The following is a 72,089-nucleotide window of genomic DNA, read 5'->3' on the forward strand; positions in this document are numbered from 1 at the left end:
TCAGTGGCAATCACAAGAACAAAAATAAACAAATGGGACTTAATTAAACTGAAAACTTCTGTACAATTAAGGACACAACAATTAAAGCAAATAGACAATGTTCAGAATGGGAAAAGACATTTGCATGGCATGAATCTGACAATGGGTTGATAATTAGAATCTACAGAGAATTAAAATTAATCAACAAAAAAAGAGAGCAAACAATCCCATCTATTACTGAGCAAGAGACATGAACAGAACATTCTCTAAGTAAGACAGATAAATGACTAACAAACATATGAAAAATGCTCATCATCCCTAATCATCAGAGAAATGTAAATCAAAACCACCCTGAGATGTCACCCAAACCCAGTGAGAATGGCCCACATCACAAAATCCCAAAGTTGTAGCTGATAGTGTGAATGTGGAGAGAAGGGAACACTTCTACACTGTTGGCGGGACTGCAAACTAATACAGCCTCTTTGGAAAAAGGTATGGAGAATCCTCAAAGAACTAAAATCAGACCTCCCATTTGATCCTGAAATCCCATTACTAGGCACCTATACAGAAGAAAAATATCATTTTAGAATAAGGATATTTGCACCAGATTGTTTATTACAGCTCAATTTGCAATCACCAAGATTTGAAAACAACCTAAATGCCCATCAACCCAGGAAAGGATTAACAAACATGTATATGTGTACCATGAAATACTACTCAGCCATAAAAATATGGAGGGCTGTACATCTTTTGTATTAACCTGGATGGAGTTGAAATGCATTCTTCTTAGCAAAGTATCACAAGAATGGAAAAGCAAATATCCAGTGTACTCAATTCCGATATGAAGCCAATAGATGATATAATACACCCCCACATAAGAGAAAAATTCAATTCAATTCAAGTTGGGGGTAGGTAGATTGAAGGAAGAGTGGATGGGAGGAGAGGAGGGATTGGTGTGCTACCACTTAATAGGCACAATGTAAGAATATTGACACACCACTTAGGTGCAGGGCACAAATACAAGAAGGACTCTACCTAACATATGCAAATGAGGTAACTTAGTTTTTTATACCCTCACGTTAAACTGAAACTTGAAAAAAAAAATGGAGGAGTAGAGGGTGGGGTACTTTGCAATAACGTAGGCAAGGGGTGTTGCTGAGACTGGACAGTGAGACTGGTGCAAAGCTGTAAAGAAGGTAGATATCTGGGTAGATGTCTGGGGAAAGAGCATTTGAGGCAAAAAGAAAAGCTCAAACAAAGGCCCTGAGGTAGAGCAACCCCTCCAATGGACCATGAGGTAGCTACTGCAAGGATTCCACCTATAAAGAAATGTTGGGAATGACAGAAAGGGAATTTAGAATATACATGATAAAAACAATGAAGGAAATGATGGAAACAATGAAGGAAACTGCTGATAAAGTGGAAAATAACCACAAAGAAATCCAAAAACAGAATCAAATAAGAGATGAATGATATGAAGAATATAGAAAGGATATAGTAGAGCTGAAGGAACTGAAGCAGTCAATTAGGGAACTGACAGATGCAATGGAAAGAATTAGCAACACGTTAGACCATGCACAAGAAAGAATTGCAGAGGTAGAGGACAAAGTACTTGAGATAACTCAGATAGTTAAAGAGGCAGAAAAGAAGAGAGAGGAAGCAGAACATTCAACGAAAGAATTATGGGCCTTTATAAAGCGTTCCAACATATGAGTTATAGGAATCCCAGAAAGGGAAGAAGAATGCCCCAGGGGAATGGAAACCATACTAGAGAATATTATAAATGAAAATTTCCCAAATATCACCAAAGATTCTGATAAACTCCTTTCAGAGACATATCGGACCCCAGGTCACCTCACTCTAACCAAGCTTCTCCAAGACACATTGTGATGAACCTGTCCAAAGTCAAGATAAAAGAAAACATTCTGCAAGCTGCCAGGAGTAAGCACTAGTTGACCTACAGGGGCAAATCTATCAGAGTGACTGCAGACTTCCCTAAATGAAACTTTCCAAACAAGAAGACAAAGGTCATCTACATTTAATCTACTTAAACAGAACAATTTCCAGCCCAGAATTCTATAACACGCTAAGCTAAGCTTTAAAATTGACAGAAAATCAAATCATTTATAGATATACAAACATTGAGGAAATTCACCACAACAAGACCAGCTCTACAGGAAATACTTCAACCTATTCTACACACTGACTGTCACAATGGATCAGCAGCAAAGTAAGAACTCACAAATTGAAGGACAGAACCTAACTTCCACACTGATGCAAAAGATAAAACTAAGCAATGGACTTTCACAAAATAACATGAATAGAACATTACCACACTTATCAATTATCTCAATAAATGTTAATGGCTTGAATTCCCCACTGAAGAGGCATAGATCGTCTGACTGAATTAAAAAATACAAGCCATCTATTTGCTGCCTGCAGGAAACACACCTGGCTGCAAAAGACAAATTAAAACTCCAAGTCAAGGATTGGAAGACAATTTTTCAGGCAAATGGAACTCAAAAGAAAAGAGGAGCTGCAATCTTATTTTCAGATACATGTGCATTTAAAGCAACTAAAGTCAAAAAAGACAAAGATGGTCACTTTATATTGGTCAAGGGAAAAATACAACAAGAAGATGTTTCAATTCTAAATATGTATGTACTTAATTTCAGTGCTCCCAGATTCTTGAAACAGACCTTACTCAGTCTGAGCACTATGATATCCGATAATACCATAATAATAGGGGACTTTAACATTCCTCTTACAGAGCTGGACAGATCCTCTAAACAGAAATTAAACAAAAATATAAGAGATTTAAATGAGACCCTAGAAAAACTGTGCTTGATTATGCATATAGAACACTCCATCCCAAAGATAAGGAATATACATTCTTCTCATCACCCCATAGAACATTCTCCAAAATTGATCATATCCTAGGTCACAAAACAAACATCAACAGAATCAAAAGAATTGAAATTTTACCTTGTATCCTCTCAGGCCATAAGGCACGAAAGGTGGAACTCAACTCTAACAAAAACATTTCACCCCACATGAAGGCATGGAAATTAACCAACCTTCTGTTGAATGACAGATGGGAGCAGGAAGAAATAAAATAGGAAATCATTAACTTCCTTCAGCATAACAACAATAAAGGATACCAAAACCTCTGGGTTACTGCAAAAGCAGTTTTGAGAGGAAAATTTATTGCCTTAGATGCCAACATTCAAAAAACAGAAAGAGAACACATCAACAAAATCACAAGCCATCTTATGGAATTGGGAAAAAAAGAACAATACAAGCCTAAACCCAGTAGAAGAAAAGAAATATCCAAAATCAAATCAGAGACCAATGAAATTGGTAACAAAAGAATTATTCAGAAAATTAATGAAACAAGGAGTTGTTTTTTTGAAAAAATAAATAAAATAGATAAACAATTGGCCAGAATAACGAGAAATAGAAAAGTAAAATCTCTAGTAACCTCAATCAGAAATGATAAAGGAGAAATAACTGATTCCACAGAGATACAAGAGATCATCTCTGAATACTACCAGAAAATCTATGCCCAGAAATTTGGCAATGTGAAGGAAATGGATCAATATTTGGAATCACACCCTCTCCCTAGACTTCACCAGGAAGAGATAGAGCTCCAGAACAGACCAATTTCAAGCAATGAGATTAAAGAAACAATAAAAAAGCTTCCAAACAAAAAAATACCCTGGTCCAGACGGCTTCACACCAGAATTCTATCAAACATTCAAGGAAGAGCTTATTCCTGTACTGCAGAAGTTATTCCAAAAAATTGAGGAAGAAGGAATCTTCCCCAACAATGGATGTTTGTTTCAGAAAACCAGGAAAAGACCCAAATAAAAAGCAGAATTTCAGACGAATTTCACTCATGAATATAGATGCAAAAATTCTCAACAAAATCCTAGCCAATAGATTAGCACTTATCATCAAAAAAGTTATACGTCATGATCAAGGAGGTTTGATCCCAGGGATGCAAAGCTGGTTTAACATACGCAAGTCCATAAACGTTATCCACCATATTAACAGAGGCAAAAATAAAGACTGTATGATCCTCTCAATAGATGCAGAAAAAGCATTTGATAAAATCCAGCATCCTTTTCCAACTAGAACCCTGCAGAGTATGGGCAAAAGTGGCACATTTTGAAACTGATTGAAGCCATCTATGACAAACCCACAGCTAATATTTTACTGAATGGAGTAAAACTGAAGGCTTTTCCTCTTAGAACTGGAACCACGCAAGGCTGTCCTCTGTCACCTTTATTATTCAACATACTGCTGAAAGTTCTAGCCAATACAATTAGGCAAGACAAGGAAATAAAGGGAATCCAAATGGGAGCAGAGGAGGTCAAACACTCCCTCTTTGCTGACAACATGATCTTATAATGAGAGAATCCCCAAGACTCAACAATAAAACTCATGGAAGTCATAAAGAAATACAGTAATGTCTCAGGATATAAAATCAGTATCCACAAATCAGTTGCCTTTGTATATGCCAATAACAGTCAAGATGAGAAGTTAATTAAGGACACAACTTCCTTCACCATAGTTTCAAAGAAAATGAAATACCTAGGAATATACCTAACTAAGAAGGTGAAGGACTTCTATAAAGAAAATTATGAAAACCTCAGAAAGAAAATGGTAGAGGACTTTAACAAATGGAAAAACATACCATGCGCATGGCTTGGAAGAATCAACATTGTTAAAATGTCTATATTTCCCAAAGCAATCTACCTATTCAATGCCATTCCTATCAAAATACCAACATCGTACTTTCAAGATTTGGGAGAAATAATTCTGCGTTTTGTATGGAACCAGAAAAAAACCTGTGTAGCTAAGGCAGTTCTTAGTAATAAAAATAAAGCTGGGGGCATCACCATACCAGATTTTAGGCTGTACTACAAAGCCATAGTGGTCAAGACAACAGAGTACTGGCACAAAAATAGAGACATAGACACTTGGAATCGAATTGAAAACCAGAAAATGAAACTAACATCTTAAAACCACCTAATCTTCGATAAACCAAACAAGAACATACCTTAGGGGAAAGACTCGCTATTCAATAAATGGTGTTGGGAGAACTGGACGTCTACATGTAAAAGACTGAAACTGGACCCACACCTTTCCCCACTCACAAAAATTGATTCAAGATGGATAAAGGACTTAAATTTAAGGCATGAAACAATAAAATCCTCAAAGAAAGCATAGGAAAAACACTGGAAGATATTGGCCTGAGGAAAGACTTCATGAAGAAGACTGCCATGGCAATTGCAACAACAACAAAAGTAAACAAATGAGACTTAATTAAACTGAAAAGCTTCTGTACAGCTAAAGAGACAACAACCAAAGCAAATAGGCAACTTTCACAATGGGAAAGGATATTTGCATAATTTGAATCAGACAAAAGCTTGATAACTAGGATCTATAGAGAACGTAAATTAATCCACACGATAAAAACCAACAATCCCATATATCAATGGGCAAGAGACATGAATAGAACCTTCTCTAAAGAAGACAGATGAATGGCTAACAAACATATGAAAAATGTTTATCATCCCTATCTATTAGAGAAATGCAAATCAGAACTATCCTGAGATACCATCTAACCCCAGCGAGAATGGCCCACATCACAAAATATAAAAAAATGCAGATGCTGGCGTGGATGTGGAGAGAAGGGAACACTTTTACACTGCTGGTGGGACTGCAAACTAGTATAACCATGTATGGAGAAACTTCAAAGCACGTCTCAGGTTACAAAAGCAACGTTCATAAATCGGTAGCCTTTATATATACCAAAAATAGTCAAGCTGAAAAAACAGTCAAGGACTCTATTCTGTTCACAGTAGTGCCAAAGAAGATGAAATATTTGCCAGTTTATCGAACAAAGGACATGAAAGTTCTCTATAAAGAGAACTATGAAACTCAAAGAAAAGAAATAGCTGAAAATGTTAACAAATGGAAAAACATACCATGCTCATGTCTGGGAAGAATCAACATTGTTAAAATGTCCATACTACCTAAAGCAATATACAATTTTAATGCAATCCCTATTAGTTTATTATTAATTAATTAATTAATTTAATGCAATCCCTCCATTATCATACTTTAAAATCTTGAAAAAATAATGCTTCATTTATGTGGAATCAGAAAAAAACTCAAATAGCCAAGACATTACTCAGAAATTAAAAAAAAAGCAGGAGGAATCATGTTATCAGACCTCATACTATACTATAAATCCACAGTGATCAAAACAGCATGGTACTGGCACAAAAACAGAGAGGTGGATGTATGGAACAGAATAGAGAACCAAGACATGAACCCAGCTACTTACTGTTATTTGATCTTAGACAAGCCAATTAAAAACATTCAGTGGAGAAAAGATTCCCTATTTAACAAATGGTGCTGAGTGAACTGGCTGGCAACCTGTGGAAGACTGAAACTGGACCCACACCTTTCACCATTAACTAAGAAGACTCTCACTGGATTAAAGATTTAAATTTAAGACATGAAACTATATTGGGCGGCGCCTGTGGCTCAGCGAGTAGGGCGCCGGCCCCACATGCCGAGGGTGGCGGGTTCAAACCCAGCCCCGGTCAAACTGCAACAACAAAAAAAAATATCCGGGCGTTGTGGCGGGCGCCTGTAGTCCCAGCTACTAGGGAGGCTGAGGCAAGAGAATCGCGGAAGCCCAGGAGTTAGAGGTTGCTGTGAGCCGTGTGACGCCACGGCACTCTACCCGAGGGCGGTACAGTGAGACTCTGTCTCTACAAAAAAAAAAAAAAAAAAAAAAAAAGACATGAAACTATAAAAAGACTAGAAGAAAGTGCATGGAAAACTCTTGAAGAAATCGATCTGAGATAGTATTTTATGAGGAGAACCCCCCGCGCAGTTGAAGCAGCTGCAAAAATACACTACTGGGACCTGATCAAACTAAAAAGCTTCTCCACAGCCAAAAACACAGTAACTATAGCAAGCAGACAGCTCTCAGAATGGGAGAAGATATTTGCAGGTTATGTCTCTGACAAAGGTTTAATAACTAGAATTCACAGAGAACTCAAACGTATTAGCAAGAAAAGAACAAGTGATCTCATCTCAGGCTAAGCAAGGGACTTGAAGAGAAATTTCTCTGAAGAAGACAGGTGCACGACCTACAGACATATGAAAAAATGCTCATCATCCTTAATCATCAGAGAAATGCAAATCAAAACTACTTTCAGATATCATCTAATTCCAGTAAGATTAGCCCATATCACAAAATCCCAAAACCAGAGATAGCATGGATATGAAGAAAAGGGAATACTTCTACACTGCTGGCAGAAATGCAAATTAATACGTTCCTTTTGGAAAGATGTTTGGAGAACTCTTAGAGATCTAAAAATAGACCTGCCATTCAATCCTATAATTCCTCTACTAGGTATATACCCAGAAGACCAAAAATCACATTATAACAAAGATATTTGTACCAGAATGTTTATTGCAGCCCAATTCATAATTGCTAAGTCATGGAAAAAGCCCATGTGCCCATTGATCCACGAATGGGTTAATAAATTGTGGTATATGTACACCATGGAATATTATGCAGCCTTACAGAAAGATGGAGACTTTACCTCTTTCATGTTTACATGGATGGAGCTGGAACTTATTCTTCTTAGTAAAGTATCTCAAGAATGGAAGAAAAAGTATCCAATGTACTCAGCCCTACTATGAAACTAATTTATGGCTTTCATATGAAAACTATAACCCAGTTATAAACTAAGAATATGGGGGAGGGGGAAAAGGAGAAGAGGGGAGCGGGGAGGATGGGCGGAGGAAGGGTGAATGGTGGGATTACACCTACAGTGCATCTTACAAGGGTGCGTGTGAAACTTACTAAATGTAGAATATAAATGTCTTTTTTTTTTTTTTTTATTGTTGGGGATTCATTGAGGGTACAATAAGCCAGGACACTGATTGCAATTGTTAGGTAAAGTCCCTCTTGCAATCATGTGAATATAAATGTCTTAACACAATAACTAAGAAAATGCCAGGAAGGCTATGTTAATCAGTGTGATCAAAATATGTCAAATGGTATATAAAACCAGTGTATGGTGCCCCATGATTGCATTAAGGTACACAGCTATGATTTAATGAAAGAAAGAAAGAAGGAAAGAAGGAAAGAAAGCAAGAAAGCTCAAAGCACTCAAGCTAGACCTCCCATTTGATCCTGCAATCCCATTCCTGGGCATCTACCCAGAAGGAAAAAAATCCTTTTATCATAAGGACACTTGTACTAGACTGTTTATTGCAGCTCAATTTACAATTGCCAAAATGTGGAAACAACCTAAATGCCCACCAACCCAGGAATGGATTAACAAGCTATGGTATATGTACACCGTGGAATACTGTTCAGTCATTTAAAAAAAATGGAGACTTTACATCCTTTGTATTAACTTGGATGGAAGTGGAAGACATTATTATTAATAAAGCATCACAAGAATGGAGAAGCATGAATCCTATGTACTCAATTTTGATATGAGGACAATTAATGATAATTAAGGTCAGGGTGGGGGAAGGGGAGAGCAGAGAGAGAAAGAAGGAGGGAAGGGTGGACAAAGAAAGAGTGGAGAGAGGGAAGGAGGGAGCGGATGGGGCCTTGGTGTGTGCCACACCGTTGGAGGGAAAGACACGATTGCAAGAGGGACTTTGACTAACAAATGCAATCAGTGTAATCTGCTTTATTGTACCCTCAATGAATCCCAAACAATAAAAAAAAAAAAGAAAGAAAAAAATCAATAGTAGGGAAAAGGGTGGAAGCAGAGACACTTTGACAGAGGCTACCACACAACTCAAGAAAGAGTTGTGATGCTTCCAGCAGCAGCAATGGTCCTGGTGAGAAGTGATGAGATTTGAATGGCATCCACAGGATTTCCTGCAGGGGAGCTGGCGTCCTTTCATGTGAAGTATGGGAGAGAAAAGCTGAGGATTCCAAAATTCATCCAATCCTTAAGTAGAGACCCTTTGAAACTTACTCACTTTCTTCATGTGGCTTGTGCCAGATACATGCAAGGTGGAGAACAATGATAATAATAGAATGCTAGCTATGAAAAATTTTATTTAAAAAAAAAAAAGATTGAGAGGCAGAGCAAGATGGCAGCCGAGTAACAGCTTTCTTGCATCTGGGCACCATGAGTCCGGGGAGATAGAACTCCAGGCATCTCTGGCTGGTGGGATCTGCCTATCATCACCCCTGCGCGGATACAGGGAGTAAGCAAGAGACTTCTGGACCCCAAGAGGAGGACTAAAACAGTGGAAAACCGGCAAGTGGTCGCGTGTGTTCAATCCGTCTAAAACCGCCCGCAACTGTAAGTTCAGTAGCAGCAAGACTGCAAACCAGAAAGGCCTTACCTGTGAATTGTTTTGGTGTCTTTGGACTTGGCACTCAGTTGAACTGCCTTGGGAGAGCCTGAGCGGGAGTGTGGAGAACTTTGGCCGTTGTCTAGGGCCCCAGTCTGAGCCGCTGAGCCAAACGGAGCTAATGGTGTTTGGCGTTGGGTCACAGGGAGCCATTGTGAGCGATCTACCCCAGCAAGCTCTGCTCTCAGGGTCGCAGAGCTAGAATTGGGTGGGCACTGGTAACCCAGTGACCAAGTAGCCTAAGGGCAGGGTCTGAACTGCCTTGCAGCCCTAACCCTCAGGGGCAGAGTGAGACCAGTTTTGGCACACTGGGTAAGTGGATAGCCACTTCACCAGTGATTCCAGCACCAAGCACTTTCCTGGGAAAGCTTCTGCTCAGCAAGTGAACAAGTTAAAGTGCCTTTTAAGTGGGATGAAGAGAGATTTAGGGTGTCTACCTGCTGGGGTTTGAGAAATCAGCACACTCCAGTCGTATCAGAACTGTGATTAACATCTCATACTCCAGAAGACCACGTGTTGCCCAGACAATATTCAATAACATACATACTGCTTTATTTTTGGTTGTGTTTTTTTCTTTTTTTTTTTTTTTTTTGGTTTGGTTGGGTTTTTCTGTTTATTTTGATGTTGTTGATGTTGTTTTGTTTTATAAGTTCAACCTTTTCCATACAGATCATTTTTCTTTCTCAATTTTTCTAGTTTAATTATAATTTCCCATTGCTGTCTTTTTCAATAATTAGAACTTCATTTTTGCTAGTGTTTCTACTGCTATTATTTGGTTTTTCACCAAATTTTATCCCATAAAGTTTTCTGTTTGCTTGTTTTGGTTTGATTTATAGCATTTTTGTCTTTCCTCTCTACTCGGTGGAGGTGGGGTACTGTGTCTGATCAGGTTAGCAAAGAGCTGCTGACCTCAAGGGAACCACCCAACTGGGCACCCCCAGAAGGCGGGTTTTTTTTTAAGGTTGTGTCAAAGTACCCTACTGTACACCTATATTGTTCTCTCTCCCTCTTTCCGTGACTCTCTTCTTTTTGTCAATATTCCTTTTACCCACCCCCTCTTCTTTCTCTATTTTTTTTTTTCTTATTACTCGCTCCTCCTTTCTTTCATCCCTTTTTTGCTTTTCAACCTTCTCACACATCTGGTACTGTAACCCTTAGTCCACAGGCACGATAACTTAAAGAGCAAGAGGAAGTAAAAGGAAAATTAGGGCAAGGAAACAGATAAAAGAAATCAATCATGAGGAAGAATCAGCAGAAAACTCCTGGCAACATGAAGAACCAGTCCAGAACAACCCCGCCAAGGGACCATGAGGTAGCTACTGCAGAGGATTTCACCTATGAAGAAATGCTAAGAATGACAGAAAGGGAATTTAGAATACACATGTTGAAAACAATGAAAGAAATGATGGAAACAATGAAGGAAACTGCTAATAAAGTGGAAAATAACCAAAAGGAAATCCAAAAACAGAATCAAATAAGAGATGAACGATATGAAGAATATAAAAAGGATATAGCCGAGCTGAAGGAACTGAAACAGTCAATTAGGGAACTTAAAGATGCAATGGAAAGTATCAGCAACCATGCATGGTTAACCAGGTTAGACCATGCAGAAGAAATAATTTCAGAGGTAGAAGACAAAGTTCTTGAGATAACTCAGATAGTAAAAGAGGCAGAAAAGAAGAGAGAGAAAGCAGAACGTTCACTGTCAGAATTATGGGACTTTATGAAGCATTCCAACATACGAGTTACAGGAATTCCAGAAGGGGAAGAAGAATGCCCCAGAGGAATGGAAGCCATACTAGAGAATATTATAAAAGAAAATTTCCCAAATATCACCAAAGATTCTGACACACTGCTTTCAGAGGGATATCAGACCCCAGGTCGCCTCAACTCTAACCGAGCTTCTCCAAGACACATGGTGATGAACCTGTCCAAAGTCAAGACAAAAGAAAAGATTCTGAAAGCTGCCAGGAGTAAGCGCCAGTTGACCTACAGGGGCAAATCCATCAGAGTGACCACAGACTTCTCTAATGAAACTTTCCAAGCAAGAAGACAATGGTCATCTACCTTTAATCTACTTAAACAGAACAATTTCCAGCCCAGAATTCTGTACCCTGCTAAGCTAAGCTTCAAAATTGAAGGAGAAATTAAATCATTTATGGATATACAAACATTGAGGAAATCCGCCACAACAAGACCAGCTCTACAGGAAATACTTCAACCTGTTATGCACACTGACCACCACAATGGATCAGCAGCAAAGTAACAACTCAGAAATTAAAGGACAGAACCTAATCTCCACACTAATGCAAAAGATAAAACTAAGCAATGGACTCTCACGAAATAAGATGAATAGAATACTACCACACTTATCAATCATCTCAATAAATGTTAATGGCTTGAATTCCCCACTGAAGAGACATAGATTGGCTGACCGGATTAAAAAACACAAGCCATCTATTTGCTGTTTGCAAGAAACACACCTGGCTCCAAAAGACAAATTAAAGCTCCGAATCAAGGGTTGGAAGACAATTTTTCAGGCAAATGGAATTCAGAAGAAAAGAGGAGTTGCAATCTTATTTTCAGATTCATGTGGATTTAAAGCCACTAAAGTCAAAAAAGACAAAGATGGTCACTTTATATTGGTCAAGGGAAAAATACAACAAGAAGACATTTCAACTCTAAATATTTATGCACCCAATTTAAATGCTCCCAGATTCTTGAAACAGACCTTACTCAGTCTGAGCAATATGATATCTGATAATACCATAATAACAGGGGACTTTAACACTCCTCTTACAGAGCTGGACAGATTCTCTAAACAGAAATTAAACAAAGATATAAGAGATTTAAATGGGACCCTAGAACAACTGTGCTTGACAGACGCATATAGAACACTCCACCCCAAAGATAAAGAATATACGTTCTTCTCATCACCCCATGGAACATCCTCCAAAATTGATCATATCCTGGGACACAAAACAAATATCAACAGAATCAAAAGAATTGAAATTTTACCTTGTATCTTCTCAGACCATAAGGCACTAAAGATGGAACTCAACTCTAACAAAAATGCACGACCCACCCAAAGACATGGAAATTAAACAATCTTCTGTTGAATAACAGATGGGTGCAGGAAGAAATAAAACAAGAAATCATTAACTTCCTTGAGCATAACAACAATGAAGACACAAGCTACCAAAACCTGTGGGATACTGCAAAAGCAGTTTTGAGAGGAAAATTCATCGCTTTAGATGCCTACATTCGAAAAACAGAAAGAGAGCACATCAACAATCTCACAAGAGATCTTACGGAATTGGAAAAAGAAGAACAATGTAAGCCTAAACTCAGTAGAAGAAAAGAAATATCCAAAATCAAATCAGAGATCAATGAAATTGAAAACAAAAGAATCATTCAGAAAATTAATGAAACAAGGAGTTGGTTTTTTGAAAAAACAAATAAAATAGATAAACCATTGGCCAGACTAACGAGGAATAGAAAAGTAAAATCTCTAGTAACCTCAATCAGAAATGATAGAGGGGAAATAACAACTGATCCCACAGAGATAAAAGAGATCATCTCTGAATACTACCAGAAACTCTATGCCCAGAAATTTGACAATGTGAAGGAAATGGATCAATATTTGGAATCACAGCCTCTCCCTAGACTTAGCCAGGAAGAAATAGAGCTCCTGAACAGACCAATTTCAAGCACTGAGATCAAAGAAACAACAAAAAAATCTTCTAACCAAAAAATGCCCTGGTCCAGATGGCTTCACTCCAGAATTCTATCAAACCTTCAAGGAACAGCTCATTCCTGCACTGCAGAAATTATTCCAAAAAATTGAGGAAGAAGGAATCTTCCCCAACACATTGTATGAAGCAAACATCACCCTGATACCAAAACCAGGAAAAGACCCAAACAAAAAGGAGAATTTCAGACCAATCTCACTCATGAATGTAGATGCAAAAATCCTCAACAAAATCCTAGCCAATAGATTACAGCTTATCATCAAAAAAGTAATTCATCATGATCAAGTAGGCTACATCCCAGGGATGCAAGGCTGGTTTAACATACACAAGTCTATAAACGTTATCCACCATATTAACAGAGGCAAAAATAAAGATCACATGATCCTCTCAATAGATGCAGAAAAAGCATTTGATAAAATCCAGCATCCTTTTCTAATTAGAACTCTGAAGAGTATAGGCATAGGTGGCACATTTCTAAAACTGATTGAAGCTATCTATGACAAACCCACAGCCAATATTTTACTGAATGGAGTAAAACTCACAGCTTTTCCTCTTAGAACTGGAACCAGACAAGGTTGTCCTCTGTCACCTTTACTATTCAACGTAGTGCTGGAAGTTCTAGCCAATACAATGAGGCAAGACAAGGAAATAAAGGGAATCCAAATGGGAGCAGAGGAGGTCAAACTCTCCCTCTTTGCTGACCACATGATCTTATACTTAGAGAACCCCAAAGACTCAACCACAAGACTCCTAGAAGTCATCAAAAAATACAGTAATGTTTCAAGGATATAAAATCAATGTCCACAAATCAGTAGCCTTTGTATACACCAATAACAGTCAAGATGAGAAGCTAATTAAGGACACAACTCCTTTCACCATAGTCTCAAAGAAAATGAAATACCTAGGAATATACCTAATGAAGGAGGTGAAGGACCTCTATAAAGAAAACTATGAAATCCTCAGAAAGGAAATAGCAGAGGATATTAACAAATGGAAGAACATACCATGCTCAAGGCTTGGAAGAATCAACATTGTTAAAATGTCTATACTTCCCAAAGCAATCTACCTATTCAATGCCATTCCTATCAAAATACCAACATCGTACTTTCAAGATTTGAAGAAAATGATTCTGCGTTTTGTATGGAACCGGAAAAAACCCCTTATAGCTAAGGCAGTTCTTAGTACCAAAAATAAAGCTGGGGGCATCATCATACTAGATTTTAGTCTGTACTACAAAGCCATAGTGCTCAAGACAGCATGGTACTGGCACAAAAACAGAGACATAGACACTTGGAATCGAATTGAAAACCAAGAAATGAAACTAACATCTTACAACAACCTAATCTTCGATAAACCAAACAAGAACATACCTGGGGGGAAAGACTCCCGATTCAATAAATGGTGTTGGGAGAACTGGATGTCTACATGTAAAAGACTGAAACTGGACCCACACCTTTCCCCACTCACAAAAATTGATTCAAGATGGATAAAGGACTTAAACTTAAGGCATGAAACAATAAAAATCCTCCAAGAAAGCGTAGGAAAAACACTGGAAGATATTGGCCTGGGGAAAGACTTCATGAAGAAGACTGCCATGGCAATTGCAACAACAAAAATAAACAAATGGGACTTCATTAAACTGAAAAGCTTCTGTACAGCTAAGGAGACAACAACGAAAGCAAAGAGACAACCTACACAATGGGAAAGGATATTTGCATATTTTCAATCAGACAAAAGCTTGATAACTAGGATCTATAGAGAACTCAAATTAATCCACATGAAAAAAGCCAACAATCCCATAGATCAATGGGCAAGAGACATGAATAGAACTTTCTCTAAAGATGACAGATGAATGGCTGACAAACGCATGAAAAAATGTTCATCATCTCCATATATTAGAGAAATGCAAATCAAAACAACCCTGAGATATCATCTAACCCCAGTGAGAATGGCCCACATCTCAAAATCTCAAAACTGGGTGGTCTCTGAGAGATTCAAATTGGTGGCGGGCGGGTCTGAACCTCCTTGGAGAGGTCTCCTGGTACCTGGAGCTCTGTGCTGCTGTGCTGTTTCTCAATGGACCTGATCCGGGGCTTCTGCGGGAAGCTGCGGTCTCTGGCGAGCACCCTAGACTTCGAGACAGCCCGGCTGCGGCGAGCGCTGGATGGAGAGGAAAGCGGCCTTGAAGATTATCCAGTGACAATTTTACATGACCTTCATTCAGAAGTCCAGGCTCTAAAGGATGACGTTAACATTCTTCTTGACAAAGCAAGATTGGAAAGTCAAGAAAACTTTGGTTTCATAAAGGCAACAAAAGTGCTGATGGAAAAAAATTCAATGGATATTATGGAAATAAGAGAGTTTTTCCAGAGGTATGGATATACTCCACGTGTCAAGAAAAATTCAGTGTGTGAGCAAGAAGTCATTAACTCCACCCCAGAATTGTCTACTTGTGAAAATTTTCAAAAGCCTGCTGTGAAGGATGATCTGTGTGATCCTACTGTTGCAACTGGTTTTATTTCTAAGCAGTCTCCACGTAGTCCACAGCTTTCAGATTTTGGACTTGAGCGGTACATGATATCCCAAGTTCTACCAAATCCCCCACAGGCAATGAACAACCAAAAAGAAGAATCCAAAATTACAACTCCAGCCACCAAACAATCACCAGTACTAAAAACTCCAAAATGTGCACTAAAGTTGGATGATTTTGAGTGTGTAACTCCTAAATTAGAACACTTTGGTATCTCTGAGTATACCATATGTTTAAATGAAGATTATACAATGGGACTTAAACAAATGAATAAGAAAAGTGAGAGGACCATAGAAACAAAATCCATGACCAGTGATAAATTTTTTGCTACTCCTATCCACATTATCCAGCAGTCAGAAAAAAGTGATGTCGAGTATACAAATTCCCCCTTGGCACCTACATTCTGCACTCCGGGTTTGAAAATTCCTTCTACAAAGAGCAGCACTGCTTTGGGATCCACAAATTATCCATTATCAAAAACAAATAGTTCATCAAAAGATCTGAAAGTTAAAGATTGTATTTCGTTAATATTAAACTCCGACAAGTGCTTTGAGAATTTTGCAGATCCATCTTCTCCTGCAATTTCTTCTTATGAGAATCTGCTCAGAACACCTACACCTCCAGAAGTAACTAACATTCCAGAAGATATTCTCCAGATTTTATCAAAATACAACTCAAACCTAGCTACTCCAGTAGCAATTAAAGCAGTGCCACCCAGCAAAAGGGTCCTTAAACGTGATGGAGAGAACATCCAAGATATTGACAACAAAGAAAACTGAATCAGTGAATTCATCCATTACAGAAACTGAACAGAATGAGATGAAAACAGATCTGGACTGACTTTGTTATTCACGTTTCCCTACCTCTGTCTCCCTTTTTAAGACCAACTCATTTCAAAGTGGAACATGGACTTAGAAGTTATCATATGCATTTGGTTTAACCTCTGTCTTGTTGACATGTGATTTATTCAGTTGGTTTGGCGGGGGGGGGGGGATTGTTAGTTTCTTGGGTTTTTGATTTGAAAAGGCTTTATTTCTGGTTGTACATGTCATTTTCACCAATGCTTTTAAAAAGCAATATTAACAATTTTACTATAAAGTACAATCAACAGTGTAAGATAAAGTACCCAATTATCCTAATCATAGTTTTCTGTCAGGAATTGGGTTCAGGTGATTTTTTTCTGAAAACAATTCTGGTGACGAAGCTCTTTTAGTTTCAGACGCGGAAGATGGACAATTTTCTGAACATAGAAGGCAACATTTGACTTCTGAACAAGCAGAAAGTCCAAGAACAGGGTACAACTGAGGGGCTTCTAGGACTTGAATGTCTGGATTTTTAGAAATCCAGCCTGGACTTTCATTTGCATTTAGCCGTTTTCTGTTTTGTAAACCATTGTTATAAGCATATTGTTTAACTCTTTTTTTAAACATTTAACAGTTCTCTGCCTGACATGTTTTATTTTCTTTCTTGGTAACTCTTCTTCATGGGAGGAAATATGGGCAGGAAAACATTTCCTTGTAGCCGTGACTTGAAATCCACGCGCATCTGAAAGGAATACTTTTTGTGTGGTAAGAGGGATCAATTTATCATTACCAATTTCAGTGCGCTCAAAATCTGAATAAAATGTAGGTAATTTTTTGAAAGCTTCATTTATTCCATGAATTATTGTTTGGTGGAACCCTGTAATTGGAGTTGACTGTGAATGTGAAACAGTCTTGACTACCTTCAAAATTATATTCTGGGTCTGACTGAAAAGGAGGTGAAGAGCACGTTCTTGGATGCCTGGAGTCAGATGCACTTCGCAAGGATCATTTTTGTGAAGGCAGACTGGAGTTTTCAGAAACTGATCTCAGTGAAAAATCAGACTCTGAAGGATGCCTTTCTGCCAAAGATAATCCCCACTGTGACAAAATGTCCTGCGATTTTTTTGTAATTTCTATTGCAATGTCCATGTCTTTAGCAATATCATCAAAGATCTGCAAAAGCATCGTAGTTACCTTCATAACCAGGAGGATAGCTTTGTTATGTTACTATTGATATGTTCATAGGCTTTTCTTTCAATGTATTTGTACTTCTATTTGGACTATTGCAAAGAGTTTCTAAAGGATATGTGAGTTTCATGCAAACTGTAAAACTGTCATCTTAGTTCTTTGGCCACATATAAGAATGTATATTTTTTAATTTGCAAAGATCAAAAACATTGTTGTACTTCCTAGAAAAAAAAAAAAAAAAATCTCAAAACTGCAGATTCTGGCCTGGATGTAGAGAGAAGGGAACACTTTTACACAGCTGGTGGGACTGCAAACTAGTACAACCTTTTTGGAAGGAAGTATGGAGAACCCTCAAAGCACTCAACCTAGACCTCCCATTTGATCCTGCAATCCCATTCCTGGGCATCTACCCAGAAGGAAAAAAATCCTTTTATCATAAGGACACTTGTACTAGACTGTTTATTGCAGCTCCATTTACAATCACCAAAATGTGGAAACAGCCTAAATGCCCACCAACCCAGGAATGGATTGACAAGCTGTGGTATATGTATACCATGGAATACTATTCAGCCATTAAAAAAAATGGAGACTTCTGGCCTTAAAAAAAAAAAAAAAAAAATGGAGACTTTACATCCTTCGTATTAACCTGGATGGAAGTGGAAGACATTATTCTTAGTAAAGCATCACAAGAATGGAGAAGCATGAATCCTATGTACTCAATTTTGATATGAGGGCAATTAATGACAATTAAGGTTATGGGGGGGGAAGCAGAAAGAGGGACGGAGTGGGGGTGGGGCCTTGGTGTGTGTCACACTTTATGGGGGCAAGACATGATTGCAAGAGGGACTTTACCTAACAATTGTAATCAGTGTAACCTGGCTTATTGTACCCTCAATGATCCCCAACAATAAAAAAAAAAAACCTTCCCTCTGAAAATTAATTGGGCTAATATAGAACAATGTACTCACAGAAAAAAAAATACATCCTAAACCTTTTGTCCAATGATTTATAAAAACATTCTGAAGTGCCTTTAAATCTGAAAACCTCAGAACATAGAAATCTCTTGATTTCCACCATTGTTGGAAATATCTCCAACATAAAAAAAGCAAAATTAAAATTATGTAGTTGGATAAGCAAGCCAGCTTCTTCTTCTTCTTCTTCTTTTTTTTTGTGAGACAGAGTCTCACTATGTCGCCCTTGGTAGAGTGCCATGGTGTTGCAGCTCACAGCAACCTCAAACTCTTGGGCTTAAGTGATTCTCTTGCCTCAGTAGCTGGGACTACAGGTGCCCACCACAATGCCCAGCTATTTTTTGTTGCAGTTGTCATCATTCTTTAGCTGGCCCAGGCTGGGTTCTAACCTGCCACCCTCGGTGTATGTGGCTGGTGCCGTAACCACTGTGCTACATACACCAATCCAAGCAGGCCAGCTTCTTAATGTTATTATTGAGGCTGTGTTCTGTGGTCTGGATGTTTTTACCCTTCAAACTTGTGTGGACATCTAATTGCCACTATAACAGTACTAAAAGTTAGGGCTTTTAACAATTAGGGGCCCTTTGCTTTCCGCATGGGATAGTGTACCAACAGATGCCAACAGCTTAATGTTGGACTTCCTAATCTCCAGAACTATGGGCCAATAAATTGTTTATTATAAATTAAAAAAAAGATTAACATAAGCTGGTTTGTCCTCAGGGAGCTGGAGTGGATAGCTGCTGTTGCTTCCATTTGGTTTGATTTTGTCTATGTATTGTCTGTTTCATTCAAGTAAGGCCACTGCTTTGAGTTTTCTTTAGTGTTTATTCCTTCAGCACATGTTCTGATTTACCTTACGCAAAAAAAAAAGAAAAAAAAATCACAAAGTTATGGATGATATTCCACAAAAAAAAAATTGTTATCAAAAATATACTGAGTGAGAAAAGTTCTTTTCTGTTAGCTGTATCTGCCGTTAAGCAAGGCATCACTTGTTTTATGCCACTTCCTTACTGGCTAAGGATCTGTTGTTTGCTCTTTGGACACTTGTCACCTAAATAGCTTCTCCTCATTGACCAAACAAAAGAACATTCCCTCCTTCAAGACAGAAAGTTAAAGAAAAACTAACAGGATGATAGTCCAGGATCTGAGAACTGGTCTGCATTAATATTTTTGCAAAGAATTCTCTACTTTTGCAGAGACAAAGGCACAAAGACTTACCTGTTTTCTGGCCAGTCTCCTGCCAGACCAGGCTGCTTTGGCCATTTTCTCAAGTACAAAGGTCGCTATGTGACCATATTTCAGGGCTTTTCCTTCAGTGAGTATACAAAATATGAACTGGGTGCCTTTAATCCCTAGATAATGGGGCTTTGGGAATTTCATGATTTGAAAATAAGATTTCATAAAGAAGTCTCAGTTGCCTGCTTCATGGAGCCATGATAATGTATGGGAGCTATGTTGAAAAGATACTACATGTGGGAGAAAAACGTAGTCAAATTCAATAGTTCTTTGATCAAAAATATAAATAATGTTAACCTTTTACAATTCAGAGATGTCAAGTAGACCAATTTGTTGGAGGAAGAATGTATTTTGTAAATAGGTAACATGTGTGGGTCCAGATGCACTTACCTCTGAACCAGCATTATTAAATAGATCAAAGCAGTGAAAAGTCTCTCATATTCTACCAATATCAAATTATCCTCGAAATAAGTCTTGTTATCAATACTTCATAACATGTGCAGAAACATTTGTCTAAGATACAAGATAAAAGTATAAAAATAATTAAGTAAAAAACAAAAAGATTATAGCAGATGAAAGATACGGAATACAATACAAAAAAGTTACCCTTTATAATCATGAGATAAACATAACATAAACATAACTTTAAAGTAATGGAGCCCTATTACTTTAGGACTATCACAATAGCCCTATTCTCTATGAAATGAAACAAAATATAACAGTGTCATTTATTCACATGCTCAGCAAATATTAATGAAGTGCACATTCTTTTCTCCTAAGCATGGGGTTATAGCAGTGGACAAAACAGATGAAGAGCTAAGCTCCCTCCAGGACTGTACACTCACGGAAAGAATTATGATCTCCCACAATGGTTTCTGGTCCCAAATTGTAATAGGTTCTACTCTCCAGAAGTAGTTTGAATGAGACAATGATGTAATTTTATATTTTCTGTAATGAAGAATAAGCATTAAATACGAGATATTGAGCTACTCAAAAGCTATCAAAAGGGCAAAAAGAATATGCACACTGTCTGGGTGAAGGGCATGCTTACAACTTTGACTCTGTACAAAGAAAACTATGTAACCAAAACCAGTGTACTTCCACAGTATTCTGAAATTTTTTAAAAGGGCAAAAGAAATTAGATTTTCACACAAGAAAAGTGACAATAAAAAGAAAGCCAAACTGAATATACATTCCCTCTTAGTTTGTGGATAGCCCAGAAATGTTCATTCTCCATCTGTATGACACTGAGCAAGTCTCTCGACTTCTTTGTACCTCAGTTTCCTCTCACCTAACCCCATAGAACAGTGGTTCTCAACCTTCCTTATGCTGTGACCCTTTCATATATTTCCTATGGGTCGCGACCCACAGGCTGAGAACTGCTGCCACAAGACTCAAAGGTAACTTAATAAGTTAATAAGGGCTCAATGGCACTGAGCCTGATTCCAAGGTATAAAACCAGAGTTGAGGTCTCAAAAATGCAAATTCAGACTATGTAAAACACATCCCTCCACATGATAGAGTTAGTAATTGTTATTGAACTAGACCTCCTATAGTTAGCAACTACAAAACTAGACAAACATGAGGCACCTGTTTGCAGGCAGCAAACAACAGGAAGTACAAGACTGAAGTTCCAGAAGAAGCAAAACTCACAAGGTTATCACCACTACTGCCCCTCATTCTTCCTGGGAATAATTTATCACTCACAGCACCAAGATCTATAGTCTGAGCAAAGCATGACACTCTATCTGAACTGTGGGGGCAGAGATTAGAACTCAGAACAAGGAAATGACTGCCAACTGTAGGATAAGGCATTAGACATGCAGGAGCTGCACAAAAGGGGCCCTAGAAGTCCATACTGGGGCACCCTCCTGTGAGGCCACAGCTGACAGCCAGCTTGTATGTTTAGGGTAAGACTACACATGGCATAGCATATCCAGGTTGCCTTGTGTTTGAAAGTAGAATAGGGCTACTAGATGTAAGACAGAGGTAGGAAAGAGCAGCTCCAGGAATAACTGGCATTTGTCCCACCAGTATGGAGAGAGCTTATTAACAGCCCTGCCAAACAGCTGATGAACCAGAAGGGCCACACCTTACTGAAAAGGACCATTCTGTAATAAAATCTACTCCAGATCCATATATGAAAACCTGAAACCAAGTCCCAACATGATCTGCAGAAGAGAAAGATTATAGAGGTTGAGTCCTTCTAAGTTAGAAGGGCTTAGAAAATAGTTTAAACATTCCACAAATACACACTAGCAAAGCATAAAATAAAGTCTAGACAATTTCAAAGCATTCAGCAAATGAAGTGTCGTTTAAAACAGGAATCAACACTTTTCAAAATGTAACAGAATCCAGAATCTGAACAACATATTTTTCACATATGGTATTTAATATTCAATCCAAAAATCTCTGGTCATAGAAAAAAAATGTGGTCCATGGAAAAATTTTTTTTAAATCAGTAAAGAAAAACAAACCTAAGATAGCCCAGATTTGGGACTTAACAAACAAGGATTCTGGGCAGCGCCTGTGTCTCAGTGAGTAGGGCGCGGGCCCCATATACCGAGGTAGGCAGGTTCAAACCCGGCCCTGGCCAAACTGCAACAAAAAATAGCCGGGCGTTGTGGCAGGTGCCTGTAGTCCCAGCTACTCGGGAGGCTGAGGCAAGAGAATCGCCTAAGCCCAAGAGCTGGAGGTTCCTGAGAGCTGTGACACGACGGCACTCTACGGAGGGCAACAAAATGAGACTCTGTCCTTAACACAAACAAACAAGGGTTCTAAGTTAGTTATTATAAACATATTCAAAGAATAAAAAAATAAAAAAAAAAACCAGGGCAGCACCTGTGGCTCAGTGAGTAGGGCGCCTCCCCATATGCCGAAGGTGGCGGGTTCAAACCCAGCCCTGGCCAAAAACTGCAAAAAAAAAAAAAACCTTCCAAGAAGTAAAGGAATAAGTCTTACTAGATGTTACAGAGTGTTTGTCTCTCCAGAATTCACATGTTGACACCTAACTGTCGGTGCCCACTATAGCACCCCATCACTGCGAGAATAAAAATACCCAGGACACAGATTGAAATTACATGCCTGCAAGAGGTGGGCTTCCTGTCTGTCTTCCCAGAGCCCCTAGAAACCTTTCTCTTGACCTTTTATTGAAGCCTGATACAACAGGAGTGGGGGCCCACGTGCTAGGATCACATGTTTAATGGTTGCTTTTTCTACCCCGGCTCAACCCCCATCCTGTTGCCCTAGGAATGTTACAAAGTATAAGGCTCACTGACAAGCTACTGATCTTATCTCATTAATGCATGCAGCTGCTTGAGGAATTGTCTACCGGCTGCAAAATATCTCCATGCCGGCTAGGAGACTGTCTCGCTCCCAGCACCTTCTTCAAGAGCTGGTGGCTACTTCTATATGCGTGGTGCTCAGTCTCCTACAACTAACCCCAAGTGTGATGGTACTAGAAAGTGAGGCTTTTGGAAAGTAATTAGGTCATGACAAGTGATAGCCCTCACAAGTGATATTAGCACCCATATAAAAGAGACCCCAGAAAGACAGAGCCTCCTCCCTTCCTCCATGTCAGGGCAAGGAGAACTATGAACCAGGAAGCAGGCACTCACCAGACACTGAGTCTGCTGGCACCTTGATCTCGATGTCTCAGCTTCCAGATCTGTGAGTAATAAATTTCTGTTATTATAAACCACCTAATCCATGGTGCTCTGTGACAACAGCCCAAATAGAATAAAATGCTTAAGGAGTGAACAAACAGGAAATCTCAAAAGAGAAGTGTAAACTATAAAAAAGCCAATAAGAAATTCTAGAATTGAAAAGTACAGTAACTGAAACAAACAATGGGACAGGGTGGGAGTGGACAGTAAAAACAGAAGTCATAAACATAAAACATTGTAAGACATGCTAAAGAAAGAAAGTTGAGATTGTAATTTCAATTAAGGTGTCTTTCTTTCCTAACAAATATAACCTACACTGTATATTTTTGCAAGTATTTATTTAAGGGATTTTAAATTACTTTAAATGTAAAATAATTTTACTTTAAATGTAAACTCTAGAACTCTTTCATTTTAAGGAATTGCAGAAGGAGGGACATTTGAATTTATCATTGTTCGAATGAAATGAGAAGTCTCACCATAAGAGTAAGTTCACTAAAGTTCAGATGAAATGAGGAACCCCACTGTAAGAGTAAGGTAAAATAGGTACATATGTATTGAAAGTGAGAAAGATCACTGATAAAATTTCTCCAAAAATTTTACATTATGAAAAATAGTAAAAATATTTGCACTTTTTTGACAATTACACAACCAAGAATTATTCTAAAAAATTAATTAGAGATATACAAAAAAAATTTAGATCCATAATCAAAGTATTATTCTTTTTTTTAAACATTAAGCCTCTGTCAAAAATGTATTTATTATTTTAGGGTACAGGATTAAAAGACAAGATGATACTTACAAGTAAAGAAAATTTACAAGAAAAAACTTGACAAAAGTTTTTCAATAAAAGTATTATAACATTCAAACTTGACTTAAAACACAACAAAAGAAACAAGATTGCAAACAAAAATGTTTATGGATTTTCCAAACATAAATAAATGAAATAGTGTTTAGGCAGTAGGGCTCATGCTGATGGCTAGCAGGAAGTAACAGAGTGTAATCTACTTGGAAAAAAAATCTTTAATGTACAAATAAAAAACCCAAACTATGGATTGCAGCAATTTAATCATTGCTGCCATTTTTCTTACTTCCAAAATAAAGCCTTGATTAAACCATTCATACCCTATATTATTCATACCTTTACTTCAGAGATTGAGGAACTATATACAACAAATGAGTTTATTTTCACTATAGGGATAACATACTGTACCTCTCTGCCAATGTTACTTGAAAACCTTCCATGTCAAAACAATTTGACAGCAGATATAAAGAATTAAATAAATACGCAATGATCTTTCATTACAGTCCTTTAAAGATGCATGTTAATTCATGCTGTTAACCTTAGGATCACAGTGCATAGAATCCAAATATAAACAGTTGGAGTGACTTTCAAAGTAATGTTGGATCCCTCACTTTATTTATAATCCCACTATAACCGATAAATTCATTTAATAGGCCCTGTCATGCATTAATCAAGTGGCAGGAGTTAATGAAAACTTTTCCTATTACAGCGTCCATTGCCGGCAATGAACATCCCAAAACCGCCAAGGAATTCATTGTTATTGCACAATACATGAGGACCTGGAACTTTTCCAAAAGCTTAAAAAAATAAAAATTAAAAATGGAATTATTTGACATTTCCTGACACCTGCATTAATACTGTATGACTAATAAAAGCGTGTCAGTTGCCTGGACTGAACCAGTGATCAACATGCACCCAGAATGCACACGAGTAAAAATGCAGTAAAAGGAAGTAGTCTTCATTGCCTATAGGTCGCTTCCAGTCAAAGGTTAAAGTTCAAAGACTGAATGATCAAAGTGCTCGTTTTCTCAGTAGGACTATCTTCTGCTAGGAGGATGATGACAGTGGCATCAACAAGTATCATCATGATACCACCATTTTGTTTTCTTTGGATTCTTGTTACATGTTCGCACATAAAATGAATTATCTGGTGGCCATCTCTTTTCTTTGCAGCTGGAAAGCATGCTAATAATGCTAAGACAAACTGACTGGACTTAGAGCGCTGGGGACCAGTCTTCTGTTAGAATGGATAAACAGATATGACCATTGCTATAAAGATGAGGATGAACAGGAATATTTTCACCAGTAAACATGACTGTGTAATGGAATTCTGAACACTCTTTTCATTGTAAGTCATCCCAGGGGGTGGGTCATTTTGTAAAGCCAACAGTTCTTTTTGTAGTGGTTTCTGCATTGACGCCATGATGGAACCATCCCCCTCCCAAAGTATTATTCTTAATTATTCTTCATTACAGTGTTATTTTTAGTTGAGAAAAATGGGAAAAAAGGACTGAGTAATAAATTAAGTTATATGTATATGAGGCAATACTATGTAGCACTTTTACATGACACTATAACATTTAATGATAAATACAATACTCATCACATACAAATTTCATATTTTCTTGAAAGCCCATTTCTCCATATCTTAATATCTCTGAAATTGACATGTATATTACAATAACATTTTACAATTACAATTAGCAGCTCTTTTTCTTCTTTAGTGGTCCATAAAATAATTATGTAATTTACAATTGAAGGTGTCTTAGATTAAATGAAATATAGTGGTGTTAAATTTTAAATAAATGTTTCTAAATTATTCTTATGACAATGAGGGAGACGGTATCAGAGGAGGAATAAGAGCACAGTCCATAGGACAAACTGCCTAGGTTCAAATCTCACCTAGCTCTTGGCCATCTTTCCTTTTTCCCAGATGCTGCCACCATGAAGGTTGAGCTATGCAATTTCAGCAGGTACAAGATCTACCCCAGACAAGGGAGATGTTATGCCAGGAAATAAGGCAAGGTTTTTCAATTTGTGAATGCAAAATGTCAGTCAGCGTTCCTTTCTAAGAAGAATCCTCAACAGATAAACTGGACTGTACTCTACAGAAGAAAGTACAAAAAGGTACAGTTAGAGGAAATTCAAAAGAAAAGAACTCATCATGCAGTCAAATTCCAAAGGGTGCACTGGTGCATATCTTGCTATTATAATGTCTGATATGAACGAAATCAGAAACCCAAAGTTAGAAAAGCTCAACAAGAACAAGCTATTAGGGCTGCAAAGGAAGCAAAAAGGCTAAGCAAGCGTTGAAAAAAGACTGCAATGGCTGCTGCTGAGGTACCCACAAAGGCAGCACCTGAGCAAAAGATTGTGAAGCTGGTGAAGGTTTCTGCTCCCCAGTTGGTGGAAAATGCTGAGTTGGCAGATTAGATTTTTAAATTAAGATCCAACTCTTAAAAAAAAAAAAAACTCTTCTCTGCTATTAATAACTCTGTAATCTTGGGCAAGTTTTTAAGCTAATGTCTCAGTTTCCCCAAAGTGAACAGTGCTTATAATATCCATCTCATAGGGTTGTTCTGAGGATTAAAATATTTAGAATAGCATTTGATACACAGGATACATTTCAAAAATGCTAACTATTGCTGCACACAAAACACATATATGCATGGGATAAACTCCAAGGAAAAATGGTAGCTGTGATTATGTGGTATGATTACCAATGACTGATTTGCTTTTAGGATTTTCCAAATTATTTACAATAAATGTGAACTAATTGCATAATTAGAAAAAAATACTATTTTACAATAAATAAAACTCATTATATAATATTAAAGAATCTTTGACAATGAAAATGTATGTGGCAATATGGTTATATGGAAAAAGCGTATCACAATTTGAATTTTGTAAAAGTCATATACATGTGGGAAAAAATCTATATGAATAGAATGATTTATATAAAACTCTTTAAAAGTAAACCTCTATATGTTTCTTTTTAAAACTTTCCACAAAGAATACATTATTTTATAGTTAAAAAGCATGAATGTTATTTTTTAAAATTAAAATAAAAAAACATCATGAGGCAGCCTGTAGATCCTTCAGGACAGCCTGTACAAGAGCTATAACCTACATGACCAATCCAGTAAAAATTGGCTCAGACCTTACATGCATGGTTCAATGAAATGAATCAATCTACTGCATCTACGTCCTCAGAAACTGGCTTACCCCCAAGTAATATCTGATAAGCCATGCGTTCCTGACTCACAACTCATTCAAATCAGAGGGCTTCCATGGAAATAAAAATGCCTGGATGCATCCCTCATTTCTCTGATTCTCACTAGTTCTCAAAAAAAAAAATCCTTTTTAAGGTACAATAAGCAGCAAATCATCAAGTTCATGACTGGGTTCTGTCAGAATATCTTAACTTGTCTGCTCTGTTTTAACAGAAAATTTTCCTGGGCTTTCAAATCAGAAAATCCTGATTCTGATTCACTTGGTCAACAAATGATTAAATGTGAGCTTCTTATACACATCTTCAAGGTCCAGATTTTTTTTTCTTTTTTATCTGTAAAATGTAGATAATAAAACATACCTGATGAGGTGTTTAGAGAAATAAATAAGAGTGTGTAATGTGCCTAGCAAATGGTGACTTAGAATCAATAATTCAGATTCATTTTTAAAATGCCTTGAATTTAAAATATATATATATCCTAGATCTGAACTTTGCATTGAGCTCTGTCCCAGCATTAAGCTTTGAAACATTCTTGTCAGCTCCTACTTGGCAGTCTCCTATATGGGTTACTAATCCAAATATGCAGTATGGGAACTGCAAAATAAAGGAAAAGGAGGAAGGGGGATTTGGGCGGTAGTATCCAGTGGAAAGTCATAAAGAATGGTACTGCTGTTTGTATGAACGAGGAAACAGCTAGCATATTCTATAGTTATAAAAGTAGTATGTGTGTTCTATGGGCTGGACAATGTACTAAGCACTTTATATGGAGAATCTCATGTCATAATTAGGATAGCACTAGCACATAGTTGTAGTCCCATTTTTACAAAAGCAATATGGGTCCACTTGTCCGAACATCCCAGTTCATATAACCAGTAAGAACTCTTGCCCTGAGAAAATCTGTGGAAAGTATTCATCGTTTTAAGTAAGTATTTCATAAGCCTACTTAGCCTTGGACTAGAAAATACAACTAGATGTGGTCACAGTATTATCTAAATACAGTGACAAACCATGGGAGTAGTGGCCCTTATCAAGGGACCCTGAAGATCCAAGCAAACAGACACTGTATCACAAGATATCTATCACCACAAAGAGTATGCCTCTTGCCTTTATTCAAACTTTTAGTGAAAAGGGAAATGATTTTTAAAACTTGTTCTATCATAGAACTGTGTATTGGAGTATCTACAGAAAGGTGACGGTCCGATCCTGAAGAGGCACTATTTACCTTAGAATAAAGGACAACTCCCCAAATTTACTATTTTATCAGCTGTCATTTTAAAACTAAACGTTTCAGTCTAAGATTGCAAAGAATAAATGAATGTTTTGAATATACATGACATGATCATGATAATGACAGTAAGTTTGACCATTAGCTGGAGAGACTTATTGTGGAAATTACAGTAATTTTCTTTGTCAATTACATGTGATTAAACACTATAATATCAAAATAACCAATAATATTTTCAGATATTGTTTCCCTGCAAAAACTCATTTCCAAGGTCATTGATGGTTTCAAAAAGTGGCTGACACATAGTAGGAACTAAAAAGATATTTATTGGAATAAATGAATATATGATTTCTCTAGGACAATAAAAGACTATGATTAGGCTTGGTGCCTGTGGCTCAAGTGGCTAGGGTGCCAGCCATATTCACCTGAGCTGGTGGGTTCGAATCCAGCCTGGGCACACCAAACAACAGTGATGGCTGCAACCAAAAAATATAGCCAGGTGCTGTGGCAGGCGCCTGTGGTCCCAGCGCCTTGGGAGGCAAGGGCAGGACACTTGCTTAAGGCCAGGAGTTGGAGGTTGCTGTGAGCTGTGATGCCATAGCACTCTACCCAGGGCGACAGCTTGAGGCTCTATTGAAAAAAAAAAAAAAAAACTATGACTAAAAATTTCTTTCACTCTATCAAATGTCAAATGCAAGAAGATGCACTTGTCAAAAATTCCACCAAAAGAGGGAGGAGCAAGATGGCGGCTGCATAACAGCTTCCCTGCAACTGGGCACCATGAGTCCGGGGAGATAAGACTCCAGGCATCTCTGGCTGGTGGGATCTGCCTATACTCATCCCCTTGAGGATACTGAGAGTCAGCAAGACACTTCTGGACCCCAAGAGGAGGACAAAAACAGTGGAAAACTGGCAAGTGGTTGCGTGTGTTCGATTGACCTAATCCCGCCAGTATTGGTCAAATTTCCTTCAGATTTTCATATTTCTGAGAATAAAATTTCTTGCAATATTCATTAAGGAGTTTTTTTAATTTCTGAGGAGTCTATTGTTATTTTGTTTTTGTCATTTCTGATTGATGAGATTGGAGATTTTACTCTTTTTTTCCTGGTTAAGTTAGCCAAAGGTTTATCTATTTTATTGACCTTTTCAAAAACCAACTTTTTGATTTATTTATCTGTTGTATAATTCTTTTGTTTTCACTTGCATTTAATTCTGCTCTAATTTTGGTTATTTCTTTTCTGGGTTTGGGGTTGGAATGTTCTTCCTTTTCCAGTTTCTTGAGATGTCCCATTAAGTTGTTAACTTCCTCTCTTTTTGTTCTCTTGAAGAAGGCTTGCCGTTCTATAAATTTCCCTCTTAGGATTGCCTTTGCAGTATCCCAGAGGTTCTGATAATTCATGTCTTCATTGTTGTTTTGTTCCAAGAATTTGGCAATTTCCTTTTTAATCTCATCTCTGACCCAGCTATCATTCAGCATAAGGTTATTTAACTTCCATGTTTTTGTATGAGTATGCAGATTCCTGTTGTTACTGAGTTCAACTTTTATTCCATGGTAGTCCGAGAAGATGAAAGGAATAATTTATATTTCTTTAGATTTACTGGGGTTACCTGGCTTATTGTACCCTCAATGAATCCCCAACAATAAAAAAAAAAAAGAAAAAAAATTTACTGAAGTTAGACTTGTGACCTAAGATGTGATCGATTTTGGAGTATGTTCTGTGGGCTGATGAGAAGTATGTGTATTGAGTCTTTTTGGGATAAAATGTTCTGTAGATGTCTGCTAAATCCAAATGTTGGATGGTTAGGTTTAAATCTAAAATTTGTTTGCTCAGCTTCTTATTGGAGGATCAATCAAACACTGCCAAAGGAGTGTTGAAATCTCCAACTATTATGGAGCTGGAGGAAATCAAGTTGCTCAAGTCTGTTAGATTTTTCTTATAAATTGAGATGCATTCTGGTTGGGTGCATAGATATTACTAATTGAAATCTCATCATAGTGAGTATTACCCTGAACAAATATGAAGTGACCATTCTTATCCTTCCTTACTTTTGTTGGTTGCCTATTGTATCTGCACATAGAATTGCAACACCTGCTTTTTTCTGATTACCATTTGCCTGAAATATGGACAACCATCCTTTCACCCTGAGTCTATATTTATCTTTTAAGGTAAGATGTGACTCTTGTCTGCAGCAAATATCTGGCCTGAGTTTTTGTATCCAGTCAACTAACCTGTGCCTCTTTAGAGGACAGTTTAAGCCATTCACATCACATTAATGGAGAATATTGATAAGTCTGGTAAAATTTTGGGTATCGAGGTTTTCAAAAGTCCAGTGGACATTTTTAATCCTTTCACCACTGTGGAAGTTGGAGTTTGATCAAAAGTTTCTGAGTGAGTTTACTTTTGTGGTAGAGGATTGGGCTGGTCATTATGGAAGATAGGTCTGAGAATATCCTAAAGAGCTGGTTTGGTTATGGAAAATTTTTTCATTATATGAATGTCATTAAAGTATTTAATTTCTGCATCATAAATGAAACTCAGTTTAGCTAGATACAGGATCTGGGGTTGAAAGTTATTCTGCTTTAGGAGATTAAAAGTCGATGACCACCCTCTTCTGGCTTGAAAAGTTTCAACAGAGAGATCTGCAGTCATTCTAATATTCTTCCCTTTGTAGGTAAAGGATTTCTTATGTCTAGCTGCTTTCAGAATTTTCTCCTTCATATTAACTTTAGCGAAGTTAATTATGATATGCCTGGGGGATGTCTTATTCCGATTGAGTCATGCCAAGGTTCTGAAACAGTCTTCTATCTGAATTTCAGAATCTCTTGGCATGTCTGGAAAATTCTCTTTCATAATTTCATGGAGAAGGGCCTCTGTGCCTACCAAGGCCACTTCATCACTTTCAGGGATTCCAATGAGTTGGATATTAGCCTTCTTCGAATTATCCCAGAGCTTTCTGAGAGAATGATCCATTTTTGCTCTCCATTTCTCTTCCTCTTTGAGAGTTTGAGAGTGTTCAAAGGCTTTGTCTTCAATGTCAGAAATCCTTTCTTCTGCTTGCTCCACTCTGTTACTGAGGGCTTCCTCTGTATTTTTCAGATCTTTGAGGGCTGCAAATTCTTGCATCAAATTTGTGCGTCAAAAATCTTTAGTGGTTTTGTCCTTAAATTCATTAAATTCTTAAGACAACTTTTGAATTTCTCCTCAAATTTCTAATTCTGACTTTTGAATTGTTCCTCGAATTTCTAATTCCAAATTTTCCTCCATTCTATTAATCTTGTTTGCAATCCAAATTCTGAATTCGATTTCTGACCTCTCAGCCAGCTGTTTATGAATGGGATCTTCAGTTACATCTGCCATAGCTTTCCTTGGAGGGGTTGATCTGTTCTGGTTATTCATGTTACCAGAGTTTTTCCACTGATTCCACCCCATGATTGTTTTACACCATTTTATTTTTCCCCTGGAGCTTTATCAAGGACCCATACAGTGCTATGGCCTGAGAAACTGGGGACCTGTTTGGTGTGGTGGGGCTAAGTGGTTCTGTCTTGTTTTCAGCTGGTCTCTGTTCAACCCTAGTGAAACAGTTACTATGGATTGAAGTCTCAGCTATGGAGAAATACCAGAAATTAATTCACCCTGCCCCCCACAGGCAACAATTGGAAAAGGAAAATCAAACCTTTCTACAACCACACACCCAGGGCATCACTTTAATAGTCCTCAGGTGATTGGCTCAGTTCAAAGAGTCCAAATCAATTGTCTCAGTCAGCACCTGTCTCAGATGGGAGAGTTTAAAAGGTCTCTGGCAACTGGATCGCAGGGGTCTGGTGACTACTCAGATATGGGTTGCTCCAGTGCTCCGTGGAGTCAGGAGGACCCACCTAGCAAATAGATCAGTCTGGGAAGGTTAATGCCTCCTTCCCCACCTTGCACCTCTGTCACACCCAATCACTGATAGCCCTGCAGGGCTGTGACTCTGTTACCTGTAGTGAACAGATACTCCAGGGGTTTGCACCTGCCTGCATCACAAGGAAATATATTTCTGCTCAGCCAGGCTGCTGCACTTTGCCTCTATCTAGCAGGGGGAGGTGAGGCCTGGCAACCTCAGGTGCTTGATGGAGGCTGGGGGATGTTCACTCAATTCCAGCCCCACCCCTGATTGATGTTACTGACAGAACAGAACAGAACAACTTTGCGTGAATTTTTTTCTGTCCCTGCTAAATTCCCCTGCAGAAGAGAAGCTGTTTTGAGCTCCCAGAGGCTGCACCTCAGGCCCGGTCTTTGCTCCTGCAGGTTTGTATTCAGTTAGCTGTCAGTGCTAGCCATCTGTCTACCTTTGTCTGTAGGCTGAGGATCCCCTGCAGCCCGGGTGCATCTTAGGCTCAGTAAAGCGGTCCTCTGGGTCAGCCCTGCCCTGGGAACTTCCCAGCTCTGCGCGCGAGCGTTTCTTGTCCCAGCACTCCACCTAGGCCGGTACCGCCTCAGGCAAACCCTTTACTCATGGGGCCTGCATTTCTGTCCCAGATCTGTTCCATGGTGGTTGCCACCTGAGTAGATGCCCAGCCTCCTCTGGTTGCCCAGGGAGACAGGGGGTGTGGCTTCAGAATATCCGGAGTGAGCCCTATTGTTGCCAAAAGATGGCTGCTGCTCTGCACCTCGGGGCACCACCACTCCAGTGTGGTTCCCTCTCAGCCGACCATCTCTCCTCACTCCTATACTGTAGAGTCAGGACTGACCAGATGCAGTTTAGTTCTGTCCACACCCCTCTAGAAATCACCCAAGAATCTGGACTCCTGAGGGACAGGCCTCCAGACCTCAGAGTGAGAGTGGAGGGGAGTGCTAGGAGCTCAAAGTTGCAAGTAGATAATATATACAGTTTTATGCCTGGCAGGAAAATGCCATGACACCCTAGTAGGGGAGGTAGGTCCAGTTTTTAGAGGGTCTCTCCCATGGAGTGTAGTGGGAGGACCTTTGAACTCTGCTCATTTGTTTGTGGGGCACTCTGAGCCATTCTCATGGGGGAGGGGACTCCTGTCCACTTGGTGATGGATTTTGTACCTTTTGTTTGTATCCTTGGGGGTCGCAGCTCGCCTCAGCAGGGTTGATGTGCATTCTTCAACCTTCTCTCTTGGTGCAGCTGTAATCTACCAGGTTACTTGCTAAATTTCTGTCCTTTAACTCTCACTCTGGACAGGAGCCTCTGTGGAAAGCTGGCTTCAGTCAACCATCTTGTCTCCAAGCCTCACTGTAGCCTTTTGTAGACTTATGTTCATGTGAAACTGTGCTCTCAAAATTACCAGGACACTGAACTTATTGGATGAGATTGCTTTTATTCAATTCAGCACCATTTTCTGAAATTTTGAAATTTAATGCAAGAGCATCTTTCTGGCAAGCTGCTTGAAGTATTCTTTTTATACAAAGATAAGCATAGCTGTAACAGGGAGTGAGATATTTTCAATTTTTTTTTTCAAAATAAAAACATGCCGTGTAATTTTAGCAGTTGAGTGGCCAAGGTGGATGAATTTCCTCAGCTCATGAACTCGAGGCCAGCCTGAGCCAGAGCAAGACCTCATCTCGAAAAATAGCTGGGCAATGTGGCAGACACCTGTAGTCCCATCTACTTGGGAGGTTGTAGCAAGAGAATCACTTAAGCCCAAGAGTTTGAGGTTGCTGTGAGCTATGATGCCACAACACTCTACCAACAGCTACAAAATGAGATTCTGTCTCAAAAAAAATAAAAAACAAAAATAAATGAAAACATGATCCCTCAAGAAAGTTTTAAACTTCCATCTGGGCATGTGGAAAGAGCACAACACTATGGATTCTCCCAGGTTACATTCTTGCCCCTCTCTTCTCTCGCTAGAAGTACCCAAATAGAAAAGACTGAGAAGCCCTGAAGTTGATTGGCATCTCTCTCTCTCCCTCTCTCTCTCAATCTGTGTCTCTCTCTCACACACACACACCCCACACACAGAGCCCCTTCTAGAAGCTATATAGCTCAAAAAGAGAAACAAAACTACTGTTAAGAGATGCCTACACTGCCTGTTTCATTATTCCTTCCACTTCTATAGCCCCTTTTCTTCAATAATGGCTGCTGATTTCACAGCAAATAAAGGGAACATTTTTTTGCACAAGGTTCAATTGAAAAAGAGTAATATGTGTTGTAATCTCTCCCCTTTCAAATAGGTAGTTTTATTGTGTCTGTGATAGGAAGAAAAGAGAAGAACTGTGTATTCTTAAATTTTAGAGTAGCATCTGTGAATAGGAGAAAGTTTTTGAGGAAAAGATTACTAGTTTCTATCAGATAAAATACTAGTATATAAACATATCTGAGAGGCTAGCACAGTGGTTACAGCACCAGCCACATTCACCAAGGCTGGAGGGTTCAAACCTGGCTGGGCCTGCTAAACAACAATGACAACTGCAACCAAAAAATAGCCGGGCATTATGGTGGGCATCTGTAGTCACAGCTACTTGGGAGGTGGAGGCAAGAGAATCATGTAAGCCCAAGAGTTTGAGGTTGCTGTGAGCTGTGACTCCACAGCACTCTACCTAGGGCAACATAGTGAGACTCATCTCAAAAATAAATAAATAAATAAATAAACATGTGTGAGAAAACAATATGGAGGTAGCCTTCTGATTTTTGGCTCTAAAATTACAGAGTCAAGTGAATCACAACCAAGGCTCACGATGGAGCACCCCTTCCTAACAGCATGTTGACTCTCACCTGCAGGTGTCTCTCTGGACTTCCACACTTTGTGTTGGTCCCCCGCACTGCCACTTTCATAGCTCCTTTCACCTGCACAACTCCAACTGTTCAGATTTTGTCATTATTCCAAAGACAACAACTGAAATGATGTGAATGTGCACATTAAAATGAAAGTTAGGCCTGGAGACCAATAAATAATAGACAGATGAGCCCTTTAAGAAGAATAATAACACAGTAGTCATAGAAGTGGGGGGGACAGGATTAGGTGATGTTATGAAAACCAAGAGTGAGAGCTATTTGAGAAATTGGGAATGGTTCACAATGGAAATATACCAAGGAAGCCAACTGAGACAAAACATGTATCAGATTTAACTTTAGGGACATGACTCCTGGTTTTGATAAAATGATGAGATTGATTGAGGGTAAATAGGAGGTGAAAGGTCAACACAACACCTAATTCATTTCATTTCCATTATCTATTAACACATCTCTCTCTTTTAAGACACTATAAATTCCTCCAAAGCATTTTCTTTGTCTTGCTTCTGCCCCCCCCCAGAATACCCTACATATTTCTTTAGAGCCAAAAAAGGTGGTTGTAGAGTAAATATAAAGATTTGGGAAGATAAGAAAGAACTTAATACCCCTATTACTTCTGAAAATGTCATTAAGAATAATATAGATTGCTATTTTATGTTCATTTAAAAATCGACACCATTGGAAAGCAGTGATGACTACCTCATTGTGATGGGAAATCCACTCAATTAATGACCACCCTTTCCTCACAGAGAAAGCCATTACTGAAATTTCACATACATTATTACGTTACAGCATGGATATAAAAGTATTTTCTCCACACTAAAGTCATCTGCTTTGCTGATAATCTTACTATTACATTAGCACTCTGTGGATAAATGTGCTATTCATTTGATTACATAAAACAAACATGATACTGAACAGTAGCGCACAATGACTGTGTTATATGTGCTCTATCAAAACCACAGAGAGGAGATTTTCCATGTAAATTTTCTGTGTAGCTAAAGAGTTGTCATTCTCAGTTGGTCAAGCACATAATATTTTAATGCTTCAGATATGACAGACTTCAGACTACTCAAGTTATGATTAAAAAAAATTATTCTTTTTCCAGAGAGGGTTACTTTCCTACAGCTGATTTAAGTTACCATCGCAGGAAACAATCAAGCCATAAAATGAGAAAAAGAATTAATAGCATGTTGTGTACAGCCAGTCTGATGAGAAGATTCATTCCCCAGTGAAAGTATGAATTAATGATAAAGAACAACAGACTTTGGGAATACTGACCTCCCATGATGCAGTAGTTCAAAACAGATCTGCTGCTTCCTTTCAACTTGTATTTTTAAAATGCAAAATGGGATAAAAAGTAAAACTATCAATCTTATCTTTCATGTCCAAGAATTTACAATCTATGTGAAGAGAATTGAAATTTTACCTTGTATCTTCTCAGACCATAAGGCACTAAAGGTAGAACCAACTCTAACAAAAACGGTCTACCCCACACAAAGGCATGGAAATTAAACAATCTTCTCTTGAATAATAGATGGGTGCAGGAAGAAATAAAACAGGAAATCATTAACTTCCTTGAGCATAACAACAATGAAGACACAAGCTACCAAAACCTGTGGGATACTGCAAAAGCAGTTTTGAGAGGAAAATTTATAGCTTTAGATGCCTACATTCGAAAATAAAGAAAGACAGAGCATCAACAATCTCACAGGCTGGAGAGAGAGATTAAAGATGGCGGCTGAGTAACAGCTTCCCTGCAAGTGGGAACAGCGAGTCTGGGAAGAGAACGCCCCAGGCATCTCTGGCCGGTGGGATCTGTCTATAATCATCCCTTTGAGGATACAGGGAGCCAGCAAGGGACTTCTGGACCCCAAGAGGAGGACAAAAACAGTGGAAAACTGGCAAGTGGTTGCGTGTGTTCCATCGACCTAATCACGCCAGCAACCATAAGTACAAGCAGCAGTGAGACTGCAAACCGGAAAGGCCTTACCTGTGAACTGTTTTGGTGTTCTTGGACTTGGCACTCAGTTGAACAGTCTTGGGGAGAGCTTGAGCAGGAGTGTGGAGAACTTTGGGCATTGTCTGGGGCCCCAGACTGAGCCACTGAGCTGGGCACAGGAAGCCATTGTGAAAGAACTGTCCTGGCAAGCTCCGCACTCAGGGTCTCAGAGCAAGGATTGGGCAGGTCAAAGTAACCTACTGACTGAGCAGCCTAAAGGCAGGGACTGAGCTGCCTTACAGCCTTAATCCTTAGGGGCAGAGTGAGACGGTTTTGGCACTCTGGAGCCTTGGGCTATTGCCCTGGGTAGAGTGCCGTGACATCACAGCTCATAGCAATCTCAAACTCCTGGGCTTGGCACCGCCCAGACCTCCATAAGAGCTGTGCAGAGACCCCCGATTGGTGAACCGCACCCACCGGGCCTCCACATTCCCTGACCAGGAACTGCGGGAGCCACACAACCCTGCGTCCTCCCTCCTGTGTCCTCCCAGCTTCCACACTAGCCCGTTCATCTGGACAGGGACTCTGGTAGCTGCATAACCTTTGGAACCCTCCCTGCCTCTGTGCAGAGCTCTTATCCTGGCCAGAGACTGCTGGAGCCTTGGGCTATCTGTGCCAAAGTCACTGGGCGCCTAGCACTCCCAGAACCATGCACATCAACCCCAGCCCTGTTGCTGGATCCAGGTGTGTCACAAACCGGAGCTGCTTCCACAACCAGAACTCCCTAGCTAGAGCAGCCCCAGAGGAACTACACAGGGTCAATCCCTACAAAGATCCAGCAACAATAGAGCGATCTGGCTGAGGTCTAATCTTGGAGAGACACCTCCCCAACTCTGAGGACAGCCAGAGGCAACAGTGAAAAAAAATCGTGAGGTGAAATCAACAGAAAATCTCTGGCAATATGAATAATCAGAGTAGATCAACTCCCCCAAGGATCAATGAGGCAGAAACAGCACAAGACCCCATGCACAAACAAATAGGTGAGCTGTCAGAAATTGAATTCAGGATCTGGATAGCAAATGAGATCGAATTAGAATTCCAAAAGTCATCTCAAGAATTAAACGGATTCAAAGACAAAATGACCAAAGATTTCAACACATTGAGACAAGAAGTTGCATTCCTCAAAGATCTGAGAAACACAGTAGAATCCCTCAGTAACAGAATGGAGCAAGCAGAAGAAAGGATTTCTGACATTGAAGACAAAGCTTTCGAACACTCCCAAACCCTCAAAGAAGAAGAGAAATGGAGAGCAAAAACAGACCACTCTCTCAGAGAGCTCTCGGATAATTTGAAGAAAACCAATATTCATTTTATAGGTATCCCCGAAAGTGACAAAGTGGCTTCACAAGGCACAGAGTCTCTTCTCCATGAGATTATGAAGGAGGACTTTCCAGACATGCCAAGAGATTCCGAAATTCAGATGGCAGACAGTTTCAGAACTCCAGCATGACTCAACACAAATAAGACATCCCCCAGACACATCAAAATCAATTTCACTAAAGTTAATATGAAGGAGAAAATTCTGAAAGATGCCAGACGAAAGAAAACCATTACCTACAAGAGGAAGAATATCAGAATAACTGCAGATCTCTCTGCTGAAACCTTTCAAGCTAGAAGAGGATGGTCATCGACTTTTAATCTCCTAAAACAAAATAACTTTCAACCCAGGATCCTGTACCCAGCTAAATTGAGCTTCATTTATGACGGAAAAATTAAATACTTCAACGACATTCACATGTTGAAGAAATTTGCCACAACTAAACCAGCTCTCTAGGACATTCTTAGACCTATCCTCCATAAAGACCAGCATAATTCTCCACCACAAAAGTAAACTCACCCAAAAAATTTTTGATCAAATTCCAACTTCCACAGTGGCAAAGGGATTAAAAATTTCCACCGGTCTCTCAAAAGGCTTATCAATACTCTCAATTAATGTGAATGGTTTAAATTGTCCTCTAAAGAGGCATAGGTTGGCGGACTGGATACAAAAACTCAAGCCAGATATCTGCTGAATCCAAGAATCGCATCTTACATTAAAAGATAGATATAGACTCAAGGTGAAGGGATGGTCATCTATATTCCAGGCAAATGGAGAGCAGCAAAAAAGCAGGCATTGCAATCCTGTTCGCAGACGCAATAGGCTTTAAACCAACAAAAATAATTAAGGATAAGGATGGACAATTCATATTTGTTAAAGGTAATACTCAATATGATGAGATCTCAATTATTAATATTTAGGCACCCAACCACAACACACCTCAATTTATAAGAGAAACTCTAACAGACATGAGCAACTCGATTTCCTCCACTTCCATAGTAGTTGCAGATTTTAAGACCCCTTTAGCAGTTCTGGATAGATCCTCTAAAAAGAAGCTAAGCAAAGAAATTTTAGATTTAAACTCAACCATTCAACATATGGACTTAACAGACATCTACAGAACATTTCATCCCAACAAAACTGAATACACATTCTTCTCATCAGCCCACAGAACATACTCCAAAATTGACCACATCCTAGGCCATAAATCTAACCTCAGCAAATTTAAAAAAATAGAAATTATTCCTTGCATCTTCTCAGACCATCATGGAATAAAAATTGAAGTAAATAACAACAGGAACCTGCATACCCACACAAAAACATGGAAGCTAAACAACTTTATGCTGAAGTATACATGGGTTATAGACGAGATTAAGAAGGAAATCACCATATTTTTGGAATAAAACAACAATCAAGACATGAATTACCAGAACCTCTGGGATACTGCAAAGGCAGTCCTAAGAGGGAAATTTATAGTACTGCAAGCCTTCCTCAAGAAAACGGAAAGAGAGAAAGTCAATAACTTAATGAAACATCTCAAGCAACTGGAGAAAGAAGAACACTTCAACCCCAAAATCAGCAGAAGGAAAGAAATAACCAAAATCAGAGCAAAATTAAATAAAATTGAAAACAAAAGAACTATACAACAGATCAATAAATCCAAAAGCTGGTTTTCTGAAAAGATCTGTAAAATAGATAAACCTTTGGCCAACCTAACCATGAAAAAAAGAGTAAAATCTCTAATTTCGTCAATCAGAAATGGTAATGATGAAATAACAACAGACCCCTCAGAAATTCAAAAAATCATTAACAAATACTACAAGAAACTCTACTCTCACAAATACGAAAATCTGAAAGAAATTTACCAATACCTGGAAGCACAGCACCTACCAAGACTTAGCCAGAACGAAGTGGAAATGTTGAATAGGCCTATGTCAAGTTCTAAAATAGCATCAACTATACAAAATCTCCCTAAAAAGAAAAGCCCAGGACCAGATGGCTTTACGTCAGAATTCTACCAAACATTTAAAGAAGAACTAGTACCTATACTACTAAACCTCTTCCAAAATATAGAAAAAGAAGGAATATGACCCAACACATTCTATGAAGCAAACATCACCTTGATCCCCAAACCAGGGAAAGACCCAACAAGAAAAGAAAATTATAGACCAATGTCACTAATGAATATAGATGCTAAACTACTCAATAAGATCCTAACAAACAGACTCCAACAACACATCAAAAAAATTATACACCATGACCAAGTCAGATTTATCCCAGGGTCTCAAGGCTGGTTCAATATACATAAAACTATAAATGTAATTCAACACATAAACAAACTTAAAAATAAAGACCATATGATTCTTTCAACTGATGCAGAAAAAGCTTTTGATAATATCCAGCATCCCTTCATGATGAGAGCACTTAAGAAAATTGGTATACAAGGCAACATTTCTTAAACTAATAGAGGCCACCTACAGCAAACCCACAGCCAATATCATATTGAATGGAGTTAAATTGAAATAATTTCCACTTAGATCAGGAACCAGACAAGGTTTCCCATTGTCTCCATTGCTCTTTAACATTAAAATGGAAGTTTTAGCCATTTCAATTAGGGAAGAAAAGGCGATAAACTGTATCCACATAGGGTCAGGAGAGATCAAACGTTCACTCTTCGCAGATGATATGATCGTGTATCTGGAAAACACTAGGGATTCTACTACAAAACTTTTAGAAGTGATCAAGGAATACAGCAGTATCTCAGGCTACAAAATCAACACCCATAAATCTGTAGCCTTTATATACACCAACAATAACCAAGCCGAACAAACAGTCAAGGACTCTATTCCTTTCACAGTAGTGCCAAAGAAGATGAAATATTTGTCCTAACAAAGGACATGAAAGATCTCTACAAAGAGAACTATGAAACTCTAAGAAAAGAAATAGCCAAAGATGTTAACAGATGGAAAAACATACCATGCTCATGGCTGGGAAGAATCAACATTGTTAAAATGTCCATAATGCCCAAAGCAATAAATAACTTTAATACAATTCCTATTAAAGCTCCATTGTCATCCTTTAAAGATCTTGAAAAAATAATACTTCTTTTTATATGGAATCAGAAAAAACCTCGAATAGCCAAAACAATACTGAGCAATAAAAGCAAAGCAGAAGGAATCACGCTTCCAGACCTGAGACTATACTATAAATCCATAGTGATCACAACAGCATGGTACTGGCACAAAAGCAGAGAAGTAGATGTCTGGAACAGAATAGAGAACCAAGAGATGGATCCAGCTACTTACCGTTATTTGATCTTTGACAAGCCAATCAAAAACATTCAGTGGGGAAAAGATTCCCTATTTAACAAATGGTGCTGGGTAAACTGGCTGGTAACCTGTAGAAGATTGAAACTGGACCCACACCTTTCACCATTAACTAAGATAGACTCTCACTGGATAAAAGATTTAAACTTAAGACATAAAACTATAAAAATACTTAAAGAAAGTGCAGGGAAAACTCTTGAAGGAATCGACCTGGGTGAATATTTTATGAGGAGGACTCCCCAGTCAATTGAAGCAGTATCAAAAATACAATACTGGGACCTGATCAAACTAAAAAGCTTCTGCACAGCCAAGAACATAGTGAGTAAAGCAAGCAGACAGCCCCCAGAATGGAAGAAAATATTTCCAGGTTATACCTCCGATAAAGGTCTAATAACCAGAATCCACAGAGAACTCAAACATATTAACAAGAAAAGAACACGTGACCCCATCTCAGGGTTGGCAAGGGACTTGAAGAGAAACTTCTCTAAAGAAGACCAAAGCACGATCTACAAACACATGAAAAAAAGCTCATCATCCTTAATCATCAGAGAAATGCAAATCAAAACTACTCTGAGATATCACCTAACCCCAGTAAGAGTAGCCCACATAACAAAATCCCAAAACCAGAAATGTTGGCGTGGATGTGGAGGAAAGGGCACAATTCTACACTACTGTGGGAATGCCCACTAATACGTTCATTCTGGAAGGATGTTTGGAGAATATTTAGAGACCTAAAAATAGACCTGCCATTCAATCCTATAATTCCTTTACTAGGTTTATACCCAGAAGACCAAAAGTCACAATATAGTAAAGACATCTGTACCAGAATGTTTAATACAGCCCAATTCATAATTGCTAAGTCATGGAAGAAGCCCAAGTGCCCATCGACCCATGAATGGACTAATTGTGGTACATCTATACCATGGAATACTATGCAGCCTTAAAGAAAGATGGAAACTTTACCTCTTTCATGTTTACGTGGATGGAGCTGGAACATATTCTTCTTAGCAAAGTATCTCAGGAATGGAAGAAAAAGTGTCCAATATACTCAGCCCTACTATGAAGCTAAATTATAGCTTTCACATGAAGACTATAACCCAACTATAGCACAAGACTATGGGGAAAGGGCCAAGAAAGGGGAAGGGAGGGGGGAGGTTTGGGTGGAGGGAGGGCAATGGGTGGGGCCACATCTGTGGTGCATCTTAGAATGGGTACAGGCGATTGCACTAATGTACACAGCTATGATTTGACAATAAAAAAAAAAGAAAAGAAAAGAAAAACAATCTCACAAACCATCTTATGGAATTGGAAAAAGGAGAATAATCTAACCCTAAACTCAGTAGAAGAAAGGAAATGTGGAATGTAAAGGTCTTAGCAAAATAAATAAGAAAATACTACAAAAGCTATGTTAACTAATGTGATGAAAATGTGTCCAATGATCTATAAACCAAACGTATGGTGCCCCATGATCATACTCATGTATACAGCTATGGTTTAATAAAAATAAATTTAAAAAAAATCAAATCAGAGATCAATGAAATTGAAAACAAAAGAATCATTCAGAAAATTAATGAAACAAGGAGTTGGTATTTTGAAAAAATAAATAAAATAGATAAATCATTGGCCAGACTAACGAGAAATAGAAAAGCAAAATCTCTAGTAACCTCAATCAGAAATGATAAAGGGGAAATAACAACTGATCCCACAGAGATACCAAAGATCATCTCTGAATACTACCAGAAACTCTATGCCCAGAAATTTGACAATGTGAAGGAAATGGATCAATATTTGGAATCACACCCTCTCCCTAGACTTAGCCAGGAAGAAATAGAGGTCCTGAACAGACCAATTTCAAGCACTGAGATCAAAGAAACAATAAAAAAATCTTCCAAAAAAAAAAATTCCCTGGTCCAGATGGCTTCACACCAGAATTCTATCAAACCTTCAAGGAAGAGCTTATTCCTGTACTGCAGAAATTATTCCAAAAAATTGAGGAAGGAGGAATCTTCCCCAACACATTCTATGAAGCAAACATCACCCTGATACCAAAACCAGGAAAAGACCCAAACAAAAAGGAGAATTTCAGACCAATCTCACTCATGAACATATACGCAAAATTTCTCAACAAAATCCTAGCCAATAGATTACAGCTTATCATCAAAAAAGTCATTCATCCTGATCAAGTAGGCTTCATCCCAGGGATGCAAGGCTGGTTTAACATACGCAAGTCCATAAACATTATCCACCATATTGAAAGAGGCAAAAATAAAGACTGTATGATCCTCTCAATAGATGCAGAAAAAGCATTTGATAAAATCCAGCATCGTTTTCTAATTAGAACAGTGAAGAGTATAGGCATAGGTGGCACATTTCTAAAACTGATCGAAGCTATCTATGACAAACACACAGCTAATATTTTACTGAATGGAGTAAAACTGAAAGCTTTCCTCTTAGAACTGGAACCAGACAAGGTCTTTCTCTGTCAACTTTACTATTCAACATAGTGCTGGAAGTTCTAGCCAATACAATTAGGCAAGACAAGGAAATAAAGGGAATCCAAATGGGAGCAGAGGAGGTCAAACTCTCCCTCTTTCCTGACGACATGATCTTATTCTTAGAGAAACGCAAAGACTCAACCACAAGTCTCCTAGAAATTATCAAAAAATACAGTAATGTCTCAGGATATAAAATCAATGTCCACAAGTCAGTAGCCTTTGTATATGCCAATAACAGTCAAGATGAGAAGCTAATTAAGGACACAACTCCCTTCACCATAGTTTCAAAGGAAATGAAATACCTAGGAATATACCTAACAAAGGAGGTGAAGGACTTCTATAAAGAAAATGATGAAATCCTCAGAAAGGAAATAGCAGAGGATATTAACAAATGGAAGAACATACCATGCTCATGGATGGGAAGAATCAACATTGTTAAAATGTCTATACTTCCCAAAGCAATCTACCTATTCAATGCCATTCCTATCAAAACACCAACATCGTACTTTCAAGATTTGGAGAAAATGATTCTGCGTTTTGTATGGAACCGGAAAAAAACCCATATACCTAAGGCAGTTCTTTGTAACAAAAATGAAGCTGGGGGCATCAGCATACCAGATTTTAGTCTGTACTACAAAGCCATAGTGCTCAAGACAGCATGGTATTGGCACAAAAACAGAGACATAGACACTTGGAATCGAATTGAAAACCAAGAAATGAAACTAACATCTTACAACCACCTAATCTTCGATAAACCAAACAAGAACATACCTGGGGGGAAAGACTCCCTATTCAATAAATGGTGTTGGGAGAACTGGATGTCTACATGTAAATAGACATGTAAAAGACTGAAACTGGACGCACACCTTTCCCCACTCACAAAAATTGATTCAAAATGGATAAAGAACTTATATTTAAGGCATGAAACAATAAAAATCCTCCAAGAAAGCATAGGAAAAACACTGGAAGATATTGGCCTGGGGAAAGACTTCATGAAGAAGACTGCCATGGCAATTGCAACAACAACAAAAATAAACAAATGGGACTTCATTAAACTGAAAAGCTTCTGTACAGCTAAGGAGACAACAACGAAAACAAAGAGACAACCTACACAATGGGAAAGGATATTTGCATATTTTCAATCAGACAAAAGCTTGATAACCAGGATCTATAGAGAACTCAAATTAATCCACATGAAAAAAGCCAACCATCCCATCCCATAGATCAATGGGCAAGAGACATGAATAGAACTTTCCCTAAAGATGACAGACGAATGGCTAACAAACACATGAAAAAATGTTCATCATCTCTATATATTAGAGAAATGCAAATCAAAACAACCCTGAAATATCATCTAACCCCAGTGAGAATGGCCCACATCACAAAATCTCAAAACTGCAGATGCTGGCATGGATGTGGAAAGAAGGGAACACTTTTACACTGCTGGTGGGACTGCAAACTAGCACAACCTTTCTGGAAGGAAGTATGGAGAAACCTCAAAGCACTCAAGCTAGACCTCCCATTTGATCCTGCAATCCCATTACTGGGCATCTACCCAGAAGGAAAAAAATCCTTTTATCATAAGGACACTTGTACTAGACTGTTTATTGCAGCTCAATTTACAATCGCCAAAATGTGGAAACAGCCTAAATGCCCACCAACCCAGGAATGGATTTACAAGCTGTGGTATATGTATACCCTGGAATACTATTCATCCATTAAAAAAAAATGGAGACTAGGGCAGCACCTGTGGCTCAGTTGGTAAGGCGCCGGCCCAATATACCGAGGGTGGCAGGTTCAAACCTGGCCCCGGCCAAACTGCAACCAAAAAAATAAATAGCCGGGCGTTGTGGTGGGCACCTGTAGTCCCAGCTACTCGGGAGGCTGAGGAAAGAGAATCGCTTAAGCCCAGGAGTTGGAGGTTGCTGTGAGCTGTGTGATGCCATGGCACTCTACCGAGGGCCATAAAGTGAGACTCTGTCTCTACAAAAAAAAAAGAATGGAGAAGCATGAATCCTATGTACTCAATTTTGATATGAGGAAAATTAATGACAATTAAGGTTATGGGGGGGAAGCAGAAAGAGGGACGGAGGGAGGGGGGTGGGGCCTTGGTGTGTGTCACACTTTATGGGGGCAAGACATGATTGCAAGAGGGACTTTACCTAACAATTGCAATCAGTGTAACCTGTCTTATTGTACCCTCAATGAATCCCCAACAATAAAAAAAAAAAAATGCTAAAAAAAAAAAAAAGATGACAGACGAATGGCTAACCAACACATGAAAAAATGTTCATCATGTCTATATATTAGAGAAATGCAAATCAAAACAACCCTGAGATATCATCTAACCCCAGTGAGAATGGCCCACATCACAAAATCTCAAAACTGCATGCTGGTGTGGATGTGGAGAGAAGAGAACACTTTTACACTGCTGGTGGGACTGCAAATTAGTACAACCTTTCTGGAAGGAAGTATGGAGAAACCTCAAAGCACTCAAGCTAGACCTCCCATTTGATCCTGCAATCCCATTACTGGGCATCTACCCAGAAGCAAAAAATCCTTTTATCATAAGGACACTTGTACTAGACTATTTATTGCAGCTCAATTTACAATCGCCAAAATGTGGAAACAGCCTAAATGCCCACCAACCCAGGAATGGATTAACAAGCTGTGGTATATGTATACCATGGAATACTATTAAGCTATTTTTAAAAAAGGAGACTTTACATCCTTCATATTAACCTGGATAGAAGTGGAAGACATTATTCTTAGTAAAGCATCACAAGAATGGAGAAACATGAATCCTATGTACTCAATTTTGATATGAGGACAATTAATGACAATTAAGGTTGGGGGGGAGGAAAAGCAGAAAGAGGGATGGAGGGAGAGGGGTGTGTCACAGTTTATGGGGGCAAGACATGATTGCAAGAGGGACTTTGCCTAACAATTGTAATCAGTAATCAGTGTAACCTGGCTTATTGTACCCTCAATGAATCCCCAACAATTAAAAAAAAATGCAAAATGGGATAAAAAGTGAAACTATCAATCTTATCTTTCATGTCCAAGATTCACAATGTATGTGAAGCACCTATAATCCAGTCGATGTATCTTTCTGATATACAGACATACAGGGTAAATAATCACAATTAAAATTTACAAATCCCAGGCAGGCACAGTAGCTCATACCTATATAATTCTAGCATTTTGGGAGGTAAAGAAAGGAGTGTCAGTTGAAGTCAGGAGTTCAAGACCAACCTAAGCAACATAGTAAGACTCCATCGCAAGCAAGTAAGCAAATAAATAAACAAACAAATAGTAAAATTTTAAAACCACTTACAAGTACTGACACTGGATTTTTTAAAGTTTGCTCAAATGGCTTTGAAAGCAGGTGAATGGAAAAGATGTTGATAGATATGTGACCTCATTTCAGTCTGTTTGATTTTTATTTTTTGTTTCATTTGGTAGCTAGTTGTCTCATTTTGTCCATACTATGGTGGTTGATCTACAAATGAAAACAGGAGTAGCTATAAGCTTAGGGGCAAGGCAGACATTGTAAAAATCTTGTTTCTTCTTTTTAGTAACTCAGGTAGGGAAATTACTTAACCACTCCAAGCCTCAATTTCTCACTAAAAAATTGTGCATATGATTGTACCTACCTCATAGGATAGTAAGAAGACACATTATGGAGGGCTCTATAAAATGTAAAATCATTTTCCCTTTATGTAAATATACTGGTAGATGGCATTAAGTGGGGAAAGCCTTGTGATGTGAGACGTGAGGAGTCTTCTCTAGTCATGCACTGTTCCAGCCTTGTGAAAAGATATTCTTTGCTTTGGTTGGGCATTGTTCTCCAGGAGAATACATGGAGTGAGGTTTTTTCTCTGGTTTCCACAAACATGCATTTATTATTGGGACATGAATGATCCTAGAAAGTAGAAAAGATTGCTTCCCTTGAAATCCAAAGGTTTATGTTTGAATTTTGCTTTTCTACTTAGAAACCAAGTACTGATGTTTACATAGCTTCTATATACCTCAACTTCATTTAAATTCCCAGAAATTTCAAGTCTCCTTTCTAAATTAAATTAAAATTTTTATTATTAAATTTTTTTTTACATTTCTGCCTACCACATAAAAATGAAGATTAGATGAGGCAATGTTAACCAACACTTAATAAGATAATCAATAAATTTTTGTAAGTTGGAGGTTAGCATAAAATAGATATTTGAGTCCTATTTCTTAATGCTAGTAAATGTACAATATCCTTAGAATTTAATGCTGTGGTATCACTTAATACCTTGGAAATGTTCCACACAACGTTTTCCCCTCCTGTCTTCTAGACTTAGAAAGGCCTTAACTTTTGATGCAAAGGCAGTATATTTCCTGTATACAGTAAGAAAGATGTTAGCTTCTTTTCTATGATCAGTGTGTTCGAAATGTGAGATGAAAAGTGATTAGTAAAGCCAATCACATTTGTGTGGTGTTGGTAACTAAACTTCTCCTAGGTTTGAGGTTATCTCATGAAATGAAATCCAGACACTGATCACTGGGCTATGACCGGCCTTGAGACTATGAAAGTGGGACGAGCAATGAGAGCCAGGCCACAAATCCATTGGAAATAATACCGCCCACCAGGAAAATGTTTCAGGGGAAAACTAGGCAATTTGATTCTACTTAGCTAGTTAGATCCAGACAAACAGGTGAAAATTCAAATTTTGTTTTTACTCTCTTGCTCAATTGTAACTGAGGTCTCCATCCAGTAGTTCTCAACCTTCCTAAAACCGCATCCCTTTAATCTGCTTCCTCGCCCCCACAGGAATCGTATTAAACGGCCACGGCATTCGGAAGGTTAGAATGCACTGCCTCTCCCTCCACTTAGCTTTTTATTACAAGCAGGGTCACTAGTGGTCAGGAATCCTCCCAGCTCCTTTGGGAAACCATATTCAAAAATAGAGAAATACAACCAAAATATCCTTCTGCTATATGAGGTCTTCCACCATGTAATGATCAACCAGAACACCTCCACCATCTTGACGCTGGACTTCTCAGCCTCCAGAACGGAGCCAATACATTTCTGTTCATGACAAAATATCCAGTCTTTGGTATTCTAGTATAGCAGCACAAAAAGGACTAGACACTAATCCATGAAGTCAGTCTCTCTACTTGACAAGAAAATATAGCTGACCAGCAACAGACAAGCATATTCTATTTAAAAGAAAACGTTTTATTGTTAACAAGGAAACTTTGCCTTTAAAGTTGTCTTTATTGGCTTTTGCTTGGTTCCTCCGCCCCCTCCAGCCATGTGTTTGCCACAGCAAGGGCTAGAAGTGTCTGCGGGTCTGAACTGGGCGAGCACCAGGCGGCCCAGCAAAGGAGCGTCCCAGACCCCTTGCAACTTGCTGACAGTGTCTAGCCTCGGGCAGCTATGTCCACGGGGTTTTCCTTCGTCTCCAGGTCTGACACCCTGGGTTCCACCACCGTGGCCGCCAGTGAGACCCACACAGGCGGAGGTTTCACCTTCCGGACTGGAGCATCTAGGAATGCCAGCCACGACAGCTGCTGCTACCACAGGCTTCAGTTTAGGATTCAATTAACCTGCAGCGTCTGCCACACCGTTTGCTCTCCCTATTACGTCTACCTCAGCTAGTGGTCTCACTCTTTCATCTGCCCTGACGTCAACTCCAGCAGTATTCACAGGATTTACTTTAAATAATTTGGGTGGACAACAACCACAAATACAACTGCATGCACAGGCCTGTAGGGGAGCCGTAGCTGATTTGGGAGGTTCGCTTTTCCAAAGTACAAATAGGACAACCACAGGACTCAAACAGAACGCTTTAGGCTTGACTTTGGGAACTTCAGCTGCAGGCAATGAAAGCCCAGGTGATGTAGATTTTAGTAGCTCCTCAGATAAAAAGGGGAGTGATAAAACAGGAACAAGACCAGAGGATAGTAAAACACTGAAGGATAAAAATCTACCTCTTGTCATCTGCCAGGACGTTGAAAATCTCCAGAAATTTGTGAAGGAACAAAAACAAGAAGAAATTAATAGAATGTCGTCAAAAGAAATGCTTCAAGTACAAGAAGATATTAAAGCTCTAAACCAACTTCTGTCGTTGGCTGCCAGTGGACTACAGAGAAACACTCTCAATCTTGACAAATTGAAAATAGAAACTGCTCAGGAATAAAAGAACACCGAAATAGCTTTAAGGACCCAGAAAACACCACCTGGACTTCAACATGAAAATACAGCTCCTGCGGACTACTTCAGAATCTTGGTTGAACCATTTGAGGTACAGCTTCAGCAGGACAGACAACAGATTAAAGAACTAGAAAATCATCTTGCCACTCAAGCAAATAATTCACATATAACCCTGTAAGATTTGTCGACGGCTTTGCAGAAAATTTATCAAACATTCGTAGCTTTAGCTGCACAGCTTCAGTCTATTCATGAAAATGTAAAGGTGCTCAAAGAACAGTACCTTGGCTACAGGAAAATGTTCCTGGGAGAGATGCTGTAAACGTGTTTGAAGCCAGGTGAACAGAAGCTAAGAAGTGGCAGAATGCACCCAGAGTTACTACTACACCCACCCCTTTCAGCACCGTGCCAGACGCAACAGCCGTTGCCATGGCTGCAATGCTTACACAGCAGCAACAGCCTGCTATGGGGCTACAGCCATCTCTGGGAGTTACTTTGGAAGGCCATTGGCTCAAGTATTGGCACTGGCTTGCTATCAAGTGGCTTAGGTTTTTCAAACCTTGGAGGATTTGGAACTAGCTCTGGTTTGGGATGCAGCACCACAGGGGTCTCCACGTTTTGATTTGGAACAACAAATAAACCCTCAGGAAGTCTCAGTGCAGGCTTTGGCAGCTCAAGTACATCTGGGTTTAACTGCAGCAATCCTGGCATCACAGCCTCAGCTGGTTTGACATTTGGGGTATCCACTCCTGGCTCTGCAGGTTTTGGAACAGGAGGACAACTCCTTCAGGTGAAGAAACCTCCAGCGGGAAACAAAAAAAGGAAAAAGATAAACATATGTGGGGATGTGTTGAGAGAATCCATATCAGCACTTTCATTTTATGAGTATATTTTTCTAATAGACTAATGGTAATTAATTGCAACCCAGGAGAGTTCTAAAGTTTTGATATTTTTCCCTACTCTGAAATTTGGACTTTGTTCATTTTTGCCATACTGAACATCTTTCTTCTTGTGAATTTAAAGCTTAGTTGTCTTTTTTGTTGTTGTCAAATTGATCTCATTGTAAGAAATGTTTTGATTATATCACTGATTGATAATGGTAAGAAACCATAAGCCTAAAACCTATTATCTGACCTAGTGCCATGTTTTTGTGGTAAGCTTTACATTATGTGAATATATGCACATGTGTTTCCTATACAGATGGTTGTGAACGCTAGTTCCTATACTAGAATCATTTTGTTCCTTGATAAAGGCCTTTTGAATTACACTACAGGGCATCTTTTGAATATGTGTGTAAATATATACAAAATCATACACTTGTGTATTCATATAAAATATATATTTATGGACCTACAACTTTTGCCTCAGACTGTTCCCCTTTTCTAAGGGTATTCAATTTTTCACCTTTTAAGCTTCATATCCTTAATGTTTGTAGAATAATGAGCTACAGGTACCAGGTTATTACAGTTGTTTGCTTAAAGACTTATTTATTTTTTTTTTTTGTAGAGACAGAGTCTCACTTTATGGCCCTCGGTAGAGTGCCGTGGCCTCACACAGCTCATAGCAACCTCCAACTCCTGGGCTTAAGCGATTCTCTTGCCTCAGCCTCCCGAGTAGCTGGGACTACAGGCGCCCACCACAACGCCCGGCTATTTTTTTTTTTTTTTTGGTTGCAGTTTAGCCGGGGCCGGGTTTGAACCCACCACCCTCGGTATATGGGGCCAGCGCCTTACCGACTGAGCCACAGGCGCTGCCTGCTTAAAGACTTATTGAAATGGTTTCTGGCTTAAATGTTTGGCCAACTAAATTTCATTGTCCCCATTCTTTTCCATTTTTGTTTCTACCATTCACAGCTACTTGAAATGAGGAATGCTTTAAGACTAATCAAACAGATTTTAATGACTTTTATTGTCCTCTAGATCTTTATTTGCTTCTATTAAAGTTTTTTCTTATCTGAGATGGACTTTCAGGGGCTATTTTGCACTTCAGACTGATGTTCTAGGGCCAAAAATCTAATAAGGCAAATTGGTTCTATGCAGGTCAAGGATGCACTATTATACTTGACTGAGAACTTTTCTAGCTATTCCAATACAGCATTCTTTCTTATAGGGCTATTAGATATTGACACCAAAATGGAGCAGCTTCTCAGCCTCTTAACGTCTTGAGTAAGTGCTTAATTTGAAATAGAGAAACGATATATTCTAAGAAATAAAAATATCCTTTGTAGCAACTATAAACTCCTCCATGTTGTATCAGTGAACAGAGCTCCAGGTAATAATGCATAGGCATGTCAGGTCACACCTGTCTATTTGTTTATATTAGTATTAGTGACATGGAGTGGATAAAAAGGAAAACCCTAGGAAAGAGAGCTGCCTTAGCTATGTATGACTTCTGAGAGAAACCATAAGTAGAACTACTTATCTTTCAAGTACACTTTCAGATGGGATGTGAACATGGACTTTCATTGAAAATAGTTTAATTTTTTATATAAAAGGTTTTGTACATATTAGTGAAGATTTTCAGAATCATTTTCACCAAGACACTTTTTTTTCTAAAATAGTACACACACTCATATATTTTTAGTGTAATGTTAGTGGGTTTGATTATAAAAATGTTGCCAAATCTGTTTTATTTATCTGCATATAGCAATGATGCAAGAAGGTTGGCTTCTTTAAATTGAAGTTTTCACACCTTTATGCATTAAAATAGGAACATTGTCTCTGAGCACTAAACTTGTCCTTACTTTTGCATATTTCTCTCATACTTCAGATCCAGATCATGGAGGATGTTAGTAAAAAGGTATGATTCTGTATTTTGAATTACTGTCAGAATTACATATGTAATTACAACAAACTTTTTTAAAAAGGACATTGCATTGTGCTGCAAAAATCTAAATATTTACATTCCTTGGTTTTTTTCTCTATGTATTTTACATTTTAATATGTTGAACCACTGGAAATTTGTAACGGATTAATTTTGTGATAGGAGTTTAAATGTGTTGTCATTGTCTCCAGTGTCTTCACTTTGTCCAGAGCCTATTATTATGGAAACAATAATATTTATTGTGTCATTTGCCTTGAAAATAAAGAAAGAAAGAAATAAAGTTGTCTTTCTTTTTATGGCCCTGATTCCTGGAATCATAACAATATCCTCTAAGTCTGTGGGATGTGTTGTGAATGAAACATCTAAAACACCTTACCCTTAACAATAGGACCTTTATGTGGTAACTGAGGCTCAGAGTAAAGTGACATGGTCCAACTTTCCTGACACCAAACCCAACTCTTTTTCATTGTTTTCAATTTGGTTTGTCTACCCTAACATCCCAAAAAGGAAGACTCCAAAATAAGACTGAGGGAAAGAACTATTTCTAAGGACTCGTATTTAATTAATGGACTAATTCTTTAAAATAATTTGAGGTATAGAACAATGCTATAATATAAAAATACAGAAGAGAGGGATTAAAAGTAGGTGATGGAAGAAAAGTGCCTTTAAAGGTGACCTTCTACAAAGAAATTAAGAAACTATTTTAGATCACAGGCAAAGAAATGCCTTAAGAAGGTAAAAGAAAATGTGAGGAAAATGCAATTTTCTCTGCCAGAATGAACCTACTTTGAATAAAATCATGTTGGTCTCACTGAGATTATGTCATTTCAGTGAATTTCATGGCATTGCTTGTAGCCATACTAACTTCCTCAATATACAAAGAAAATATTTTATGCAAAATGAAAAGAGTCGTTCTGTACTTATGTTATTTAATAATTAGAAGATAATAACTAAAAATTGGTGACATCTGCATGCTGTCCTCCTAAGCAAGAACCAGCTGAAAAGAATTCACAGAAGAAAGTAGAGGGAGAATCTCAAAATTCCAGCAACACACTCCCGGCCCCATTCCCTCAACTCTTGCTGTTAGCATAGTGGAAGCCCCACTCCTGACTCCCCCTGACAGGCTTGCTTCTGACAGAAATTCCATTGTTCACCTGGCTTTTTGGCTTCCACAAAACCAGTTTATAAAGTGAGAACACTGGGAATTAGCTGGACAGGAAAGATGCCCTTACTCTGGATGCCATGGTTAACCCAAAGAAAACATATTAGTGCTACATAAGGTCATTCCATAGAGCAGCACAGCTGAGAATATGAGTTTGGGGGTCAGACCTAGCTAAATTACTAGATATAGGACTCCGGGCAGGTTATCCAACCAGCATAGGTCTTAGCTTTATCATCCATAAAAATAGAAGAAATCAATGTAATGGAAAAGGTGTTCAATGCAACATCGTTTAAAATGCATTGTTGTAAAAAAGATGGTACATAGCACATTTTTATCTATATAGAAATGGATATTATTTCAATTGTGATGTTCATAGAATGGAATTCTGAATAGCCTTTAAAATCTCTGTGTATACATATAAAGTGATGGGAAATAATGCTTGCAATTTATTATTTAGAAAAAACCTGCAAAACAATGTGTTTTAACATTATACTAGTTTTGTAAAGTACCTGTGTATGTGTATGTATATGAGCATCAAAAATTGTCTAGTACTTCATATATCAAAGAGTGAACAATTACTGATTCTAGATAACAGAATGTAGATAATTCACTTTTTATTTGCATACCTATGTATTATTTAAATTGGGGGGAACAAAATTTAGAAGTAATGGTGTTAAAAATAAAATCAGAGATAGAAACTACAAGTTTTAATGTTTGAAAGGAGAGTAAAGTGACTATTGTTAGCAATAGTGTATTGTATATTTCAAGATAACTAGAAGAGAGAACTTGAAATGCTCTCAACACATAGGAATGATAAATAGTCCAGAAGGTAGATATACCAACTACCCTGCCTCGATCATTATACATTCTATACATGCAACAAAAATCACATTTACCGCATAAATATACAAAATATTATGTATGAATAAAAGATTTATGTTTCACATGTCTAATACACATAAAAATTAAAATAATAATAAAGTAAACTTTAAAATAGTGTTATATAATATTCTCAATGTTGGACTAAGGATTAAAGAAAATAGTACATTTAGCCTAATGTCTGGCACATGGTAAGTGCTAAGTGAGGTTAATTATCATCAGCATCATTATTATTAGCATTTAAAGCATCACACCTACCTGGAAATCCTTTGATCCCCATTAAGAGAAGCTCTCAATATCATATTATTCTTTAAAGTGAATTCAGTATTTTCTAAGTCCTTGATCCTTTATCAGTTAAAATTGAGAGTAATAAAAATCTCCCTCCAATTAGTTAACAGTGTTAACCAACCCAACAAGTGTGACAAATAACATGCCCTCCTAGATTGCAAGCATGTCACACAATTCATTCTAACTTGAGCATTAGATTATTTTAGGATTCCTGAATTTATTTTCTTTCAATTTAATTTTATTATTTTTAAAAACTTTATTTAAATCAATATGAGGTACAATATTTAGGTTATATTGTTCTCACTTTCAGGGTAAAGTTCCATTTGTAGAAGAGCCCCTCACCCAGGGATGTGCTATACACCCTCACAATGTGCACATTAGGTGAGATCCCGCCTTCTGCCGTCCGTCCTTCTGCCAGACATCCACCCTCCTCCCCACTACTGCTTCCCTCTACCCCAAACTGGACTATAACAGTGTTTTATTGTTCTTATGAACATGTAATTGTTTACATATTGATTTCATGTTAGTAAGGAGTACATTGGATATTTATTCTTCAATTTGTGCAATACTTTACTAAGAAGAATGTATTTTAACTCCATCCAGGTAAATGTAAAAGATGTAAAGTCTCCATCTTTTTTAATGGCTGAATAATATTCCATGGTATATATATACCCCAGTTTGTTGATCCATTCATGGGTTGATGGGCACTTAGGTTGCTTTCACAACTTGGCAATTATGAATTGGACCGCAATAAACATTCTAGTGCAAGTCCTTGTGGTAAAATGATTTTTGTTCTTCTGGGTAGATTCCTAGTAATGGGATTGCAGGGTCAAATGGAAGGTCTACTTTTAGATCTTTGAAGATTCTTCATACTTCTCTCTGAAAGGACTGTATTAGTTTGCAATCCCACCAGCAATGTAGAAGTGTTCCCTTATCTCCACATCCATGCCAGCATCTGGTGTTTGGGGGCTTTGGGATTTGGGCTAGTCTTGCTGGGGTTAGATGATATCTTCACTTTTTTTTTTTTTTCAAGATGGAGCCTCAAGCTGTCACCCTAGGTAGAGTGCCGTGACATCACAGCTCACAGCAACCTCCAACTCCTGGGCTCAAGTGAGTCTCCTGCCTCCGCCTCCCAAGTAGCTGGGACTACAGGCACCCTCCACAATGCCCAGCTATTTTTTGTTTGTTTGTTTCAGCCATCATTGTTGTTTGGCTGGCCCAGGCTGGATTTGAACCCACCAGCTCAGGTGTATGTGCCTGGCACCTTAGCCTCTTGAGCCACAGGTGCCGAGCTGGTACTTTTTTTTTTGACACTCTACCCTCAAGTTTTCACCCATGGTAGAGTGCCATGGCACCACAACTCACAGCAACCTCTAACTCCTGGGCTTATGTGATTGTCTTGCCTCAGCCTCAGGTTACGTGATATCTTAGAGTGGTTTTGATTTGCATTTCTCTGATGATTAAAGACAATGAGCTTTTTTTCATGTGTTTTTTGGCCATTTGTCTGTCATCCTCAAAGAAGTTTCTGTTCAAATCTCTTGCCCATTTATAGACCAGGTTGTTTGTCCTATTCTTATTGTTTAATTTGAATTCTCTGTAGATTCTAATTATCAGGCCTTTGTCAGATTCACAAAATGCAAAACTCTTCTCCTATTCTGAAGGCTGTTTGATTTGTTTGTGGTATCCTTAGTGATGCAAAAGCTCTTGATCAAAGCTCTTGATCAAATCCCAGTTATTTAGTTTTGATGTTCCTGCAATTGCTGGGGGGGGGATCTTCCTCATAAAGTTTTTTCCCAGACCAATATCTTCAAGTGTTTTCCCCACACTCTCTTCTAGAATTTTTATTATTTCATGTCTTAAATTTAAATCTTTTATCCAATGAGAATCAATTTTTGTCAATGGTGAGAGATGTGAGTAAACAGTTCTCCCAGCACCATTTGTTAAATGAGAGTTCTTTTCCTCATTGCATGTTTTTGTTAGGCTTATTGAAGATCAAATGACAATATGTGGCTGGATTCATCTCTAGAGTCTCTATACTATTCCATAGATCTGTGTCTCTATTTTTGTGCTAATACCATGCTGTTTTAATCACTGTAGGCTTGTAATATAACCTAAAGTCTGGCACCATGATGCCTCCAGATTTGTTTTTATTTCTGAGAACAATATTTGCTATTCAGGGTTTTTTCTGGTTCCATATGAATCAAAGTACTATTTTTTCCAAGATCTTGAAATTATGACATTGGTGCTTTGATGAAGATTGCATTAAATGTATAGATTGCTTTGGATAGTAGGGACATTTTAATGATATTGATTCTTCCCAGGCATGAGCATAGTGTGTTCTTCCATTTGTTGACATCTTCTGCTATTTCCTTTCTCAAAGTTTCATAATTCTCTTTATAGACATCTTTTACATCTTTTGTTAGATGTATTCCCAGGCAGTTCATCTTCTTTGCTGCAGTTGTAAAAGGAATAGTCCTTGATTTTGTTCTCGGTTTAACAATTGTTGGTGTATACGATGGCTACTTATTTGTGGGTATTGATTTTGTAGCCTGAAATGCCCCTACATTCCTTGATCACTTCTAAGAGCTTTGTAGTTGAGTCCCTGGGATTTTTCCAGGTATAAGTTCATCTGCAAAGAAAGAGAGTTTGACCTTCTCTGTCCCCATTTGGATTCCTTTGATCTTCTCTTGCCTGATTGTGATGGCTAAGACTTCCAACACTATGTTAAGTAGCAGTGGAGACAGTGGGCATTCTTGTCGGGTTCCAGATTTGAGTGGGAATGCTTTCAGTTTTACTCCATTCAATATGATATTGGTTGTGGGTTTGCTATCGATAGCCTCTATCAGCTTAAGGAATGTTCCTTCCAAGCCTATTTTGTTACGTGTTTTGTCATGAAAGAATGCTGGATATTGTCAAAAGCCTTTTCTGCATCAATTGAAAGAATCATATGGTCTTTGTTTTTTATTGTATTTATGTGGTGTATCATATTTACAGATTTGTGTATGTTGAACTAACCTTGTGTCTCTGAGATAAAACCCACTTGATCATGGTATATAACCTTCTTAATGTGTTGTTGTATTCTGTTTGCTAATACCCCATTGAATATTTTTGCATCAATATTCATTAATAACATCACTCTATACTTTTCTTTTATTGTTGGGTCCTTTCATGTTTGAGGATCAGAGTAATGCTTGCGTCACAGAATGTGTTGGTAAGGATTCCTCTTTTCTCTATATTTTGGCAAAGTTTACACATTATAGGAACTAGTTCATCTTTGAAGGTTTGATAGAATTCTGGTGTGAAACTATCTGGTCCAGAGCTTTAATTTTGGGGGAGATTTTGTGTAATTGATGCTATTTCAGTACTTGATATTGGTCTATTCAAGAGTTCTAAGTCTTTCAGGTTGAGTTTTGGAAGTATTGTGCTTCCAGATATTGATCCATCTCCTCTACATTTTCATATTTCTGAGTTTTTTGTAGTAAGAGAATCTATTTTTGTGGCTGAGAATATTTTGTATTTCTGTGGCATCTGTTATTTCCACTGTATCATTCCTGATTATAGTTGTTAGAGATTTTGTTTTTGTTTTTGTTTTTTTTTATTGTTGGGGATTCATTCAGGATACAATAAGGCAGTATACATTGATTGCAATTGTTAGGCAAAATCCCTCTTGCAATCATGTCTTGCCCCCATAAAGTGTGACACACACAAAACCCCACCCCCCTCCCTCCATCCCTCTTTCTGCTTTTCCTCCCCACCCCATAAGCTTAATTGTCATTAATTGTCTTCATATCAAAATTGAGTACATAGGATTCATGCTTCTCCGTTCTTGTGATGCTTTACAAAGAATAATGTCTTCCACTTCCATCCAGATTAATACGAAGGATGTAAAGTCTCCATTTTTTTTTTTTTTTTTTTTTTTGGTTTGGCCAGGGCTGGGTTTGAACCTGCCACCTCAGGCATATGGGACCAGCGCCATACTCCTTGAGCCACAGGCGCCGCCCTCCATTTTTTTTAATAGCTGAATAGTATTCCATAGTATACACATACCACAGCTTGTTAATCCATTCCTGGGTTGGTGGGCATTTAGGCTGTTTCCACATTTTGGCGATTGTAAATGGAGCTGCAATAAACAGTCTAGTACAAGTGTCCTTATGATAAATGGATTTTTTTCCTTCTGGGTAGATGCCCAGTAATGGGATTGCAGGATCAAATGGGAGGTCTAGCTTGAGTGCTTTGAGGTTTCTCCATACTTCCTTCCAGAAAGGTTGTACTAGTTTGCAGTCCCACCAGCAGTGTAAAAGTGTTCCCTTCTCTCCACATCCACGCCAGCATATGCAGTTTTGAGATTTTGTGATGTGGGCCATTCTCACGGGGGTTAGATGATATTTCAGGGTTGTTTTGATTTGCATTTCTCTAATATATAGACATGATGAACATTTTTTCATGTGTTTGTTAGCCATTTGTCTGTCATCCTTAGAGAAGGTTCTATTCATGTCTCTTGCCCATTGATATATCGGATTGTTGGCTTTTCTCATGTGGATTAATTTGAGTTCTCTATAGATCTTAGTTATCAAGCTTTTGTCTGATTGAAAATATGCAAATATCCTTTCCCATTATGTAGCTTGTCTTTTTGCTTTGGTTGTTGTCTCCTTAGCTGTACAGAAGCTTTTCAGTTTAATGAAGTCCCATTTGTTTATTTTTGTTGTTGTTGCAATTGCCATTGCAGTCTTCTTCATAAAATCTTTCCCCAGGCCAATATCTTCCAGTGTTTTTTCTATGCTTTCTTTGAGGATTTTTATTGTTTCATGCCTTAAATTTAAGTCCTTTATCCATCTTGAATCAATTTTTGTGAGTGGGGAAAGGTGTGGGTCCAGTTTCAGTCTTTTACATGTAGACATCCAGTTCCCCCAACACCATTTATTGAATAGGGAGTCTTTCCCCAAGGTATGTTCTTGTTTCTTTTATTGAAGATTAGGTGGTTGTAAGATGTTAGTTTCATTTCTTGGGTTCAATTCAATTCCAAGTGTCTATGTCTCTATTTTAGTGCCAGTACCATGCTGTCTTGACCACTATGGCTTTGTAGTACAGACTAAAATCTGGTATGCTGATGCCCCCAGCTTTATTTTTATTACTAAGAACTGCCTTAGCAATATGGGGTTTTTCCAGTTCCATACAAAACGGAGAATCATTTTCTCCAAATCTTGAAAGCACGATGTTGGTATTTTGATAGGAATAGCATTGAATAGGTAGATTGCTTTGGGAAGTATAGACATTTTTTTTTTTTTATTGTTGGGGATTCATTAAGGGTACAATAAGCCAGGTTACTCTGATTGCAATTGTTAGGTAAAGTCCCTCTTGCAACCATGTCTTGCCCCAATAAAGTGTGACACAAACCAAGGCCCCACCCACCTCCCTCCTTCCCTCTTTCTGTTTCCCCCCCCATAACCATAATTGTCATTAATTGTCCTCATATCAAAATTGAGTACATAGGATTCATGCTTCTCCATTCTTGTGATGCTTTACTAAGAATAATGTCTTCCACGTCCATCCAGGTTAATACGAAGGATGTAAAGTCTCCATTTTTTTTAATGGCTAAATAGTATTCCATGGTATACATATACCACAGCTTGTTAATCCATTCCTGGGTTGGTGGGCATTTAGGCTGTTTCCACATTTTGGCGATTGTAAATTGAGCTGCAATAAACAGTCTAGTGCAAGTGTCCTTATGATAAAAGGATTTCTTTCCTTCTGGGTTGATGCCCAGTAATGGGATTGCAGGATCAAATGGGAGGTCTAGCTTGAGTGCTTTGAGGTTTCTCCATACTTCCTTCCAGAAAGGTTGTACTAGTTTGCAGTCCCACCAGCAGTGTAAAAGTGTTCCCTTCTCTCCACATCCATGCCAGCATCTGCAGTTTTGAGATTTTGTGATGTGGGCCATTCTCCCTGGGGTTAGATGATATCTCAGGGTTGGTTTGATTTGCATTTCTCTAATATATAGAGATGATGAATTTTTTCATGTGTTTGTTAGCGATTTGTCTGTCATCTTTAGGGAAAGTTCTATTCATGTCTCTTGCCCATTGACATATGGGATTGTTCGCTTTTTTCATGTGGATTAATTTGAGTTCTCTTTAGATCCTAGTTATCAAGCTTTTGTCTGATTGAAAATATGCAAATATCTTTTCCCATTGTGTAGGTTGTCTATTTGCTTTGGTTATTGTATCCTTACCTGTAGAGAAGCTTTTCAGTTTAATGAAGTCCCATTTGTTTATTTTTATTGTTGGTGCAATTGCCATGGCAGTCTTCTTCATGGAAGTCTTTCCCCAGGCCAATATCTTCCAGTGTTTTTCCTATGCTTTCTTTGAAGGATACTTTCTTTGAGGATTTTTATTGTTTCATGCCTTAAATTTAAGTCCTTTATCCATCTTGAATCAATTTTTGTGAGTGGGGAAAGGTGTGGGTCCAGTTTCAGTCTTTTACATGTAGACATCCAGTTCCCCCAACACCATTTATTGAATAGGGAGTCTTTCCCCCAGGGTATCTTCTTGTTTGTTTTATCAAAGATTAGGTGGTTGTAAGATGTTAGTTTCATTTCTTGGTTTCAATTCAATTCCAAGTGTCTATGTCTCTATTTTAGTGCCAGTACCATGCTGTCTTGACCACTATGGCTTTGTAGTACAGACTAAAATCTGGTATGCTGATGCCCCCAGCTTTATTTTTATTACAGAGAACTGCCTTAGCTATACGGGGTTTTTTCCGGTTCCATACAAAACACAGAATCATTTTTTCCAAATCTTGAAAGTACGATGTTGGTATTTTGATAGGAATGGCATTGAATAGGTAGATTGCTTTGGGAAGTAGTATAGACATTTTAACAATGTTGATTCTTCCCATCCATGAGCATGGTATGTTCTTCCATTTGTTAATATCCTCTGCTATTTCCTTTCTGAGGATTTCATAGTTTTCTTTATAGAGGTCCTTCACCTCCTTCATTAGGTATATTCCTAGGTATTTCATTTTCTTTGAAACTATGGTAAAGGGAGTTGTGTCCTTAATTAGCTTCTCATCTTGACTGTTATTGGTGTACACAAAGGCTGCTGACTTGTGGACATTGCTTTTATATCCTGAAACACTACTGTTTTTTTGATGACTTCTAGGAGTCTTGTGGTTGAGTCTTTGGGGTTCTCTAAGTATAAGATCATGTCGTCAGCAAAGAGGGAGTGTTTGACCTCCTCTGCTCCCATTTGGATTCCCTTTGTTTCCTTGTCTTGCCTAATTGTATTGGCTAGAACTTCCAGCACTACGTTGAATAGTAAAGGTGACAGAGGACAACCTTGTCTGGTTCCAGTTCTAAGAGGAAAAGCTTTCAGTTTTACTCCATTCAGTAAAATATTGGCTATGGGTTTGTCATAGATAGCTTCAATCAGTTTTAGAAATGTGCCACCTATGCCTATACTCTTCAGTGTTCTAATTAGAAAAGGATGCTGGATTTTATCAAATGCTTATTCTGCATCTATTGAGAGGATCATGTGATCTTTATTTTTGCCTCTGTTAAAATGGTGGATAACGTTTATAGGCCTGGGTATGTTAAACCAGCCTTGCATTCCTGGGATGAAGCCTACCTGATCATGATGAATGACTTTTTTTTTTTTTTTTTTGTAGAGACAGAGTCTCACTTTATGGCCCTCGGTAAGTGCCATGGCCTCACACAGCTCATAGCAACCTCCAACTCCTGGGCTTAAGTGATTCTCTTGCCTCAGCCTCACAAGTAGCTGGGAATACAGGTGCCCGCCACAACGCCCAGCATGATGAATGACTTTTTTGATGATAAGCTGTAATTGGCTAGGATCATGATGAATGATTTTTTGATGATAAGCTGTAATTGGCTAGGATTTTCTTGAGAATTTTTGCATCTATATCCATGAGTGAGATTGGTCTGAAATTCTTCTTTTTGGTGGGTCTTTTCCTGGTTTTGGTATCAGGGTGATGTTTGCTTCATAGAATGTGTTGGGGAAGATTCCTTCTTCCTCAATTTTTTAAAATAATTTCTGCAGTACAGGAATAAGCTCTTCCTTGAAGGTTTGATAGAATTCTAGTGTGAAACCATCTGGATCAGGGCATTTTTTGGTTGGAAGATTTTTTATTGTTTCTTTGATCTCAGTGCTTGAAATTGGTCTGTTCAGGAGCTCTATTTCTTCCTGGCTGAGTCTAGGGAGAGGGTGTGATTCCAAATATTGATCCATTTCCCTCACATTGTCAAATTTCTGGGCATAGAGTTTCTGGAAGTATTCAGAGATGATCTCTTGTATCTCTGTGGGATCCGTTGTTATTTCCCCTTTATCATTTCTCATTGAGGTTACTAGAAATTTTACTTTTCTATTCCTCGTTAGTCTGGCCAATGGTTTATCTATTTTATTTATTTTTTCAAAATACCAACTCCTTGTTTCATTAATTTTCTGAATGATTCTTTTGTTTTCAATTTCATTGTTCTCTGATTTGATTTTGGATATTTCTTTTCTTCTACTGAGTTTAGGCTTACATTGTTCTTCTTTTTCCAAATCCATAAGATGGCTTGTGAGATTGTTGATGCACTCTCTTTCTGTTTTTCGAATGTAGGCATCTAAAGCGATGAATTTTCCTCTCAAAACTGCTTTTGCAGTATCCCACAGGTGTTGGTAGCTTGTGTCTTCATGGTTGTTATGCTCAAGGAAGTTAATGATTTCCTGTTTTATTTCTTCCTGCACCCATCTGTTATTCAACAGAAGATTGTTTAATTTCCAAGTCTTTGTTTGGGGTCGAGCGTTTCTGTTAGAGTTGAGTTCCAACTTTAGTGCCTTATGGTCTGAGAAGATACAACGTAAATTTTCAATTCTTTTGATTCTGTTGATATTTGTTTTGTGTCCCAGGATATGATCAATTTTGGAGAATGTTCCATGGGGTGATGAGAAGAATGTATATTCTTTATCTTTGGGGTGGAGTGTTCTATATGCATCTATCAAGCACAGTTGGGTCTCATTTAAATCTCTTATATCTTTGTTTAATTTCTTTTTAGAGGATCTGTCCAGCTCTGTAAGAGGAGTATTAAAGTCCCCTGTTATTATGGTATTATCAGATATCATATTGCTCAGACTGAGTAAGGTCTGTTTCAAGAATCTGGGAGCATTTAAATTGGGTGCATAAATATTTAGAATTGAAACATCTTCCTGTTGTATTTTTCCCTTGACCAATATAACGTGACCATCTTTGTCTTTTTTGACTTTAGTGGCTTTAAATCCACATGAGTCTGAAAATAAGATTGCAACTCCTCTTTTGTTCTGAATTCCATTTGCCTGAAATATTGTCTTCCAACCCTTCACTCGGAGCTTTAATTTGTCTTGTGAAGCCAGGTGTGTTCTTGCAGACAGCAAATGGATGGCTTGTGTTTTTTAATCCAGTCAACCAATCTATGTCTCTTCAGTGGGGAATTCAAGCCATTAACACTTATTGAGATAATTGGTAAGTGTGGTAGTATTATATTCATCTTATTTGGTGAGAGTCCATTGCTTAGTTTTGTCTTTTGCATCAGTGTGGAAGTTAGATTCTGTCCTTTAATTTCTGAGTTCTTACTTTGCTGCTGATCCATTGTGGTGATCAGTGTGCAGAACAAGCTGAAGTATTTCCTGTAGAGCTGGTCTTGTTGTGGCGAATTTCCTCAATGTTTGTATATCTGCAAATGATTTGATTTCTCTGTCTATTTTTAAGCTTAGCTTAGCAGGGTACAGAATTCTGGGCTGGAAATTGTTCTGTTTAAGTAGATTAAAGGTAGATGACCATTGTCTTCTTGCTTGGAAAGTTTCATTAGAGAAGTCTGTTTTCACTCTGATGGATTTGCCCCGCAGGTCAACTGGTGCTTACTCCTGGCAGCTTGTAGAATGTTTTCTTTTGTCTTGACTTTGGACAGGTTCATCACAATGTGTCTTGGAGAAGCTCAGTTAGAGTTGAGGCGACCTGGGGTCCGATATCCCTCTGAAAGCAGTGTGTCAGAATATTTGGTGATATTTGGGTAATTTTCTTTTATAATATTCTTTGGTATGGCTTCCATTCCTCTGGGGCATTCTTCTTCCCCTTCTGGAATTCCTATAACTTGTATGTTAGAATGGTTCATAAAGTCCCATAATTCTGACAGTGAACGTTCTTCTTTCTCTCTCTTCTTTTCTGCCTCTTTTACTATCTGAGTTATCTCAATAACTTTGTCTTCTACCTCTGAAATTCTTTCTTCTGCATGGTCTAACCTATTGCTGAGACTTTCCATTGCATTTTTAAGTTCCCTAATTGACTGTTTCATTTCCTTCAGCTCTGCTATATCCTTTTTATATTCTTCATATCATTCATCTCTTATTTGATTCTGTTTTTGGATTTCCTTTTGGTTATTTTCCACTTCATTAGCAGTTTCCTTCATTGTTTCCATCATTTCTTTCATTGTTTTTATCAGGTATATTCTAAATTCCCTTTCTGTCATTCCTAACGTTTCTTTACAGGTGGAATCCTCTGCAGTAGCTACCTCATGGTCCCTTGGCGGGGTTGTTTTGGACTGGTTCTTCATGTTGCCTGGAGTTTTCTGCTGATTCTTCCTCATGAGTGGTTTCTTTTATCTGTTTCGTTGCCCTAATTTTCCTTTCACTTCCTCTTGTTCTTTAAGTTCTCGTGCCTGTGTACTAAGGGTTAGATGAGTCCTTTTGTTACAGGACCAGAAGGGTGAGAAGGTTGAAGAGCAAGAAAGGGATGAAAGAAAGGAGGACCGAGTGAAAAGAAAAAAAAATAGAGAAAGGAGAGGGGATGGGTAAAAGGAGTATTGACAAAAAGAAGAGAGGCACAGAAATAGGGAGACAGAGTAATACAGGTGTACAGTAGGGTACCTTGACACAACCTTAAAAAAAAAAAACCCACCTTCCATTGCGTGGTTCCCTTGAGGTCAGTAGCTCTTTGCTAACCTGATCAGACACAGTACCCCACCTCCAACAAGTAGAGAGGAAAGACAAAAATGCTATAAATCAAACCAAAACAAGCAAACAGAAAACTTTATGGGATAAAATGGGGTGAAAAACCAAATAATAGCAGTAGAAACACTAGCAAAACTGAAGTTCTAGTTATTAAAAAAGGCAGCAATGGGAAATTATAATTAAACTAGAAAAATTGAGAAAGAAAAAAGATCTGTACGGAAAAGGTTGAAATTAAAAAATAAAACAACATCAACGACATCAAAATAAACAAAAAAATAACCAAAAAAAAAAACAAAACACAACCAAAAACAAAGCAGTATGTATATGTTGTTGAATATTGTCTGGGCAACACATGGTCTTCTGTGGTATGAGATGTTAATGACAGTTCTGATACGACTGGAGACTGCTGTTTTCTCAAACCCCAGGAGGTAGACACCCTAAATCTCTCTTCAGCCCACTTGAAAGGCACTTTGAACTTGTAAACTTGCAGAGCAGAAGCCATCCCAGGAAAGTGCTTGTCACTGGAATCACTGCAGAAGTGGCTATCCACTTACCCAGTGTGCCAACACCAGTCTCACTCTGCCCCTGAGGGTTAGGGCTGCCAGGTGGCTCAAACCCCACCCTTAGGCGACTCGGTGCTGGGTTACCAGCTCCCACCCGATTCTAGCTCTGCAACCCTGTGGGCGGAGCTTGCTGGGGCAGATTCCTCACAATGGCTCCCTGGGGCCCACAGCCAAACACTATTAGCTCCGTCTGGCTCAGCGGCTCTGACTGGGGCCCAAGACAACAGCCAAAGTTCTCTGCATTCCCGCTCAAGCTCTCCCCAAGGCAGCTCAACTGAGTGCCAAGTCCAAAGACACCAAAACAGTTCACAGGTAAGGCCTTTCCAGTTTGCAGTCTCGCTGCTACTGAACTTACAGTTGCGGGCGGGTTTAGACAGATTGAACACACGCGACCACTTGCCATTTTTCCACTGTTTTAGTCCTCCTCTTGGGGTCCAGAAGTCTCTCGCTGACTCTCTGTATCCTCACAGGGGTGGTGATAGGAAGATCCCACCAGCCAGAGATGCCTGGAGTCCTATCTCCCCAGACTCTCGGTGCCCAGATGCAAGGAAGCTGTTACTCGGCCGCCATCTTGCTCTCCTCTGAGATTTTGTTTTTGTTTCTGGTTATCTTAGCCAAGGATTTATCAATTTTATTAATTTTTCTTTTTTTTTGAGACAGAGTCTCAAGCTGTCACCCTGGGTAGAGTGCTATGGCATCACAGCTCACAGCAACCTCCAACTCCTGGGTTCAAGCAATTCTCCTGCCTCTACCTCCCAAGTAGCTGGGATATAGGCACCCACCACAATGCCGGCTATTTTTTGTTGCAGTTGTCTTTGTTGTTTGGTGGGCCCAGGCTGGATTCAAACCCACTAGCTCAGGTGTATGTGGCTGGTGCCTTAGCTACTTGAGCCACAGGTGCCGAGCCTTATTAATCTTTTCAAAGAACCAATTTTTTTTGTTTTTCTGATCTCCTGAAGAATTTTTTTGTTTCCAATTTCATTTAATGCTGCTCTAATATTGGTTATTTCTTTTTTCTGCTGGGTTTGAGATTAGATTGTTATTTTCTTTCCCATTGCTTGAGATGGCCCCTAGGTTGCTGACTTGCTCTCTTTCTGTTTTCTTGATAAAAGCATCTAATGCTGAGGGTGGAGCAAGATGGCAGCCGAGTAACAGCTTCCTTGCATCTGGGCACCGTGAGTCTGGGGATATAGGACTCCAGGCATCTCTGGCTGGTGGGATCTGCCTATCATCACCCCTGAGAGGATACAGGGAGTCAGCGAGAGACTTCTGGACCCCAAGAGGAGGACTAAAACAGTGGAAAACCGGCAAGTGGTCGCGTGTGTTCAATCCGCCTAAACCCGCCCGCAACTGTAAGTTCAGTAGCAGCGAGACTGCAAACCAGAAAGGCCTTACCTGTGAACTGTTTTGGTGTCTTTGGACTTGGCACTCAGGTGAACTGCCTTGGGGAGAGCCTGAGCGGGAGTGCGGAGAACTTTGGCCTTTGTCTAGGGCCCCAGTCTGAGCCGCTGAGTCAGACGGAGCTAATAGAGTTTGGCTCTGGGTCACAGGCAGACATTGTGAGCGATCTGCCCTGGCAAGCTCCGCCCTCAGGGTCGCAGAGCTGGAATTGGGTGGGAGCTGGTAACCCAGCGACCAAGTAGCCTAAGGGCGGGGTCTGAGCCGCCTTGCAGCCCTAACCCTCGGGGGCAGAGGGAGACCAGTTTTGACACACAGGGTAAGTGGATAGCCACTTCAGCAGTGATTCCAGCAACAAGCACTTCCCTGAGAAAGCTTCTGCTCAGTAAGTGAACAAGTTTAAAGTGCCTTTTAAGTGGGCTGAAGAGAGATTTAGGGTGTCTACCTGCTGGGGTTTGAGAAACTAGCAGCCTCCAGTCGTATCAGAACTGTGATTAACATCTCATACCCCAGAAGACCACGTGTTGCCCAGACAATATTCAATTCCATATACATACTGCTTTGTTTTTGGTTGCGTGTGTGTTTTTTTTTGTTTGTTTGTTTGTTTGGTTTTTTTTTTTTGGTTTGGTTGTTTTTTTTGTTTATTTTGACGTTCTAGATTGTTGTTTTGTTTTTTAAGTTCAACCTTTTCCATACAGATCCTTTTTCTTTCTCAATTTTTCTAGTTTAATTATAATTTCCCATTGCTACCTATTTCAATAATCAGAACTCCATTTTTGTTAGTGTTTCTACCACTATTATTTGGTTTTTTCAGCCAATTTTATCCTGTAAAGTTTTCTGTTTCCTTGTTTTGGTTTGATTTATAGCATTTTTGTCTTTCCTCTCTACTTCGTGGAGGTGGGGTACTGTGTCTGATCAGGTTAGCAAAGAGCTGCTGACCTCAAGGGAACCACCCCACTTGGCACCCCCAGAAGGTGTTTTTTTTTTTTAAGGTTGTATCAAAGTACCCTACTGTACACCTATATTGCTCTGTCTTCCTCTTTCTGTGCCTCTCTTCTTTTTGTCAATATTCCTTTCACCCAACCACTCTCCTTTCTCTATTTTTCTTTTTTTTCATTTTTTTTTTCTTTTCTTATCACTCGGTCCTCATTTCTTTCATCGCCTTTTTGCTCTTAAACCTTCTCACCCTTCTGGGCCTGTAACCCTTAGTCCACAGGCACAAGAACTTAAAGAGCAAGAGGAATTGAAAGGAAAATTAGGGCAAGGAACCAGATAAAAGAAATCACCCATGAGGAAGAATCAGCAGAAAACTCCAGGCAACATGAAGAACCAGTCCAGAACTACCCCGCCAACGGACCATGAGGTAGCTACTGCAGAGGATTCCACCTATACAGAAATCTTAGGAATGACAGAAAGGGAATTTAGAATACACATGTTGAAAACAATGAAGGAAATGATGGAAACAATGAAGGAAACTGTTAATAAAGTGGAAAATAACCAAAAGGAAATTCAAAAACAGAATCAAATAAGAGATGAACGATATGAAGAATATAAAAATGATATAGCAGAGCTGAAGGAAATGAAACAGTCAATCAGGGAACTTAAAGATGCAATGGAAAGTATCAGCAACAGGTTAGGCCATACAGAAGAAAGAATTTCAGAGGTAGAAGACAAAGTTTTTGAGATAACTCAGATAGTAAAAGAGGCAGAAAAGAAGAGAGAGAAAGCAGAACGTTCACTGTCAGAATTATGGGACTTTATGAAGCGTTCCAACATACGAGTTATAGGAATTCCAGAAGGGGAAGAAGAATGCCCCAGAGGAATGGAAGCCATACTAGAGAGTATTATAAAAGAAAATTTCCCAAATATCACCAAAGATTCTGACACACTGCTTTCAGAGGACTATCGGACCCCAGGTCGCCTCAACTCTAACCGAGCTTCTCCAAGACACATTGTGATGAACCTGTCCAAAGTCAAGACCAAAGAAAAGATTCTGAAAGCTGCCAGGAGTAAGCGCCAGTTGACCTACAGGGGAAAATCCATCAGAGTGACCGCAGACTTCTCTAATGAAACTTTCCAAGCAAGAAGACAATGGTCATCTACCTTTAATCTACTTAAACAGAACAATTTTCAGCCCAGAATTCTGTACCCTGCTAAGCTAAGCTTCAAAATTGACGGAGAAATCAAATCATTTACGGATATACAAACATTGAGGAAATTCGCCACAACAAGACCAGCTCTACAGGAAATACTTCAACCTGTTCTGCACACTGACCACCACAATGGATCAGCAGCAAAGTAAGAACTCAGAAATTAAAGGACAGAACCTAACCTCCACACTGATGCAAAAGATAAAACTAAGCAATGGACTCTCACAAAATAAGATGAATAGAATACTACCACACTTGTCAATTATCTCAATAAATGTTAATGGCTTGAATTCCCCGCTGAAGAGACATAGATTGGTTGACTGGATTAAAAAACACAAGCCATCCATTTGCGGTCTGCAAGAAACACACCTGGCTTCAAAAGACAAATTAAAGCTCCGAGTCAAGGGTTGGAAGACAATTTTTCAGGCAAATGGAATTCAGAAGAAAAGAGGAGTTGCAATCTTATTTTCAGACACACGTGGATTTAAAGCCACTAAAGTCAAAAAAGACAAAGATGGTCACTTTATATTGGTCAAGGGAAAAATACAACAAGAAGACATTTCAATTCTAAATATTTATGCACCCAATTTAAATGCTCCCAGATTCTTGAAGCAGACCTTACTCAGTCTGAGCAATATGATATCTGATAATACCATCATAACAGGGGACTTTAACACTCCTCTTACAGAGCTGGACAGATCCTCTAAACAGAAATTAAACAAGGATATAAAAGACTTAAATGAGATTCTAGAACAACTGTGCTTGATAGACGCATATAGAACACTCCACCCCAAAGATAAAGAATATACATTCTTCTCATCACCCCATGGAACATTCTAGAAAATTGATCATATCCTGGGACACAAAACAAATATCAACAGAATCAAAAGAATTGAAATTTTACCTTGTATCTTCTCAGACCATAAGGCACTAAAGGTGGAACTCAACTCTAACAAAAATGCTCGACCC

At 38.6% G+C, this 72,089-nt stretch overlaps 1 protein-coding gene and 4 pseudogenes across 1 annotated transcript; 3 read left to right on the plus strand and 2 right to left on the minus strand.

Annotated features, from left to right (window-relative positions):
• Positions 1 to 15,159: 15,159 nt before the first annotated feature.
• LOC128588866 (spindle and kinetochore-associated protein 3-like) lies at positions 15,160 to 16,476 on the plus strand. The gene has a single exon (XM_053595630.1). The coding sequence runs from the start codon at positions 15,228 to 15,230 to the stop codon at positions 16,458 to 16,460; it is 1,233 nt and encodes a 410-aa protein (XP_053451605.1). The 5' UTR covers positions 15,160 to 15,227; the 3' UTR covers positions 16,461 to 16,476.
• Positions 16,477 to 17,047: 571 nt separating this feature from the next.
• LOC128590670 (DNA damage-induced apoptosis suppressor protein-like) lies at positions 17,048 to 20,283 on the minus strand (annotated as a pseudogene).
• Positions 20,284 to 25,239: 4,956 nt separating this feature from the next.
• LOC128588877 (ubiquitin-conjugating enzyme E2 W-like) lies at positions 25,240 to 25,769 on the minus strand (annotated as a pseudogene).
• A 521-nt stretch (positions 25,770 to 26,290) lies between these two features.
• On the plus strand, positions 26,291 to 26,779 carry LOC128590676 (60S ribosomal protein L24-like; annotated as a pseudogene).
• Positions 26,780 to 50,107: 23,328 nt separating this feature from the next.
• On the plus strand, positions 50,108 to 51,788 carry LOC128590682 (nucleoporin p58/p45-like; annotated as a pseudogene).
• The last annotated feature ends 20,301 nt before the right edge of the window (positions 51,789 to 72,089 follow it).

This window comes from Nycticebus coucang, chromosome 1, assembly GCF_027406575.1.
Source record: "Nycticebus coucang isolate mNycCou1 chromosome 1, mNycCou1.pri, whole genome shotgun sequence".
Lineage (NCBI taxonomy): Eukaryota > Metazoa > Chordata > Mammalia > Primates > Lorisidae > Nycticebus > Nycticebus coucang.

Bases quoted from the DNA above. Each gene is read 5' to 3' on its own strand.
- LOC128588866 (XM_053595630.1), top strand. From the start codon at position 15,228: ATGGACCTGATCCGGGGCTTCTGCGGGAAGCTGCGGTCTCTGGCGAGC.